This window comes from Lactuca virosa, chromosome 6 (genome assembly GCF_052849685.1).
Source record: "Lactuca virosa cultivar CGN04683 chromosome 6, Lactuca_virosa_CGN04683_v6, whole genome shotgun sequence".
NCBI classification, from domain to species: Eukaryota; Viridiplantae; Streptophyta; class Magnoliopsida; order Asterales; family Asteraceae; genus Lactuca; species Lactuca virosa.
Genome location: NC_136431.1, coordinates 138295392 through 138367480, shown reverse-complemented (window position 1 = coordinate 138367480; position 72089 = coordinate 138295392).

Genomic DNA, 72089 nt, shown 5'->3' with positions numbered 1-72089 from the left:
CGGATAGTCTTTTGAGAATAGTATATTTATGATTTATATTAATATATTATAAGTTCTAATATATTAATATGGAATCATATTATTTAATTAGTATTGATCAAGAATTAATTTAGAATTAATTATGTGATCAAAAAGAACTAATTAAGTATGGACTCTTATATATATGGAATGGGCCAAGTTCATTTAGGTTGGGCTAAGCTTTCATGGATGGTCCATGGAGCTTTTAACCCATGGATCCTATGTAAATGAAAGGTCATGGGTATTAGGGTTTACATGGATGTAACCCTAATCCTCCATAATATATAAAGGGGTCCTTGGCTCACAAAATTGGACAAGTGTGTGAAAATAAGAGTGGGCTGATTTTAGTGTGCATACATATTCTCTCAAGTTCTTCCAAGGTGTTTTGGTGATTTGTGATTCCATTTGAGGATTCCACACTATTGGGGCTAAGCTCTTAAAGCTTGAAGACATCAAGTTACATCAAAAGGTATGTCATCTAACTAGAACTTTGTAGTATAGGTGCTTCATAATATGCTAGTTAGGATGAAACCTTGGAATAGTTAATATTTGCATGTATAATAGAGAAAACATAGATCCAAGGTTTATAGGGTTGCATGTACACCATAGGAGTGTTAGAATGCTCAAAACCCAACACATGGATGCTCTGCGGAATACGCTGGGTGTAATCCAATCATACCCAAACCCTATTTTAGGGTCTTGGACCCTATTTAAGCTCCTTATCTCATAACCAAATGCTAATATCTTCATCATCCATCCCTCTAAACCCTATAAATCGACCCTTAGCCCCCATTTGAGTGATTCTTGAGCTTCAAAGTGATTTATGTGTGTTTTTGGTGCTTGAGGAGGAAGAAGGAACTTCTTGAAGAGTCATTGCTTGACTTGGAGCTTTTGGATCCAGGCTTTGTTCACCTAGATCTAACTTTTGGAGTTATAAAGTCTCAACCTTGACAATTCTTTCTTGTAGATCTAGCTAGGTGGCACTTTGTTATGATTTTGGTTCCTTTGTGGTGGTTCTTGCGAGTAGAAGTTACTCAAGAACCTTTGAGCTTCATATTTGGCCCTTGTTGGGGTTATGGAGTCATAAAGTTTGGATCTTGATGAGTATAAACCTTCCATGCATGATTTGGTAGTCTTTTGGTGAAGCTTGGGATTTAGGGTTTTGATTTGGGTTCCATTAAGTCATGCTAAGTCATAAAGTAAGGAACTTTATGACTTAAGAAGTCCCTTTGAATCAGATCAGGAAGTTTAGACTAAATTCTTAAGATATTAAGAAGTTTTAAGACATTTTGGAGTGATTTTGACCCTTGGAGTTCATCTTTGGTGATGGACTTCATTAAGCCATGAAAAGGTTTAAAGCCTTCGACTTTATGGATCACGTCACTTATATTTTAGCTATTCTGAGGTTTTGGACGTCTTGGCTTAAATGATTAAGACGCTTTCTAGGTTGGTGGTGGGCAGGGCCAGTACGCGAGGCGTACCTCCTCATACACGGGGCATACTGGGTTTCTTCGGCGTACGCTTAGTGTACCCACTGAGTACGCGGGGAATACTCAGTCGGATGAGATTTTGCATTTTGGGCTTCAAGTTTGGGCTTTCTTTTGGGCTTGGGTGTTGGGTTATAATGGGTCATCTGAGTACAAGTGTTTTGGACTAAGAAGAATGATTGGGCTTTAGGGTAAGGCCCATGTAATGGGTTTGGGCCCAATTTTGGAAAATTGGGCCATATTTGGCCCTTTTTGATTAATTGGCCTTTGGGCCTTTCAGCTTGTGAGTTTGTGCCTTAGTCTTTGACCAAGCTAGGTTAGGGGTAAAATGGTCTTTTTACCCCAAGTATATGATGGGTTTTGAGCATTCTAACACTTCCTAAGTGTACATGCAACCCTAATAACCTTGGATCTATGTTTGTCTAATAATCATGCAAAGTTGAATTCCAAGGTTATATTCCTATCTAGCATACATGGGGAACAAATTTTAACTTGCATGAAAGATAGAATAACTTACCTTGTTGTTGCTTATGATCCTTGAAACCTTGTGAGCCTAGCACCCCAAGTGTGATGCCTCAAATGCTTCACACAACACCAAATGCTTTTGGAATGACTTTAGAGAGAATACACACTTCTAAAATCGGCCTAGCCCTCTTGTTTCTTAGTGTAGCCTATTTTGGTGGAGAATGGGTTTCTTATATAGTGTTGACACATCTAGGGTTACACCATGTAAACCCTAATGTGTCATGACTCTTCATTTCCATGACCCATGGGTTTGTAACTCCCATGTAGCATCCATGGAGCATCCTATGGGTGGAACCCAACTTGATAATCCATGGAGCCTCTTAGCCCACTATATAAGATATGGAAGATTTACATAATCTACCCATATATTTAATTAGTTATCTTTTGATCACTTAATTAATTCTAAATTAATTCTTGATCAAACTAATTAAATAATATTATTAATATATTAGAACTTATAATATATTAATAAACCATAAGTGTTATTTCTCTCATTTTAGTTTATCCAATTGCATGGTGCCATGCAACCCAAATGGACCATGCCGGGTCGGGTCAAGTACATACCAGAAATAGTTATGGACTTAGACACCTTATCCAACAGTCTCCCACTTGGATAAGTCTAATAACTATAACTGCAATACTTCAGGAACCGATCGGCAATCGTAGCTCTTTCAAGGTCTCTCGGAACTGAGAAGATGATGATACACCATTTAAGATAAGTGATCATATAATCCTCTGTTCTAGATATCAGCCGAACAAATACATGGAACAGTGTCTTACTTTGTGTCCAGCGGTTTGTTTCCCGATTTCCGATTTGTTTGACATAGAACTCAATTGAACACATCAACTTAGTTCTGACCGGGCCCGGTACATAGGTCTAAACAAAATCATCGAGGGGCCCAGATATCAGCTTCTAATCCAAGAAGGAACAGATAAACTTCGACTCATATGTTTGTTCTACCACTCATTGAATTATACACAAAAGCACGATTTATAACATCGAGTTACCAATGCGTTAACGTACAATCAATGCATAACCAACTCATAAGTAACAAATCATATCTCTAGGTTTGAAGACTTATATGATATTACCGTCTCACGATCACTCGAGATAAATTCCATGAAGTGATTCCAGTGAGCGTAGGTTGAGTCCAATGCTCAGAACTTATGAGCACTCATGAGTGTTGTAGCCATGTCCAACAACTTAGACCTCTGCAACCAATCATGACAGTCTTGATTCATACCTACTTCCGACATATGACCGACTGTGGAGGTTCGAATAATATGATATACCAAACATAATTATTCTGGAAGTCAAAACATGCAAAAGAAATATAGTAAACGATCGACAAGAGATAGCAACACTTTACTCATAAATAAAACACCTTTTATTCATCCTCTAATGTCAATTACACTTTACAAATTTCAAGGTTATCTAACTACTAAATCTAATATCATCCTTCAGCCCTATGCTCCGAGCATGCTGGAGATGCTTAACCCGAGTCAGTCCCTTCGTGAGCGGATCTGCTGGATTCTCATCCGATGATACCCTCTTTGCCACGAGGAGTCCTTCTTCTATTCGATGTCTGATGAAATGGTATTTTCTGTCGATGTGTCTGGATCTCCCGTGATCCCTTGGTTCCTTGGCTAAGGCAACTGTACTTTCACTATCACATAAAATTTCCATTGGCTCTTTAATAGCTGGTACAACTCCAAGGTCTCCAATGAAGTTCTTCAGCCATATCGCCTCCTTTGCTGCCTCGCTAGCTGCTATATACTCTGATTCGCAAGTTGAATCAGCCACTGTCTCTTGCTTGGAACTCTTCCAAGAAATTGCTCCTCCATTAAAGGTAAAGACCCAGCCTGACTGAGAGCGGAAATTATCCCTATCAGTCTGAAAGCTAGCATCACTATACCCTACAACTCTCAAGTCTTCACTCCCACCGAGGGTAAGGACCTAGTCCTTAGTCCTCCGTAGGTACTTGAGGATATTCTTTACCGCAGTCTAGTGTGCCTTGCCAGGGTTCCCCTGATACCTGCTAACCATGCTCAAAGAAAAGGCTACATCAGGTCGAGTACACGTCATAGCATACATGATCGATCCTACAGCCGAAGCATAAGGTATTCGACTCATTTCTGCTATCTCAGCCTCAGTATTAGGGCTTTGTGTCTTACTCAATCTGGCGTTACTCTGGATGGGTAACTCTCCTTTCTTGGAGTCCTGCATGCCGAATCTCTTCGACACCTTATCCAAGTAAGTACTCTGACTAAGTCCAATTAGTCTTTTACTCCGGTCTCTCAAGATCCTTATCCCTAGAATATAGGCAGCTTCTCCTAGGTCCTTCATAGATAAACACTTCCCAAGCCAGGACTTAACTTCCTGTAGAGTTGGGATGTCATTTCCTATGAGTAGTATGTCATCCACATACAATACCAGAAAGCTAACTATACTCCCACTAGCCTTGACATATACACAAGATTCATCTTCACTCCTAGAAAAGCCAAATTCCTTGACTTTCTCATCAAAGCAAAGATTCCATCTGCGAGGTGCTTGCTTTAACCCATAAACGGATTTCTCAAGCTTACACACTCTATTAGGGTACTCTGTGTTGACAAAACCCTCTGGCTGACTCATGTAAACATCCTCAGCCAACTTTCCATTAAGGAAAGCGGTTTTGACATCCATTTGCCATATTTCATAGTCATGAAATGCGGCTATGGCTAACAGAACCCTAATAGACTTAATCTTGGCCACTAGAGAAAAGGTCTCATCATAATCAACTCCCGGAGTTTGTGAGAAACCCTTTGCAACCAGTCGCGCCTTATAAGTGTGTACATTACCATCTATGTCCGTCTTCTTCTTGAAGATCCATTTGCACCCTATAGTCTTACGACCTGGTACATTCTCAACCAAGTTCCAAACTTGATTGTCATACATGGACTGTATCTCGCTGTCCATTGCCTCTTTCCACTTGGCTGACTCAGGGCCTGCCATGGCTTCCGCGTAACTGTTAGGTTCATCCAGACCTATCAGTGTCTCATCACTGATAAGTGTATTACCTTCCGCAGTAATATGGAATCCATAGTAATGCTCAGGTGCATTCCTAACCCTTGTGGAACGCCTCAGAGGTACATACTTGTCAATTGGCTCAACAAAAGTTTCCTCCTCAAGTTGAGTGCTAGGGTTTGAAGTTCCTTCACCACTTGACTCTTGAATTTCTTCAAGGTCAACTTGCCTCCCACTGTCTCCTTGGCTTATGAACTCTCTCTCTCTCGAAAGAAAGCCCTCCTAGCTACAAAGACCACATTCTTACTAGGTCTGTAGAAGAGGTAACCAAAGGATTTCTATGGGTAGCCGATGAAAATACACCTCTCACTTCGAGGTTCGAGCTTATCATGAGTCTCGCGTCTCACGAAAGCCTCTCAACCCCAAATCTTAATGTGGTCTAGTTTGGGTACTTTACCAGTCCACATCTCATGAGGAGTTTTGGCAACTTTCTTTGTGGGAACTAGATTAAGGATATGGGCGGCAGTCTCTAAGGCATACCCCCAAAATGAGATTGGTAGCGAAGCTCGACTCATCATGGAACGAACCATATCCAACAAGGTTCGATTACGCCTCTCAGCTACACCATTCAACTGCGGTGTCCTGGGAGGTGTCAATTGTGAGACAATCCCACATTCCCTAAGATAGTCGAGGAACTCTGAACTAAGATACTCACCACCTTGATCGGATCGAAGCATCTTAATGTTCCTGCCCAATTGATTCTCGACTTCCTGTTTAAACTCTTTAAACCTCTCAAAAGTCTCTGACTTATGCTTGATTAAGTAGACATATCCATATCTACTGTAATCATCAGTAAAAGTCAAATAATAACGATTAGCATCCCTTGTGGCATGTTTGAAGGGCCCACACACATCCGTGTGTATAAGATCCAACAAACCTTCACCCCTCTCACAAGAGCCTGTGAAGGGTGACTTTGTCATTTTTCCAAGTAAGCATGATTCGCAACTATCATCTGACTTTAGGTCAAATGACTCCAATACTCCATCCTTTTGGAGTTGGCCTATGCGTTTCTTGCTTATATGTCCAAGACGACAATGCCATAATGATGCTTTATCCAAGTTATTATCATTAACAGAATCAATACACAATACATTATTTCCTAAGTTATCAACCACAGATACAATTTCATACACACCATCACAAGGTAATGCTTTAAAATAAAGAACATTATTAAAGAAAGCATTAATCGAACCAACTTCATTATCAAATGAAAAGGTGAAACCTTGTTTATACAATGCATGAAAGGAAATAATATTTCTTGCCATTTCTGGCGAATAACAACATTTATTCAAATCTAAACTAAACCCACTACTTAGCGATAAAGTATAAACTCCAATCTTGGTGACAGGTAAAGCTTTCCTATTCCCCATGATTAAGTTTATTCTTCCATGCTCCACATTCTCACTTCTTCTTAGTCCCTGCAAATCAGAACAGATATGAATACCACAACCGGTATCAAGGACCCAAGAGTTAGAATGGGGTGAGTTATTAGATAAGATAGTGTAAATACCTGCATGGTTGGGTTTAACTTTCCCATCCTTCACATCTTGCTGGTACTTTGGGCAGTTCCGCTTCCAATGTGACTTTTCATGGCAATAGAAGCATTCAGCCTCTTTAGGGTCAGAAGAAGGAGTGACAAAACCTTTGTTGGCTCTACTTGAAGAAGAGCCATCAAGGGTCCTAGCCTTGGTACCCTTCGAAGAGCTCTTCCTCTACTTCCCTCTACCTTTCCCGATTGCCAAAACCGGGGCGGAGTTTGGAGTAGGAGTGTTAACAACCGACTTAACCTTAAGACCTGTTTCTGCGGTCTTGAGGAGTCCCTGAAGTTTGCTGAGTGTGACCTCTTCCTTATTCATGTGATATGTCATGCGGAATTGATCATAGCACGATGGTAAGGAGTGCAAAATGATATCTATTGCAAGCTCCTCAGGGAAGTTCACATTAAGCTTCAGCAACCGATCCACATACCTTTGCATTTTCTGCATGTGGCTCGTGACGGATTCCCCGTCCTTCATCATGGTTGTTATGATAGAGCATATGATTTCATACCTCTCTTGTCGTGCACTTTGATGGTATCTTTCCATCAGATCTTGGTGCATTTCAAAAGGGTAGAAGTCCTCATAGGACTTTTGGAGTTCCGCTATCATGGTGGCCAACATGATGCATGCCACTTTTGTAGCATCCCTTTCATGTGCCCGGAAGTCAGCGATCTCCTGGGGAGTTGCAGTGGTCTCATCAATCTCCTTAAGCTCATTGTCAAGGACATATTCTTTGTCCTCGTAGCGGGTAATCATCCTGATGTTTCTGATCCATTCATTGAAGTTGGATCCATCAAAAGTGACTTTCCCACACAAGTTCATAAGGGTAAAGGAGCCATTAGGATTAGAGCCAGAAGCAGCATTGTTTGAAGACATCTGAAAGAAGAGAACAAGATTAGTTTAGATATTAAGGGAGTCCTTAATAAAACACCCAAATGTAATATTAAGGCTAGAATCCAATCACAATATATTATAACTTAGAAGAGGTATGTCGTAATCCAAGCTATAACATATTTGAAAGGTAGGTGAATGACGATTCACCAATTTCCACCATGAAAAACGAAATATAGATATTAGGTTTTTAATTGGTTCTTAGAAATTCCTAGATTCTTTTGAGATTCAATGAACTTTTCAAAGGCATGTTTCAATCTCGAGTGTGCCCTCCAAGTTTTGTGATTGGGATACCGAGGATCACAAAACGAGGTGTGAAGTAACCATGCAAATCACTTGGTACCCTCAAGGTTTATCACTCAATCGATGTGCCGGTAAACCACACACGCTCCACCGATGCTATGGTAAACCTTAAGTCACCCTTTACCTACCTTGTTAAGTCCAAGTTAGTGTGCCGGTTAACCACACACGCTCCACCAACGACTTAAACAAAGTGTAAAGTGTAATTTCATGGATTAGCACCTTATTCACATTTTCCTAAAGTAACTAAGATTGGGAATTTAATAAAAGCATTTAGTTACTTTATAATATTCATCATACTTTTAATGAGAATTTATAAGTCCTTGTCTTACCCGTTCGGCTAACGACCCTCCACCGATCAAGGAAGCGGTGGGTGAGAGTGGACACCCATTAAGTTACCATTTTATAGGCAACAACCTTATACCCCCCTTATAGACCGGCTTCGTGAATGAGGCGTACTAGCGGTAAGACGACTTGACGTTATACATATATATATATATATATATATATATATATATATATATATATATATATATATATATATATATATATTAGTAACTTATAATATTATAAAGTATAAGGGTTGAATTTTAACTTTTAAAATTCTAAGGGTTGGAACTAAAGTTTTAATCAAGACTTTACATGTTCCAAAACTTGAGGGCAAGTTTTGTAAACTTCCAAAACTTTTCATTTCTTATAACTTATGAATTAATTGAGTAATAAAAATGAAGACTCTTCATTTTTATAACTCTTGTGTTCTTTTAATGGCTTTAATAAAAGTGAGACTTTTGGTTTTCCATAACTTAAGGACAAGTTATGGACTCCATTAAAACACATTATGATCATGAATTAAACTACCATGAAGGTTACAAACAATTCCTATGATCATCTAATCTTCATAAGTTCAAGAACATGAATATGAACACTTTCAAGAATCAAAAATTACACTTAAAAAAAACTTGTAATTTTCATAATTGCCATTGTAAATGGATTAGCATAAACATTACACCATCTAAAACAAGCTTTAAAACATCAAAACAGTTTAGGGTAATGTTTCTAGTCCATTTCCAGCAACAAATGTGCAATTTTCATACGAGCAGAAAACAGAAAAACGATTTTTTTTCAAGCTGTTTGCACACAAAAAAAAAACAACAAACGAACCAGGCTCTGATACCACTGACGGGTTTTGAGCATTCTAACACTTCCTAAGTGTACATGCAACCCTAATAACCGTGGATCTATGTTTGTCTAATAATCATGCAAAGTTGAATTCCAAGGTTATATTCCTATCTAGCATACATGGGGACCAAATTTTAACTTGCATGAAAGATAGAATAACTTACCTTGTTGTTGCTTATGATCCTTGAAACCTTGTGAGCCTAGCACCCCAAGTGTGATGCCTCAAATGCTTCACACAACACCAAATGCTTTTGGAATGACTTTAGAGAGAATACACACTTCTAAAATCGGCCTAGCCCTCTTGTTTCTTAGTGTAGCCTATTTTGGTGGAGAATGGGTTTCTTATATAGTGTTGACACATCTAGGGTTACACCATGTAAACCCTAATGTGTCATGACTCTTCATTTCCATGACCCATGGGTTTGTAACTCCCATGGAGCATCCTATGGGTGGAACCCAACTTGATAATCCATGGAGCCTCTTAGCCCACTATATAAGATATGGAAGATTTACATAATCTACCCATATATTTAATTAGTTATCTTTTGATCACTTAATTAATTCTAAATTAATTCTTGATCAAACTAATTAAATAATATTATTAATATATTAGAACTTATAATATATTAATAAACCATAAGTGTTATTTCTCTCATTTTAGTTTATCCAATTGCATGGTGCCATGGAACCCAAATAGACCATGCCGGGTCGGGTCAAGTACATACCAGAAATAGTTATGGACTTAGACACCTTATCCAACAGTATAAATTTAAGGTTATGGATTGGAACCCAATTGCTGATGTGATGTTAATACCCCTTTATGACTATTTGAAAAGTATATTACTACCTAAATGAGTCGTTGTTTTCTGCATGTGAGTTCATATAACCATACTGTAACCTAATGATGGCCTGATCGTGATCTTCTTCAGGCCTCAGAATGTTAACGATATTTGTCACCCCAGGCCTGCCGGCCTAAATGTAACTAACAGTTAAGGTGCAGGATTGTCAGTCACGTATAGATCTATACACAAATATCTCGCTCTTCCTATAGGAGACTCTGGTTATAAGTCAGGACTTGGTTGGTACTTAGATAAGTACGTGAAGGCGTCTCACAAATTTCTTCAACGAGTTTACTAGTAATAGAGTGGAAAACCATTTTGTTTATATGTTAACCTGAACTCTGTAAAAAAGTTCCTTTGTTCCATAAACTATGCCTGTTATAGTTTATAAGTTTGTAAAATAGTTCCTTTGTTCCATAAACTATACCTATTACAGTTTATAAGTTTGTAAAATAGTTCCTCTGTTCCATAAACTATACCTATTATAGTTTATAAGTTTGTAAATTAGTTCCTTTGTTCCATAAACTATACCTATTATAGTTTATAAGTTTATAAAATAGTTCCTTTGTTCCATAAACTATACCTATTATAGTTTATAAGTTTGTAAAATAGTTCCTTTGTTCCATTGATGTAATAACCGTTGCGACTTAACATGTTTTGTAATTATTTGTAAATTTAATAATAACGATGTTTGGCGTATTTAATAAATTTCACATTTAAATGCATATTAACGATAAGAAAATATAATAAGCAATTTATATTTTTAAACACAAGATTTCTTGTGTTTTACTTGTATTCCCCCCTAAAACAATTTAAAAATTGTGAAAACGTAGGGGTATGAACTCACCTCGAATGTGTGTGCTCGGTTGAGTCGCGAAGTGCTAACGATGATCCTCATATTAGAATACGTGAAGTAGCTGTATCCTAATAATATTTATAAACGATATCGTATTTAAATTAATAAGATATTAATTTAAATGATAAATTAAGTAATGGTTTAAATAATAATTAAAGTGTCAGACAACACTTTAATTATGTAAGAAATACTTACGATAGCCTTAGGAATTATTTGGAATAGTTCTAGGCGTTTTCGGTGTGCTTGGGGGGGAGGGGTTCGGTGGAAGCTTGAAGATTTGAAGATATTGATGAATGTTCTTGGTGTAAATAAGAAGATTTGTGCAAGAATCTCTTGAAGATATGGGGTTTACAAATGATACTGGAGAGCAAAACGTGAAGTGTTTGCGGTGTGAAATGTGAGAAATGAATTGGGTTCACGGTTGAACATATATATATAGGAAAGGGATTTCGGTCCATAAAAGGCCATAGCTTTGGGTTTTCGGTCCCTTAGTGGACTTTTGGTTGTGTTTTCAGTCACACAAGACCAAAAACTTTTTTCTCCTTGAAACATTGTCTGAAATCTCCACATTGGTAAGATTCCCTAACCGTAAACACTTTTGCTTAAGATTCTCTTGGCCGAAATCACTTTGTTCTAGAATTCTAGGACTGAAATCTATGTATTTCTAGGATCTTTGGACCGTAAACCCTTTTATAGAGTATTATTTTATAATTTAAACCTTAACCTTTTGTCAAATGTTGATTTATGCTGACCTAAATTAACTTAGGTTTAAGTCTATGCTCAGTCACAAGCTTATAAACATGTCTTAATGGATATGTATGTTACAATGTAGCAATGATTGCAATGTGGTTCCACTTGTACTAGGTTAGGGTTTAGGCTTTGTTGAGTTTAAAATTTCCCACTTGTGACATTATCCCCCGTTAGAGGGAATTTCGTCCCGAAATTCGTTCTAGAGTGGTTATTCTTGTGAACTAGGGAAAGAGGTGGGTAATTCCGTTTCTATTGATCTTCTCGTCTCTAAGTGAATTCAGGCCCTCACTTGGTGCTCTAGCGGACCTTATTAATAGTATGTGATTTTGTTTCGTTTAATCTGACTACCTTTTTAGAAATGGTAAATTGTACTTAAGACGGGGAAGGGTGTGGGTTCAGTTTACTTGTCTACGTTCACTCGAATAGCAACATATCTACTCGTAGTCTTGGACAGCTTTTTCCTGAAGTTCATGGTAAGACTTATACTTGGTTCATCTATCATCACCTCATGGATACAAGTCGTATATAATTAAGATTGAAAAGACGGTCGGATGGGTGGCTCTGCCCCAAGTCCACAATCAGACAAGGAACAGGAGGTAGGTCGAAATCACACATCCTAAGTTCGTAGAGTCTTAATTATATACCATCCGCGCGTATACACTTAGTAGTGATAGGCTAGCTGCATGGGTCCTGATTCTTTAACCTTGAACTTGACTTTCTGTACGAGTGATGTTCCTGGGCGCTCTGCTAGGGATACTTCGGGAAGGTTACGGACTTCCGGAACATTCTCGGTGTTTTTCGCCTCAAGTTTCTTGTATACGGAGTGAGTTAGGAAGACATGGTACCCCTCGCATGGGTACTTCTGAGTTTTAAAGTGAGAGTTGATGCGGAGGTTTGTGTCGGGTTTGTCGTTATAGACTGAAAAGTTGTCGTTAGACGGTCGGTTAAGGCGAAGGGTCTTTTCGTAGCATAGGAAATTGATATAGTGAGGACCAATCCAATCCAATTCTAGTGATATCGTTGGAACTTCTTATCGTAATGGATGTTAATTCGATTAGGAAGAAGTGTTTGTTAGAACGATAGTGCATTCTATGTGTACTTTTAGTGCTTTCAGTTTTATCCTTTTTATTACTACTGCGAACATTTTGTACCGCGTTTAGCGAGTACTATCAGTATGAGTGCTTCGATAATTGAGAATGATGAAATTTCATAATATAATCCCTACTAGGTCCCTCTATAATCGCTTGGTGTATACAAGTCATGTATAATCAAGATTGAGAAGACAGTCAACTGAGTGACTCGACCCTAAATCCATAACCAGACAAGAAACAGGAAATAAGGCGGAATCACGCACTCTAAGCCTTTAGAATCTTAATTATATATGACCCTAATGTATACACTAAGCCATCATAGCTCACCTGTAAGGATCCTTAGTTCTTATATGAATGATGTGTTTTATTCTGATGAGGGAGCAATTTATGATTCTGATTTTAATTGTCAAAACTTTTAGTGAAAATTCGATGCTTACTTATTGTTGTTTGGAAACGTACCAAAAATCCGAGAAGGGTTCCTCGTTGCTTCTTTATGTCCTGTTGTTAAACTCATCCCGCTCCTCCGTTATTCCTCTCTGTTGGACAATCTCTCTTGAAATGTCTCGTTTCACCACATGCATGGCATACTTGATTCGTACCAGCATTGGGGTTTGAAGTGATGTGTTGGTCCGGAGTCCTACATAGGCGAGTGATGTGTCACAACTAGCATTTTTAGCTAGGAATTTCTGTTTTCATGTAAACATCGACTAATGGGAAAACCGAAACAACCAAATATGTTTATGTAGGGTGCACATTAACACTAAACAACCATTCATTTCAAATAGATTTGATGCCAGTAAATATTAGGAGTTTTGATGTGATAATCGGCATGGATTGGTTAAGCTCCCACCGTGCTGATATTATGTGTCACGAGAAGGTTGTTCGCCTTCACCTCCCCAATCACGAAACCCTAATAATCTATGGTGATAAACCTGGCGCCAATCTTTGTCTTATCTCGTACATCAAGGCACAGAAGTGCATGCACAAGAAAGACTATGCTTTCCTCGCCCATGTTGTGGATAAGGCCAAATGAGAAGTAAACATTAAAGACATCCCAGTGGCATGCGACTTCCCGGATGTATTTCCTGAAGACCTTCCAGGAATACCCCTAGAAAGCCAGGTCGAATTCTGAATCGACCTAATATCAGGAGCCACATCAATTGCCAAATCACCCTACAAGTTAGCTCCCGCCGAAATGTAGGAGTTATCCAGTCAATTAAGCAAATTGTTGAGCAAAGGATTCATCAGACCAAGCTTCTCACCCTGGGGAGCTCCGGTCTTGTTTGTCAAGAAGAAGGACAGATCCTTCAGTATGTGCATCGATTATAGGGAATTGAATAAGCTCACTGTCAAAAACCGATACCCCCTCCCTCGGATTGACGATCTATTCGACCAGCTTCAAGGAGCTAGTTACTTCTCCAAGATAGATCTAAGATCCGGTTATCATTAGCTTCGAGTCCGAGAAGAGGACATTCCAAAAACTGTCTTCCAAACTTGATACGGTCATTAGGAATTTGTTGTGATGCTCTTCGGTCTAACAAATGCCCCCACAACATTTATGGACCTCATGAATCGAGTCTGCCGCCCATTCCTCGATAATTTTGTAATTGTCTTCATCAATGACATTCTCATATACTCCCGAAGCAAGGAGGAGCACGGTCAACATCTCCGTCAAATCTTGGAAACCCTAAGAGCCGAAAGGCTATACACGAAACTCTCAAAATGCGAGTTCTAGATTCGCAGTGTAAACTTTTTGGTTCATGTAGTCAGTAAGGAAGGGATTCACGTAGATCCTTCCAAAATCAAGGCCATTGAAGGTTGGGCAATCCCGAAAACATCAACAGAAATCCGACAATTTTTGGGTCTCGCAGGCTACTACTGAAGATTTATACAAAACTTTTCCAAGATAGCCAAGCCCCTCACTACCTTGACACAAAAAGGTGTATCTTTCAACTGGACGAAAAATCAAGAAGCTGCATTTCAAACCTTGAAGCGAGCCCTCTATAGTGCACCAGTGCTATCCTTACCAAAGGGAACCGAAGACTTTGTAGTATATTGCGATGCCTCGAACCAAGGGTTAGGTTGTGTCCTCATGCAGCATGGAAAGGTGATATCTTACGCATCCAGACAATTGAATACACATGAAGTAAATTACACCACTCATGATCTCGAGTTGGGAGATGTGGTCTTCGCCCTAAAGATTTGGAGGCACTACCTTTACGGTATGAAGTACACCATCTTCACGGATCACAAGAGCCTCCAGAACATTCTGAACCAAAAGGAGCTGAACATGAGGCAGCGAAGTTGGTTCGAGCTGCTAAATGACTATGAATGCGAGATCAAGTACCACCCATGAAAGGCTAATGTGGTAGCCGATGCCCTGAGCAAGAACGAATACTCAGGTCGCCGGGTGAGGAAATTATCAATAACCATCCACTCCCACCTAACCTCGCAGATTAAGGGAGCCCAATCTGATGCATTGAAACCGGAGAACGCCACAACTGAAACGCTGCGTGGGATGGATAAAAACCTTGAAGCCAGAGAGGACGGAGCTTACTACTTCATGAATAGAATCTGGGTCCCTAAATTTGGGGTATTCAGAGAGATAGTCATGAACGAGGCTCATAAGACGCGATATTCTGTCCATCCAGGTTCGGATAAGATGTACCTGGGTATTAAACAACATTATTGGTGGCCAAATATGAAGGCAGAGATCGCCACTTACGTGGGCAAGTGTCTCACTTGTGCCAAAGTGAAAGTGGAGTATCAAAAGCCCTCGGGATTATTACAGCAACCAGTAATACCTTAGTGGAAATGGGAAAGGATTACTATGGACTTCATAACCAAATTACCTAAGACAACGGACGGATTGGATGCTATCTGGGTAATTGTCGATAGGTTAACCAAATCCGCCCAGTTCCTGCCAATAAAAGAATCATACAAGATGGAAAGATTAACACGAATATATATAAAAGAGATCGTGAGACTTCATGGGGTGCCAGTATCTATTATCTCGGATCGGATAGTAGATTTACTTCACGATTTTGGCAGTCGCTCCAGAAGGCAATGGGAACACAACTAGACATGAGCACTGCTTGCCACCCTTAAACTGATGGCCAGAGCGAGTGAACCATCCAAACACTTGAAGACATGCTCCGAGCCTGTGTGATCGATTTTGGAAAGTCATCGGATACCCACTTGCCCTTGATTGAATTCTCGTACACCAACAACTATCACACGAGTATAAGGGTTGCTCCTTTTGAGGCTTTATATGGTCGCAAATGCAGATCACATCTCTACTGGGCTGAGGTGGGTGACACCCAGCTGGCAAAAGGGCAATCACCGAGCAACACTCTTACAGGACTGGAAATCATTCGAGAAACGAAAAATGATAATCCAAATTAAAGCCTGACACCAAGCATCGTGTGACCGACAAAAGAGCTATGCTGATAAACGACGAAAACCTCTGGAATTCCAAGTTGGAGATCGGGTGCTATTCAAGGTCTCTCCCTGGAAAGGGATGATCCGTTTTGGGAAACGGGGAAAACTCAATCCGCGATACATCGGGCCATTCGAGATTCTAGCCCGAGTTGGTCCGGTGTCATATAAGCTGTAACTACCTGCGGAGCTCAGCAACGTACACCCCGTATTCCACGTCTCAAATATGAAAAAGTGCTTATCAGATGAAACTCTTATCATTCCTCTGGAAGAGATCGAAATAAACGAGAATCTCCTGTTTGTCGAAGAACCGGTCGAGATAATGGATAGGGAATTGAAGCGTACGAAACAGAGTCGCATTCCGATTATGAAGGTTCGATGGAACGCTAAGCGTGGACCAGAATTCACATGGGAACGCGAAGACCAGATGAAGCAGAAGTACCCTCACCTATTCTCTCGTTCATAGTTCTATCTTTCAAAAGAATTTCGGGACGAAATTCCCTCTAACGGGGGGATGATGTCACAACTAGCATTTTTAGCTAGGAAATTTTGTTTTCATGTAAACATCGACTCTTGTAAAACTTGTAATCTAAGTGGATATCATGTTCTATGCTCAATCAAAAACATCCATTTGAATCAAAACTCCCGAGGGAAGTCTAAAACCTAACTTAATACATCTCAGATACTCAATTGTGGGTTTGAAATCCTAATGTTCCGGTTCAAACTCAGTATGGACCAGGATCCTCTTACTGGGCCTAATGGGCGAGTAAACTTTTCATTTGATGATTTTGGGACAAAGAACCCCATTTGGGCTCCAATTGGACCCACATTCACCAAACCATAGCATTTGGACCATGTTGCGCCTAAAATAACTCACTTTATTATCATGGGCCTAATGGACCGTAAATGGGTTCACAAACCCTATTGGGCCGTAAAGCCCATTCCTTCCTCAATTTTGGGCCGTGAACCCCATTCGTTCACCACCGTTGGTCCATAAACCCATAAGAAGGGCCCAATGGGCTGAGAACCATCTTATTGGGCCTATTATCTCGAAAATGTTCAATATTAGCCCAAGTTTTCCTTTTTGCTCTTACTTCTACCTCTCATTCTCGATTATATATATATATATATATATATATATATATATATATATATATATATATATATATATATATATATATATATATATATATATGTACAAAAAAAGAGAAAAACCCAATTAATCAAAACTTGACACCTCAATATGGACTAGAGGTTATCTAGGCAAATTATCCCTCAAGTATCAAGAAAATCTCATGTCTCCATGCATAATCCATCACCTCTCTCTCTTCTCTTCCTTCTCTTCTTATTCTCAGCCAAACTTCCCCTCACTCATCACTCTTCATTGCAACTTCAAAACCCTACTAAATTACTTTCAAAACCATCAAAAATTCTCTCATCTTCACCTCCAAAAATTCGTGAGTATTTTGTGTGCTTTCAAAGAAATCATTTCAAGCTTCACACTTGTGATCCACCTTAAGTTCGAAAACTCCACTCAAGAAGCTTGCTAGGGACGAAGTTCTTCTCATTCCTCATCAAAAACCGAAATCACCAAAGCAAGGTGAGTTCATTCCCCCTATTTTCGGTTTTTACTATGTTTTGGGGGAGAATACAAGTTGTTTTGTGTAGATCTATGTGTATGCATGATTTTGTGTGTTTTTTCATGATATATGTGTGATTATGTGTTATAAACTCCATGAACTTGAAGATCTACTAAAATGTGATGATAGTTGTAAAACATAACACTTATTTCAACTTATTATGCAAAGAAAAGGTTTTAAAATACATCAAAGTTACTTAAAACTAAGAAAATTGCATAAGAGGGCCAAAAGTGACAAAATAACCAAAAATGGGGTATTTTATGTAACTCACGGTTTTAAGGGACCAAAAGGAATGTATTTTGATAAATATGAATCTTTTTGATATTTGTGATCTTTAAAGGGCTAGAAGTGTAAAAGTTCATAAATGGGCTTCTTTTGGGCTTTTACGAGTTTTTGGGCCAAGTTGTAAATTTTTGGACTTTTGTGGGCTTAAATGTCATTTTCAATAAAGTTGTGCCAAAAATGTAAATTTTTTATAAGAGGAACGAAGAATGTAAATTTATTAAAACTTGGGCCACAAAGATGAATTTATTTATAAATGGGCCAAAAACGCACATTTTCATAAAACCAAGCCAAAAATGATATTTTTGACAAAAGTGAGTTAAAAATGTTATTTCTACTTAAAACTAGCCTTATATGCAAATTTTTGTCCTTAAAGGACCTAAATTGTCATTTTTACCAAAAATGTGTCACAATTGTAAATTTATGGTTTTTTTAGGACCAAAAATGACCTTTTATAAAAAGGTGAGCTTTTTATGTCACTTTGGTAAACAACATAGCTTAAACAACCAACGTAACAAACCAGAGATCGATTTCGGTATTCACGTCCTTAATGGGCCTGAAAATAATATACATGTTAAATGGGCCTTAGTTGTCCTTATTCATGTATATTGGGCCCGGGATATGTATATATTCTCATTCCTTTTGAGCCTGGAAATAATCCACATGCTTAGTGGGCCTTAGTTGTCCACTTCATGTTTATTGAGCCTGGAATATACCTTATATGTTTTTTTTCTTTTTCGCGTAAATTCGATTAAGGATCTAGTGAGACGTGTCGGTTGACACCTATTGAGTGTACAATCGTAGCCTGTAGTTATAATCAGAGTCTCCTGGAGGGAGAGTGGGAGTTTGTGTATAGATCTATACGGGGGCGACACCCCATACATGAGCTGTTCGCTACAGTTAGAGTAGGCCAGTCGAGGGTGACAAAAACCTTACCTTATTCTGTCGGCGTCCAAAAACGCCATGACATGCGAAAATTTCATTATCTAGTATGGTTATTGTTGGATTAGGTGTCTAAGCCCATAACTATAATTGGTATGTACTTGAATTGATAGCAGCACAGTCCTTTTGGGTTGCCCTCAACCTAGCAACTGGACAAGGAAATTATGAAAGGAGAGATATTAATTTATAAGATTAATAAATTAATATATATATAAATGATTTATTAATATGTTAATGGATTAATATATTAATTAGAAATCATTATGTTTAATTAATTGTTAGCCAGAAATTAATCAGAATTGATTTTGGGGTTAAAAGAATTAATTATAAGGTGCAGGGACTAGTTTGCAATTATCTAATAGTTGAGTGGAAGGCTCTAGAACCCCCTTGGAAGAGGGTGGACGAAATCTTTAGGGGAAACCCTAATAATTTCGTCCATAGGGGCTTGGATAAGGCCCTTGGGTTTGCTTAGGCCCTAAGCAAAGGATAACTAGGGTTTCCCTTAAACCCTAAATCCCTCAGCTATATAAGGAGCCTCCTGGTTCATGTTTTTGGTGACTCTTTCTTTTGAAGAAACCCTAAGGCCGAGATTTTGCATACTCCCTCTCCTCTCTCTCTTCTACTTTCCTTCTTGCTAGTTTGGGTGTGATTCCATTAGAGGCATTACACTTGTGGTGCTAAAGCTTCCAAGAAGATCAAGATCAAGATCAAGGGATTATCAATTGTTTGCTATAACAATTGAAAGGTATGTAAACCCTAAACCCTAGTTTGTTAATTTCGAAATTAGCCTCTCTCCTCTAGGGTTCTTGTTTTGCAATTCAAAGTTGTATGCTCAATAGTTAAAACATAGATCCAAAGTAGGTTGCATGTGAACTTAGGAATTGTTTCTAGTTTATTTGTTGTACCTAAATCCCATCAGTGGTATCAGAGCCATTATTGTTTTAAATTGAATTGCTACAATTGTTGAATTGCAAATTAGGGTTTATAGCTATTAAACCCTAAAGGCCAAAATTTCGATTTCTAGGGTTTTGGATCAAAGGGTTTTTTCGAAAACCCTAGCCTCCGAAGAACCCTAATCGAAATTAGGGTTAGGGTTTTGAAAACCCTAGCCTCCTCCCTTGTAAATTTCGAAATATGCTAGAGGATAACTAGGGTTTCTTGTTTTGGATAATTGTTACTTAATTAGATTAATTGGATAATTATCCTTACCCTAATTTTCGAAATTTAGAGGGATAAGGATTAGGATTAAATTAATGGATTAATTTAATTAGATAATCCTTACAAGATTTAATAATTTGATTAATAGTTAATTAAAAGATAAATATTAAATCTAGTTAATTGGTTTATTTAAATTTAAATTTAATAGCTTAAATTTCGAAATTTATAAACCCTTGAAGTTTTAAAATGTTTTAAAACACACCTTATATATATATTATAATTAAAAGTTTAATATTATATATGTATAAGAACATGGTCAGTCAAATCGCTAGTATGCCTCATTCACGAAGCTAATCTATAAAGGGGGTATAAGGAAACTGCCTATAAAATGGTAGTTGAATGGGTGTCCACTCTCACCCACCGCTTCCTTGATTAGTGGAGGGTCGTTAGCAGAACGGATTTGATAGGACAACTACTTCTCATTAAAAGTATAATGATATTAAAGAAAGTACTAGAACATTATTTTCAAAATCCCAACTCTAGTTACTTTAGGAAAAATGTGAAAAGTATGCTAATCCATGAAATTGCACATTATGCTTTATTGGTCGTTAGTGGAGCGTGTGTGGTTAACCAGCACACTAAAAGGCACTAATAAAGAGTAGTAATGGGTATCTCATAATTGTCATTTTGATGGAGCGTGTGTGGTTTACCAGCACATCAATAGTTAATGATAAAGACAATGAGGTTACCAAGCACATTTGCATGGTTATTCACATCTTGTTTGTGATCCTCGGCATCCCAGTCACAAATAGAAGAGCATAATCTGAGATTAAAACATGCCATTGAATAGTTTCAATGTATCTCAAAAGAATTAGGAATTTCACTTCGTTTGTTTCGTCTAATGGTGGAATTGGTGAATCATCATTCACCTACCTTTATGAAATTTGCACTTGGATCTCGGCATCCCATTTCTAAGTTGTGAATCTTCATAGTTGGATCCTAACCTTGATATTATATCTTTGGGTTATTCTATTAAGGTATCTTGAAATCTAACTAAAACTTTCTTTCTTTTCAGATGTCTACTCCTGGAAACACTTCTGCTTCATCCTCCTCCAACCAGAACTTCTCTTTGCTCAATATCTGCTCCAAAGTCGTTATGGATGGCTCAAACTATAACGATTGGATGCGCAACATCAAGATGGCTCTTCGTTTCGAGAACAAAGAATATGTTCTTGAAAAGGAGCTCAAAGAGCTTGATGAGAATGAAGCTACTCCTGAAGATCTTGCTGCCTACAAGAAACATTACGATGATGCTACCAAAGTGGCATGCATCATGGTGGCAACTATGTCCCCAGAACTGCAGAGGTACTATGAGGACTACTGGCCTTTCGAGATGAACAAGGACCTTATGGAAAAGTACCATAAGCGAGCTCGTCAAGAGAAGTTCGAAGTAGTCAAGTCACTCATGGCTTGCAAGATGAAGGATGGGGAGTCGGTAGTGTCACATGTGCAAAGAATGCAACGCTACATAGAGCGTTTGGTCAAGCTCAATATTCACTTTGATGAGGAATTGGCCATTGACATGGTCTTGAACTCACTTCCTGAATGTTATGGTCAGTTTATTCTAACTTACCATTTGAACAATACTGAGCAGACCTTGGCCCAATTGCACAACTTGTTGCAGACAGCTGAGGCAGGGATGAAGGGTAAAAGTATACCCTCCACACCTACGAGTGCCCCTGTTTTGGCTATTGGACAGGGAAAGGGGAAAAAGAGGAAAGGTCCTCCCAAGCAAAACTGGAAGAGCAAGGCTCAAGCTGGGTCATCTAGTAATGGCCCAAAGGCTAAGCCCAATGGTTCCACTCCCCATGTTTCTGATCCAAAAGAGGCAGTTTGCTTTTACTGCAACCAAAAGGGGCATTGGAAGAGATCTTGCCCACAATATCTGCAAGATATCAAGGATGGCAAAGTGAAGCCATCTTCGGCAGGTATTTACACTATTTCTGCTAATAACTCATTATCTTCTCGTTCATGGGTCCTTGATACAGGATGTGGTTTTCATATCTGTTCTGATTTGCAGGGTCTAAAGGAAAGTGAGGAGATAGAGCGAGGAAGGATAAACCTGATCATGGGAAACAGAAAGTCTTCACCAGTAACCAAGATCGGAGTTTATCAGCTTCTGCTTAGTAATGATGTTAGATTAGATTTAATAAATTGTTGCTATTCGTCTGAGATGACGAGAAACATTATTTCATTTCATGCATTGTTCAGACAAGGTTTTACATATTCTTTTAATGATTTGAATGGTTCAATTTCTGTTTATAAGAATGGTGTTTTTATGTTTGAAGCTTTGCCTTGTAATGGTGTGTATGAAACAGTGACTTGTGTTGATAGCCTAGGAAATAGTGTACTTAATATTGACTTGTCTAATAGTGTAGACAAGGCATGCTTGTGGCATTGTCGTCTTGGACACATTAACAAGAAACGCATAGCCCAACTCCAAAAGGATGGAGTGTTGGAATCATTTGACCTAAAGTCAGATGATATGTGTGAATCTTGTCTTTTAGGAAAGATGACAAAATCACCATTCACAGGGTCTTGTGAAAGAGGTGAAGGTCTGTTGGATCTCATACACACAGATGTGTGTGGGCCCTTCAGATCAACTACAAGATATGCTAATCGATTCTATGTGACTTTCACTGACGATTATAGCAGATATGGATATATCTACTTGATCAAGCATAAGTCAGAAACTTTTGAAAAGTTCAAAGAGTTTAAGCATGAAGTCGAAAATCAATTGGGCAGAAAGATAAAGATACTTAGATCCGATAGAGGCAGGGAGTATCTTAGTATCGAGTTTAACGACTATCTGAAAGAATGTGGGATAGTCTCACAATTGACTCCTCCTAGGACACCACAGTTAAATGGTGTAGCTGAGAGGCGTAATCGAACCTTGTTAGACATGGTTCGTTCTATGATGAGTCGGGCTTCGCTTCCCATTCACTTCTGGGGGTATGCCTTAGAGACAGCCGCCCACATCCTCAATCTTGTCCCTACAAAGAAGGTTGCCAAAACACCTCACGAAATGTGGACAGGGAAAGTTCCCTCGTTAGCACATATTAAAGTCTGGGGTTGTGAAGCTTTCATAAGACGAGAGACTCACGACAAGCTAGCAGCTAGAAGTGAGAAATGTGTTTTCATTGGTTACCCAAAGCAGTCTTTTGGATATTTGTTCTACAGGCCTAGTGAGAACGTGGTCTTTGTAGCACGAAGAGGAGTCTTTCTTGAAAGAGAGCTCATATTCAAAGAGGACAGTGGGAGCACTATTGACCTTGAAGAAATTCAAGAGTCAGCCAATGAAGGAACCTTAGATGACACTAGCATTCAACCAGAGGAAACAGTTCCTGTTGAACCAATTGATAACTCATTACCTCTTAGAAGATCCACTAGGGTGAGTGTGCCACCTGAGTTGTATGGTTTTCATATTACTTCAGATGGTGACACATTCATAAGTGACAGAACACTGGTAAACTTAGATGAACCAGTCACTTATAAGGAAGCAATGGCAGGCCCAGAGGCTTCCAAGTGGAAAGAGGCAATGGACAGCGAGATTAAGTCCATGTATGACAACCAAGTTTGGAATTTGGTTGATAGTGCACCAGGTCGCAAGACCGTTGGGTGCAAATGGATCTTCAAGAAGAAGACAGACATGGATGGGAATGTGCACACATTCAAAGCTCGACTGGTTGCAAAAGGTTTCACTCAAACCCCAGGGGTTGACTATGATGAGACCTTCTCACCAGTAGCTAAGATTAAATCTATTAGGATATTGCTCGCCATAGCTGCCTTCCATGATTATGAAATCTGGCAGATGGATGTCAAAACTGCTTTCCTTAATGGGAAGTTGGCTGAAGATGTTTACATGAGTCAGCCAGAGGGTTTTGTTGATGCAAAGTTCCCCAATAGAGTGTGCAAGCTTGAGAAATCCATTTATGGATTGAAACAAGCATCTCGTAGTTGGAATCTTTGCTTCCATGAGAAAGTCAAAGAGTTTGGTTTCTCTAGAAGTGAAGATGAGTTTTGTGTGTATATCAAGGCTAGTGGGAGTATAGTAACTTTTCTGGTGTTATATGTCGATGACATATTACTCATTGGTAACGACGTTCCAACCTTGAAAGAAGTTAAGTCCTGGCTTGGAAAGTGTTTTGCCATGAAAGACCTTGGAGAAGCTGCCTATATTCTTGGGATTAGAATATTGAGAGATAGAAAGAAGAGACTAATTGGACTTAGTCAGAGCACATACTTGGATAAGGTACTAAAGAGGTTTAGTATGGAAAATTCCAAGAAGGGAGAGTTACCTATCCAGAGCAATACCAAATTGAGTAAGACTCAATGCCCGAGTACAGATGTTGAAATAGATGACATGAGTCGTGTACCTTATGCTTCCGCTGTCGGATCGATCATGTACGCTATGACATGTACTCGCCCTGATGTGGCATTTGCTTTGAGCATGGTCAGTCGCTATCAGGGAAACCCAGGTAGAGCTCATTGGATAGCAGTTAAGAATATACTCAAGTATTTGCGAAGGACAAAGGACTGGGTTCTTGTGCTTGGTGGCAGTGATACTTTGAGAGTAGATGGTTACAGTGATGCCAGCTTTCAGACGGATAGAGATAACTTCCGTTCTCAATCGGGCTGGGTATTTTTACTGAATGGAGGAGCAGTTACTTGGAAGAGTTCCAAGCAAAATACGGTGGCTGATTCTACTTGTGAATCAGAGTACATTGCAGCAAGTGAAGCGTCGAAAGAAGCAGCTTGGTTGAGGAACTTCATCGGGGATCTCGGAGTTGTTCCAACCATCCAGGAGCCTATGGAACTGTTCTGCGATAATGAAGGAGCGGTTGCCTTGACAAAGGAACCAAGAGATCATGGTAAGACCAGACATATCGACAGAAAGTACCATTTCATCAGACATAGAGTAGAAGAAGGCCATCTTATAGTAAAGAGGGTGTCATCTGAAGATAACCCAGCAGATCCTCTCACAAAGGGTCTGAGTAGGGCTAAGCATATTCAGCATGCTCGGAGCATAGGACTGAAAGATGATATTAGTTTTAGTAGTTAGATTAGTTTTTGAAACTTGTAACAAAGTAAATGTAATTGACTTTTGGTGATTAAATAATAAAGTATTATTTATAAGTTTGGCTACTACCTTTTGTCGATTGTTTATTATTGTGTTTCATTTTTGCATGTTTTACTTCCTGAATAATGAGATTATTCAAACTCCACAGTCGCTCGTACTCTTGGAAGTAAGTAGTGAATTAAGACTGTCATGAATTGGATTGCAGATTGTCTAAGGATAGACATGGCAATAGAATTGCTGCAATGTTCATGAGTACTCAGAAATTGAGATTTGAGTATTGGATAAACCCTCGCTCAGAGTATTACTTCATGGAATTCATCACGAGTAATACTGAGACGATAATATCTTATAATCTTGAAACGAAGATATATGAGTTGTAATTTACAAGTCGGTTGTGCATTGGTGATACGAAAACGCATCAGTAACTTGGTGTTATAAAACGTATTGTCATGCATAATTTGATGAGTAAAAGATACAAGCATATGAGTCAACGTTTATTCGTTCCTTTTGCCCTAACAGGAAAAGCGATATCTGTGGGCCCCTCGATGATTTGGTGTTGACTTATGTGCTGGGCCCAGCCAGGACTAAATTGATGTGTTCGATTAGAAGTTCTACATCATCACAAATCAGGAATCGGGAAACATAGATTCTGGACAAACAGATTGATTACATTCCATGTCTTTTGTCTGGGGATATCAAGCAGAACGAAGGGTTATATGATCACTTATCTTAGGACACATAACTGACTGGGTCAGAGTTCGGCAGCAGCTTTTTGGAAGCTACAATTTGCTGGTCAAATTTAGAAGGCATACTAGCAATTATAGTTACAGACTTATCCAAGTGGGAGACTGTTGGATTAGGTGTCTAAGCCCATAACTATAATTGGTATGTACTTGAATTGATAGCAGCACAGTCCTTTTGGGTTGCCCTCAACCTAGCAACTGGACAAGGAAATTATGAAAGGAGAGATATTAATTTATAAGATTAATAAATTAATATATATATAAATGATTTATTAATATGTTAATGGATTAATATATTAATTAGAAATCATTATGTTTAATTAATTGTTAGCCAGAAATTAATCAGAATTGATTTTGGGGTTAAAAGAATTAATTATAAGGTGCAGGGACTAGTTTGCAATTATCTAATAGTTGAGTGGAAGGCTCTAGAACCCCCTTGGAAGAGGGTGGACGAAATCTTTAGGGGAAACCCTAATAATTTCGTCCATAGGGGCTTGGATAAGGCCCTTGGGTTTGCTTAGGCCCTAAGCAAAGGATAACTAGGGTTTCCCTTAAACCCTAAATCCCTCAGCTATATAAGGAGCCTCCTGGTTCATGTTTTTGGTGACTCTTTCTTTTGAAGAAACCCTAAGGCCGAGATTTTGCATACTCCCTCTCCTCTCTCTCTTCTACTTTCCTTCTTGCTAGTTTGGGTGTGATTCCATTAGAGGCATTACACTTGTGGTGCTAAAGCTTCCAAGAAGATCAAGATCAAGATCAAGGGATTATCAATTGTTTGCTATAACAATTGAAAGGTATGTAAACCCTAAACCCTAGTTTGTTAATTTCGAAATTAGCCTCTCTCCTCTAGGGTTCTTGTTTTGCAATTCAAAGTTGTATGCTCAATAGTTAAAACATAGATCCAAAGTAGGTTGCATGTGAACTTAGGAATTGTTTCTAGTTTATTTGTTGTACCTAAATCCCATCAGTTATAACGACTCACTTAGAGGAATTAACGTTATAAAATTTACGGGAAACCATCCTTGTGATTGATAACACGGTAAAATACTCGTGCTGGTACTCAACCTCGGGTGTTGAGATTCCATCATTCTCATAGGCAGACAACATCGGGTTGTCTGGGGTCATTCTCTTTATACTCTCACAAACATTAACACACATGCATTAATACAAGATCAGACACAAACATATCAAACTGTTTTTCAGAAAATATTGGATTTTCTGGTGTTTACAAAGTAATACAAAACATTTTCTCAAACATGCTTGTGAACTCACCAACATTTTTATGTTGACCTTTTTAAATTAACTTGTATTCTCAGGAAACCGTTGAGTAGGTTGGGCAGAAAGAATTTATGGATATTTTGTTATGTTTTGTTTCATCATACTTTGAATATTTTGGCATGTAATATTGAAATACAATATTTGATGTAAACCAATGACAGTTGTAATATTACATGTGTGATGATGATGATGTTATGTTTCAATTATATACTCTATGATGATATTGCAAGAATGAAGTCACCCAAGCCCCCAGACGTTTCCGCCGTCTGGTTCGGGGGTGTGACACGATGTGACCCTTCTTATCGCACCTCTTACAATACAACTCCCGACAGACTCCATAATGATGGTAGTTGCACTTGCTGTAGTGTGGGAGATTTCCATAGTATCGTGTTGTCGGTGTCGAGGTAGTAGGGCCAGTGGGGGTAGGGACTGCTACCGCTTGTTGCCTTTTGGTAGGTCCTTGAGTCGAACTTCCCCCTTTCTCATTCCTGAACTTTCGTATGTTCTTAGGTTTGGGGTTTGGGGTGTCCTTGCAGACAAGCACTTGTTGGTTTCCTTAGTTGTTTCTACGGTTTGAATTGTCGACACTGTTTCCATTTTCACTAGTGTTGTTTGCATTGAGATGCGCCATGACGGTTGTCACGGCGGCTGTGACCGCAGCTTGGAAAGTTGCAGAGTCTATTTGCAGAAATGGCGTTTCGCTGGTTGGCTGGTTGCTTCCTTTTGGAGGCATGGTTTTGTTGCACGGCGAGAAACGAGTTCGTAAGTAACTAGGGTTATTTCTAGTTGTATTATATATATTTATATATACATATAAATTTCTCATTTTGTTTTACGATTCTCAATGTTTCGGCCTACATCCCTATGATGTACTTATGGCAGTGGGTAGAAATAGGTATTGTACAAATGCTAAGTTCACCCATCCTAGAACTACTCTCGCCCAAATACGCTTAATTGCGAAGTTCTGATGGGATCCAGTGCATTAGTGTTGGTATGATCGCACCCTATAAGTCTACGGGGAGGCATCATGAATCGGTGGCAAGTCTTTAGTAGTGGCTATAAGTCGTGTGTCGATGGAACTTTGTTTTCTTAGTTCTACGCGTATCAGGTTCTGAATATTATAGAGTTTTGTAAACAATTCATAACAGAGGTCTATATAAAATAAACTTATGAATTTTTAATAGTTACCATTCTTATACGAAGTTCTGTGACTTGATGTACTAGTATTTGTTGCTACAAAAGAAGTGATAAGCCTAACTCATAGTGGGGGTAGTATAATCACTAACTCACTAGTTATATTTGTTTATTAATTATTAGTATGACGCATAAGGTGCTCTCTAGTTTGTTCCTGATAGGGTAAGGTTCGTTAACGATCTTTCTAGTGCCTTTCTCTTCGTCCGATCCTTTCTCGGAATTTTCCTCATGAACCCTCTTTTGGTTCTTCCTCAACTCCTTCGTTGGCTGTTGTAGTGGAGTGGCTACATCTATTTGTGTTGTTCGTATGAGAATGGGAATGTCTAAAGAATCTATGAGATTAATAAAAGTATCTCTATTGAAATTTTATGATGATCTTTATCGGGTCCTCCTAAAATCACGTAGTGTATACATATTATATATAACCATGATCAAATAGACCTTCGAATAAGTGATCCTACTTTAAGACCACTACCAAATAAGGAACAGGAAGTAGAGCAAAAATCACAAATTCTATGTCTATAAAATCTCAATTATATATAACCCTAACGTATACACTTAGTAGTTATAGACCTACAAGAAAGGGTCTTTTAGTTTTCACATAAGTTAGTTATAGTGCCTAAAATACTCCTATAGTATTTTAATTATATGTTTGTGTCACAACCCGCAAATTTCTATCTTGTAAGGTCAAACACATCAACTTAAGGTCAACTTATAGGTTTCTAGACCTAGTATACGTAAGGGTTGCGTGTTAGGAAGTGAACCATTAAGGAATCGAGTTAGGAGTATTGCATTCGAGCCATAAACCTCATCGAGTGAGGTTCACGGCCACAAACCATGTTCACGGCCGTGAACCCTCCTTAGGCCGTGAACTAGTCCCTATTTATATAAGTTTGGTTCATTTTTCCTTCACTTCTTCTTCTCTTGGCCGCAAACATCCCATTCTTTCTCAAGTATCATATTTCAAGAACACCATCTTTCACTCTTAAACACCCCTTTTCCTTTGCTGCTCCTTAGAATCTTACTAGGATCTTCAAACACTTGCCAAAACACCAAGATCTTCAAGTGTTCTTCATGTTCTTGGGCCGTGAACAACTCATAGGGTAGTGAACCCTTCGACTTGGGCCATAAACACTCATGTGTTCTTGGGCCGTGAACACCCCATAGGGTCATGAACACATCAAGTCCAGCCGTGAACTCCATTTCAGCCTTCTAACTTGCTTCTAACACTCCTTTGGTGAGTTATTCTTGCATACTAGGTTGTTTCCCAATCACCTTTGTAGTTAGATTCACTAATTTCATGCCTATATGTATCATTATATGTCATTTAGGACTCGTTTGTGCTTCAGGACTTCATTCGTGGAACTTATCATCCTTATTCGAATCTTCAATTGAATCACCCACATAAGGTGAGTTCATACCCCTATAATCTACCTTTTTAAATGGTTTTAAATGCTTTTAAGGGTGGGGGGGGGGAGAGAATACAAGTTGAACACAATAAAATTGTGTTAATATTTACCTGTGATAACCATTACATTAAAGGAATTCTTATGCTTTATAAGTTATTAAATCGATTCAAAAACTGTTTTAAAAGATGTTAGATTGTTGTTTATAAAACCCCATTTTTAAAGTACAAGCTTCAATCAGTTGCTAATTGAGTTTATTCTACAAATCAGTAACAGTTCAAACAAACATACTAGTACACTATAATAGGTATAGTTTAGGGATTCAGTGCATATTACATTCTAGAACAAAGGAACAATACATGATTCACGTACATATACTTTACACTCCCAGTAAACTAGGAAAGGAACGTATCATTAATTCATTTGTTTAAAACAAAATATGATAATACACTTAGTATATGGTTATATATATATATATATATATATATATATATATATATATATATATATATATATATATATATATATATATATATATATATGGGGTACATCTACAAAGTACCGGGTTATATATGGGGTACATCTACAAAGTACCGAGTTATATATGGGGTACATCTGCAAAGTACCAGGTTTTATTTAAAAGGTTACATCTACAAAGTACCAGTTAATAATAAATAAAACATAGCAATATATAAAACTCACAATAGTATCGACTAAGGCGTTTAGAGTACGCGATTTCATAACTTCTAGTGGTCTTCCTAAACAATAGAATTGTGCCACATAACTTTCCTAGTAACATGAACATACAGTTAATAGGGGGCCTATAATGCTAACTTTATGATTCCTCGGTAGATACATTAGGGTTATATATTAATCAGATCCGACAGACAGTAGGATTTATGCTTTCCGCTTCATTTCCTATTCCTTGTTTGGTTGTGGGCTTAGAGCAGATTCACACAGTCTACTATCTATTCGATCTTATATATATATATATATATATATATATATATATATATATATATATATATATATATATATATATATATATATATATATATATATATAACCCGTATACACCAAGTAATCATAGGGGGTAACAGGTATGGGTCAGGTCATAACATACAAATTCAGTATACCACTTTCTAGTACAAAAACATACTTTTTGGATGGAACATTAAGTAGGTAAACTAGAAACTTATTTATAAAAGGTTTAATACTTCTTATTAAACTAGTATAACATAAAGGACCTTAAATGGTTAATTCTATAATACCTTAGTTTATACATCAGGGTTATATAATTAATATCTGATAGGCAGTTGAATGTGTGTTTTTCCGCCTTACTTCCTGTTCCTTGTTTGGTTGTGGGCTTAGGGCAGATTCATACATTTAACTGTCCGTTCGATATTATATTATATATAGCTAGTATAAACTAATTGATTACAGAAGGAACTAGTGTGGTTACCATTTTACTAAAGAAAATATATGATTTTCTTAAGGAATGTTTTCTTCAAATATAATAGAACTATTACAGTTAACTCTGTAAGCACCTAGTGAATACGTCGGGGTTATATACAATGAAGATCTAACAAACAATGGGATGTGTGACTTCCGCCTCATTTCTTGTTCCTTGTTTGGTTGTGGTCGTAGGGCAGATTCACACAATCGAGTGTCCGTTTGATCTGGATTTTATATAACTTGTATCCATTAAGTACTCATAGAAGGAATTGTAAGAGTCGTTTTTACTTATCATTCATCACATCAGAAAATATAGGATTTTCTGGAGGAACATGCGAACTTTTCTAAAGAACTCAGACTGTACTTTTTATAACTAAAATACTTATGAACTCACGAGCTTAAATGATGATCTACTCTTTTAAAATAACTTGTATTCACAGGAAACTAGTAGACAGGTACGCGCACCGGGATTCAGAAGATGGAGCATTATAGCTTCATGTCTTTGTTTTGTTATCTACTTTTGTAGTCAATCTTTTGTGAATCGAGTACATTGTAAAAACTTTAATATTAATGCAATAGTTGTTGTTGCTTGCTTTACTATGATGCATGTGTTGTGATACTGAGCATGACGTCCTCCGCCCCCGAACGTTTCTGCCGTTCCGGTTTGGGGGTGTGACAGTTTGACTCTAGAGCTTCTTGGTATACGAAGTTGATAAGTTTTTAGACTTGTTGTTATTGTATAGTATCATAAAATACTCCTATAGTATTTTAAACTTTATGTTTGGTTCTAGTATTCCTTTGTATATAGAGTTGGTAAGTTTTAGACTTGTTGCAACACCACTATCACTCCCAAACACATGTTGGTCGTATCTCAAATAAATATAGTTGACCAGGCTATATTTATCCCAGATATGATTACATAACTGTCTAGGTTTGACTGTAGTGTCCAACATCTAAATACTTTTGTTTTGTTCTTCTTGTGATACTTGTTGTAGTATATATATATATATATATATATATATATATATATATATATATATATATATATATATATATATATATATATATATATGCACGTATGTATACTTTTGTAAAAATATTAATATATTTTAAAAGTATAATTCTTGGTCAGAGTGTTTTTATCCCATTGTGTTTATAGTTGTATATCTTTTATGGGTTGATATTTTTAGTTCACTATAAACAATGCTCTGATACAATTCTGTCACACCCCCAAACCGGAACGGCGAAAATATTCGGGGTGGATGACGTCATGTACAGTATCACAACAAATGTATAATAGTAATCAAAGTAACAACAACCATTGTATTGATAACATAGTTTTTACATTGTGTTCAAAACATTGCTTGTTTAACATTAAAACTACAACAAAATATAAGACGTGATATTACTATGCTTCGTCCTCATAACGCCTGTGAGGGTACATGTCTACTAACTTTCCTGAGAATACAAGTGGTTTGAAAAAGTGTCAACATTAAAGTTGGTGAGTTTATAAGTATTTTGTTTGGAAAGATACGTTATTTGTTATTGAAAGCATTAAATGTGTTCTTCCAAAAAATTCAATATTTTCTTAGTAAATAAGTTATAGTCTTAGTACTTTAAGACCAAAAAGTATAAGTTTCTTATGTTTATAATATGTTATTCAAGGTTCTAATTCATGTAATTGGTATGGCTCGTACTTTTACCTCCTAAGATTACTTAGTGCATACAAATTATGTATAATTAAGATCGAACGAACAATGGATTGGGTGATTCTGCCCTAAGCCCACAACCAAACGAGGACAGGAAGTAAGGCGGACATCACACATTCCACTGCCTATCGTATATTATATATAATAGACTCTGATGTATAAACTAAGGAACCATATAGTTAACAATTAAGGGTCCTTTATGTTATACTAGTTCGTAAATAAGTGTTGAATCTTTTATAAATATGTTCCTAGTTGCACCCGCTCTACTGTAAAACATTGTTTTCGATAAGTAATCGTATTTATTTTTAGAGAGTTGAATTGTAAACTATTTACTTGAAAAAATAACGATGTTGATCCTAGAAAATCCTATATTTTCCATAAAAACCGAGTTGTAATCTTTATGTTCCTAGACCGAAAGGTACAAGTGTAAATGCCATACTTAATTTGATGATACCTAGTTTTATTCACAAGTAAAACTAGCTAAAGATATGTTTGCTCTGTAAATTTAGATGCGATGTTAATACCCCTTTAAGACTGTTTGAAAAGTATATTACTACATAAATGAGTCGTTGTTTTCTCCATGTGAGTTCTTATAACCATATTGTAACCTAATGATGGCCTGATAGCGACGTTCTTCATGCGTCAGAATGTTAACGACATTTGTCACCCCAGGCCTACCGGCCTAACTGTAGCTAACGGTTAAGGTGCGGGATTGTCAGTCCTATATAGATCTATACACAAATATCTCGCTCTCCCTGCAAGAGACTCTGGTTATAAGTCAGGACTTGGTTGGTACTTAGATAAGTACGTGAAGGCATCTCACAAAATGCTTCAACGAGTTTACTAGTAATAAAGTGGAAAACCTTTTTGTTTATATGTTAACGTGAACTTTGTAAAATAGTTCATTTGTTCCATAAACTATACTTGTTATAGTTTATAAGTTTGTAAAATAGCTCCTTTATTCCATAAACTATACCTATTACAGTTTATAAGTTTGTAAAATAGTTCCTCTGTTCCATAAACTATACATATTATAGTTTATAAGTTTGTAAAATAGTTCCTTTGTTCCATAAACTATACCTATTATAATTTATAAGTTTGTAAAATAGTTTCTTTCTTCTATAAACTATACCTATTATAGTTTATAAGTTTGAAAAATAGTTCATTTGTTCCATTGATGTAATAACCGTTGCGACTTAACATGTTTTGTAATTATTTGTAAATTTAACAGTAACGATGTTTGGCGTATTTAATAAATTTCACGTTTAAATGCATATTAACGATAAGAAAATATAATAAGCAATTTATATTTTTAAACACAAGAACGATAAGAAAATATAATAAGCAATTTATATTTTTAAGCACAAGATTTCTTGTGTTTTACTTGTATTCCCCCCTAAAACAATTTAAAAATTGTGAAAACGTAGGGGTATGAACTCACCTCGAATGTGTGTGCTCGGTTGAGTCGCGAAGTGCTAACGGTGATCCTCAGATTCGAAGACGTGAAGTAGCGGTATCCTATTAATATTTATAAACGATATCATATTTAAATTAATAATATATTAATTTAAATAATAAATTAAGTAACGGTTTAAATAATAATTAAAGTGTTAGACAACACGTTAATTATGTAAGAAATACTTACAATAGCCTTAAGAATTATTTGGAATAGTTCTAGGCGTTTTCGGTGTGCTTGGGGGGGGGGGGTTTCGGTGGAAGCTTGAAGATTTGAAGATATTGATGAATGTTGTTGGTGTTCTTGATGTTCTTGGTGGAAATCAGAAGATCTGGGCAAGAATCTCTTGAAGATATGGGGTTTACGGATGATACATGTGTAACGACGTAAATTTTTCAAACAAATTTTTCATTTTCAAACACAATAAAACTCAGTTTTATATTCTCAAAACCATAAGTATTTCGATGTCCACAATTCCACACATATAAAATCAAATCCCGGAATCATATAACAATCTCTCGCCAGTGTGTACAATCATGTCGGTGCCTTCCCGCGATCCTCGGAACTAGCTGAAACACATAATACATAACACGGTAAGCACAAAGCTTAGTGATTTCCCCAAAATACCACACAAAGCACATCAGCCACTCAAGGCTATAACTCAATAAGACCCTCCGGTCAATGTGTCTCAGTGGGACCCTCCAGTCCCACGGTTCGTTGGACCCTTCGGTCCGGTCTGGTTGGGACCCTCCAGTCCCATGGCTCGTTGGACCCTCCGGTCCGGTCTCAGCCTCACATAATATAATATATATCACATAAATAAAGCACAACTCAAGTAAGCACATAAGACCCTTTGGTCACACATAAATACCACTCAAGGTAAAGTATAGTGAGAAGACTCACCTCGTAAGCTAGCAAATGAAAATCTCGTACTCGGAAATCTCGAACTCTAACCACCGGCCTAGCCTCCGCCTAACACATATAATAATTATCCCTAATTAATAATAAACCCCCAAGAAGCTAGACTAACCCTTCTACAAATCCCACAGAAGGATAAAAGACAATTTTACCCTTCTATGGTCTCAATTGCCCACAAGTTGACCAAACCCTAAAAGTACACAAAAGTCAACAGCAAGGCGTACGCGGGGCGTACAATCCTTTACGCTTAGCGTACCGCTTCGCCACGCATCGGGGAGTCCTTGACCCTATGCTAGGCGTACTAGAATTACGCTCAGCGTACGGTCCAGTTTTGCTCTTTTCACTTATTTTGTATTAATCCGTTAAGACCTTAGCTCCAATCCCAGATCTGGACTTCCTAAAGGCTCTTACTCCATAAAGTTTGTCACTTTAAGCCTTTGCCTGGCTGAAGAAGTCACAAACACTAAAACCCTCACTATATGCTCACAAAAGTACTCATAATTCATGCATGGGGTGGCTATGAAGTCCAAGATCCCATTTTTATGAGTCTACTCGACTGAGGATGCTCAAAAGAGTAGGTATTAGGCCCTAGAGTTGAAAAAACTCATAAAGTTCCAAGATTTGGGACCAAAACCCCTAAAACGGTCCAAACATGCACAAATCAAAAAGATGAGAAAGCTTTGAGCTTTTTACCTCCAGCTGATGCTCCAACCTCAGTAAAGCTTAGATCCAAGACTTGCACTCCAACTCTATCTTATTCAAAGCACCTCCTTCACTCTAAGAATATCTCAAGGTTACTTCAAGCTCACAAAGGGACTCTTAGCACAAGGGACGTGATTTAGGGTTTATGAGAGGGTTGGAGGCTGGAAATGGTGGCCAGAAATAAGGCCATCATGTTCCTTATATAGGGGCTCACCCCTCATTTAGGGTTTCATTCTGAGCCTAGTACGCCCAGCGTACTGGGTGAGCTCCGCGTCATGAACGTGCTCACGAGTACGCACATCGTACACTCATGTACGCCCAACGTACTCTATTATCACTTAATCTTCTCAAGGACTGAAATTGACAACTTAAGGAAAGAAAAGGGGCCAATGAGATATACCTGATCACGAGATGTTACAATTCACCCCCACTAGAATTAGACTTCGTCCTCGAAGTCACTCTTCGCAAACATTTTTGGATACTGCTCCCGCATCTCTGACTCTAGCGCCCAAGTCAAATCGGATCCCCTTCGATGTTGCCACTGTACTTGAACCAGGGGTACTTCCATGTTCCTCAGAACCTTCACTTTTCGATCCAAAATCGCGATCGGCCTCTCAATGTAATTCAGGCTAGCATCCACCTGAATTTCCTCTAGCGGTACGACTGCCGTCTCGTCGGCCACACACTTCCGCAGCTGGGACACATGGAAGGTGTTATGAATCTGGCTCAACTCTTCAGGCAGCTCCAAACGGTAGGCTACCTTTTCTACTCTGGCGGTCACTCTGAAGGGACCGATGTACCGGGGTCCCAACTTTCCCCGTTTCCTGAATCGGATCACCCCTTTCCAAGGGGACACCTTCAGGAGTATAAAGTCTCTGACCTGAAACTCGAGCTCGGATCGTCGCCTATCCGCATAACTCTTCTGGCGACTCTGGGCTGTCAGTAACCTCTGTCTAACCTGTTGAATCTGCTCGGTCGTCTTAAGCACTATCTCAGTGCTACCCATCACTCTCTGTCCCACCTCTCCCCAACAAATAGGAGTCCGACACCTTCTCCCGTATAAAAGCTCAAAGGGAGGCACATCAATACTCGAATGGTGGTTGTTGTTGTAAGAAAACTCAGCCAAAGGCAGGTATGTGTCCCAACTCCCACCGAAGTCCATAACACATGCTCGAAGCATGTCCTCGAGCGTCTGGATCGTCCGCTCACTCCGCCCGTCTGACTGTGGGTGGTAGGCTGTACTGAAGTGCAATCGCGTACCTAACTCCTCATGAAACTTCTTCCAGAACCTGGAAGTAAAAAGCACGTCTCGATCTGACACAATCGAGATCGACACTCCATGCCGAGATACCACCTCTCTCACATAAATCTCGGCCAATTTTTTTGCAGAAGAGCTCTCACTAATAGCAAGGAAGTGAGCACTCTTCGTCAATCGATCCACAATCACCTAAATCGCGTCAACTCCACGTGCAACCGTTGGTAACTTGGTGATGAAGTCCATAGAGATCTGTTCCCACTTCCACTGGGGAATCTCCAAAGGCTGCAATAGACCATGTGGACGCTGATGCTCTGCCTTGACCCTACGGCAGGTCAAGCACCTCTCAACTACCCATGCGACATCCCTCTTTGTACAAGGCCACTAGTAATCTCTCTTCATGTCCAAATACATCTTAGTGGCCCCGGGATGGATCGAGAATCTCGATCTATGCACCTCCTCCATCAATATGCTACGAGCTTCGCCTGTATAGGGCACCCAAATCCGCCCTCGGAAGGTCATAAGCCCTCGGCTATCTGTCGCAAACTTGTATATCTGCCCAATCACTCGCACCTTCTTGCGGTTCTCTGGTCTCACGGCCTCCGCCTGGGCCTCTCGAATGGTATCCAAAACTGGAGTCATCACTGTCATCCTCATGCACACATCTTGAATCGGGGCACTCTCTGCCCTGCGACTTAGGGCATCGGCTACCATGTTAGCCTTGCCCGGATGATACAGGATCTCACATTCGTAATTTTTTACCACGTCCAACCACCTCCTCTGGCACATATTCAGGTTGGGCTGATCCATAAGATACTTCAAGCTCTTGTGGTCCATGTATAAGGTACACCGAACCCCATACAAATAGTGGCGCCAGATTTTGAGGGCGAACACCACTGCCCCCAACTCTAAATCGTGGGTGGGATACCTCGTCTCATGAGGCTTCAGCTGCCTCGAAGCATATGTTATCACGTGCCCTCTCTGCATAAGCACCGCTCCTAACCCAGATATAGATGCATCGCAGTAAACCATAAAGTCCTCCATCCCCTCAAGAAGGGCTAACACTGGGGCTTCGCACAATTTATGGCGAAGAGTCTCAAACGAGGTCTGCTGCTCGGGACCCCAAGTAAAAGTAATCATCCTATCTACCAGGACACCGATCTAACAGATCATAACAGCATATAATCATCCTATCTACCAGGACACCGATCTAACATATCATAACAACATATAATCATCCTATCTACCTGGATACCGATCTAACAGATCATAACAACATATAATCATCCTATCTACCTATTGGATAAGGTGTCTATGTCCATAACTTTATTTGGTATATACTTGACCCGACCCGACATGGTCCATTTGGGTTGCACTTCACCCGAACAATTTATATGGATAATCTTTTGAGAATAGTATAAGTTATGATTTATTAATATATTATAAGTTCTAATATATTAATATGAAATCATATTATTTAATTTGTATTGATCTAGAATTAATTTAGAATTAATTTGGTGATCAAAAGTGTGACTAATTAAATATGGACTCTTGTATTTATATAGTGTGGGCTAATGCTTATTTAGAATGGGCTAGGCTTGCATGGTAAGTCCATGGATAGTCCATGGAGCTTTAACCCATGGATCTCATGGAAATGAAAGGTCATGGGTATTAGGATTTACATGGATGTAACCCTAATCCACCACACTATATAAAGGAGTCCTTGGCACTTGAAATGGTACTAGTGTGTGTGTGAGAAAAGGTGGCCGATTTCTACACGTGTTCATACTCTCTCTAAAGGTTTCAAAAGTTTGTGGTGATTTGTGACTTCCATTTGAGGCATCCACATTATTGGTGCTAGACTCTTAAACTCCAAGCAATCAATCACTACTAAAAGGTATGTAATTCTACTAGTGTTTTATGATTCAAGTACCCCATAACATGCTAGTTAGGAAGTAAACCTTGGAAAAATTATTATTTGCATGTATGTTAGATCAAACATAGATCCAAGGTTTCTAGGGTTGCATGTACACCATAGGAGTGTTAGAATGTTCAAAACCCTTCAGTGGTATCAGAGCCTAGGCTTGTTTGCTTGATACTTGATGCTACATGTTTTTTCCATAGTTGAAATTCTGTATTTTTTTCATCTGACTGCTCACCACGATGTGGCGGTCTTTACCATGACGTGGTGATGCCCCTGTATGCAGAATTTCGGGGTTTTGGTTGGTATTGGATGAGGATCATTACCCTAAACTGTTTTTTGAACCTTAAAACCTATTTTTGATGTGGTAATGATCATGCTAATCCAAATTCAAAGGTTATTATCAAAATTTCAAGCTTTATATGTGTTTTTATGATTCTTGAAATTATTGATATGAATGTTCATGAACTTATGAGTTTAGAAGGTCATAGGAATTATTTGCAACTTGCTTGGTAGTTTAATTCTTGATCTTGATGTGTTTTAATGGAATCCATAATTTGTCCTCAAGTTATGGATTACCAAAAGTCTTTCTTTTAAAGTCCATTAATAAACACATAGGTTACATAAAATGAAAAGTCTCTCATTTTAATAAACCATTAACTCATAAGTTATGAAAGAAGAAAAGTTTTGAAAGTTACAAAACTTGCCCTCAAGTTTTGCAACATGTAAAGTCTCACACATTTTAGTAAACTTTAGTTCCAACCCCTAGAATTTTAAAAGTTAAAATTCAACCCTTATTCTTTATACTATTATAAGTTAATAATAAATAAATAAATATATATATATATATATATATATATATATATATATATATATATATATATATAAATATATATGTATGTATGTATGTATATATGTATAAGAACAAGTCGTTTTACCATTAGTAGGCCTCATTCATGAAGCCGGTCTATAAGGGGGGCATAAGGTTGTTGCCTATAAAATGGCAGCTTAATGGGTGTCCACTCTCACTCACCGCTTCCTTGACTGGTGGAGGGTCGTTAGCCGAACGGGTAGGACAATGACTTTAATCCTTATTAAAAGTATGATGAATGTAAAGTAACTAAATGTTTTTATAAAATTCCCAATCTTAGTTACTTTAGGAAAATGTGAATAAGGTGCTAATCCATGAAATTACACTTTGAACTTTGATTAAGTCGTTAGTGGAGCGTGTGTGGTTAACCGACACACTAACCTGGACTTAGCAAGGTAGGCAAAGGGTGGCTTAAGGTTTATCATAGGTCGGTGGAGCGTGTGTGGTTAACCGGCACATCGATTGAGTGATAAACATTAAGAGTACCAAGTAATTTGCATGGTTACTTCACACCTTGTTTTGTGATCCTCGACATCCCAGTCACAAAACTTGAAGGGCACACTCGAGATTGAAACATGCCATTGAAAAGTTCAATGAATCTCAAAGAATCTAGGAGTTTCAAAACCAATTAAAACCTAATAATTTATTTCGTTTTTCATGGTGGAAATTGGTGAATCGTCATTCACCTACCTTCAAATATTTTATAGTTTGGATTACGGCATCCCTCTTCTAAGTTATAAAATATTGTGTTGGGTCCTATCCTTAATATTACATTTGGGTGTCTTATTAAGGACTATCTTTATATCTAATCTAAACTTGTCTTTCTTCTTTTCAGATCTCTTCCAACAATGCTGCTTCTGGCTCAAACCCTATCGGCTCCTTCTCTCTCATGAACCTTTGTGGGAGAGTCATCTTCGATGGATCCAACTTTATGGATTGGATCAGGAACATCAGGATGGTCACTCGGTATGAGGACAAAGAATATGTCCTCGACAAGGAGCTTAAGGAACTTGATGAGTCGTCTGCTTCTCCTGAGGAGATCGTTGAATATCAGGCACATGAGAGAGATGCCACCAAAGTGGCATGTATCATGTTGGTCACAATGATAGCTGAGCTCCAAAAGTCCTATGAGGTCTATTACCCTTTTGAGATGCACTAGGACTTGATGGACCGCTACCATCAGAGTGCTCGTCAAGAGCGGTATGAAATCATCTCCTCCATCATAACAATCCGGATGAAGGATGGTGAACCCATCACGGGCCACATGCAGAAAATGCAAAGGTATGTGGACCTTTTGCTGAAATTGAATCTGAACTTCCCAGAGGAGTTGGCAATTGATATCATTTTGTACTCCTTACCTTCTTGTTATGATCAATTCTGAATGACATACCACATGAACAAGGAGGAAGTTACACTCAGCAAACGTCAAGGACTTTTGAAGACCGCAGAAAGCGGTCTTAAAGGTAAGTCGGTTGTTACTACTCCTACTCCTACTGCGGCCCCTGTCATGGCAATCGGGCAAGGCAAAGGAAAGAAGAGGAAGAGCCCTTCGAAGGGTACCAATGGAAAGTCCCTTGATGACTCCTCTTCAAGTGGAACCAAGAAAGGTTTTGTCACTCCTTCTGCTAACCCTAAAGAGGCTGAATGCTTCTATTTGTTGGGTTTTGAGCATTCTAACACTCCTAAGTGTACATGCAACCCTAATAAACCTTGGATCTATGTTTTCTCTAAAATACATGCAAATAATAATTTCCAAGGTTTACATCCTAACTAGCATGGCATGAAGAACTAGAATCATAAAACACTAGAAGAATGACATACCTTTTGATAGTGATTGATTGCTTGGAGTTTGAGAGCCTAGCACCAATAATGTGAATGCCTCAAGTGGAATCACAAATCACCACAAACCTCGGAACCTTGAGAGAATAATATATGTGCTCTAGAAATTAGGCCACCACTCTTGTTCACACACAACTAGTGTCATTTCAAGCATCATAAGCTCCTTTATATAGTGTGGAGGATTAGGGTTACATCCATGTAAACCCTAATACCCATGACTCTTCCTTTCCAAGGATCCATGGGTTAAAAGCTCCATGGACTATCCATGGATTCCCATGCATGCCAAGCCCATTCCAAATGAGTATTAGCCCACACTACATAAAATACAAGAGCCCATATTTAATTAGTCACCTTTTTGATCACCAAATTAATTCTAAATTAATTTATGACCAATACTAATTAAATAATATGATTTAATATTAATATATTATAACTTATAATATATTAATAAAGCATGAACATACTATTCTCAAAAGATTATCCAAACAAATTGTTCGGGTGAAGTGCAACCCAAATGGACCATGCCGAGTCGGGTCAAGTACATCTCAAATATTGTTATGGACTTAGACACCTTATCCAACACTATTGCCATGAAAAGTCGCACTGGAAGCGAAACTGCCCGAAGTACCTGCAATATGGGAAAGTAAAACCCAACCATCCAGGTATATACACTATATTGTCTAATAACTCACCCTATTCTAATTCTTGGGTCCTTGATAGAGGTTGTGGTATTCACATATGTTCTGATTTGCAGGGACTAAGAAGAAGTGAGAATGTGGAGCATGGGAAGATAAAATTGATCATGGGGAATAGGAAAGCTACACCTGTCACAAACATTGGAGTTTATTCTTTGTTGCTAAGTAGTGGGTTAACATTAGATTTGAATAAATGTTGTTACTCGTCTAAAATGGCGAGAAATATTATTTCCTTTCATGGTTTGTACAAACAAGGTTTTACCTTTTCGTTTGATAATGAATGTGGTGGTATTAATACTTTCTTTAATAATGTTCTTTATTTTAAAGCATTACCTTGTGATGGTGTGGATGAAACTGTGTCGGTTGTAGATAACCTAGGAAATAATGTGTTGTGTATCGATTCTTCCATTAGCTTGGATAAAGCATCATCAAATGATAGTTGTGAATATTGTCTTGGACATGTAAGCAAGAAACGCATAGGCCAACTCCAAAAGGATGGAGTCTTGGAGTCATTTGACCTAAAGTCAGATGATAGTTGTGAATATTGTTTGCTTGGGAGAATGACAAAGTCACCCTTCACTGGTACTTGTGCTAGGGGTGAGGGTTTGTTGGACCTCATACATACTGATGTGTGTGGACCCTTCAGAACCACCACAAGAGATGCTAACCGCTTCTATGTGACTTTTACTGATGATTATAGTAGATATGGATATGTCTACTTAATCAAGCATAAGTCATAAACCTTTGAAAAGTTCAAGGAATTTAAACAGGAAGTGGAGAATCAGTTGGGCAGGAACATTATGATGCTTCGATCCGATCGAGGTGGTGAGTATCTTAGTACAAAGTTTCTTGACTATCTTAAGGAATGTGGGATTGTCTCACAATTGACACCTCCCAGGACACCACAACTTAATGGTGTGGCTGAGAGGCGTAATCGAACCTTGTTGGATATGGTTCGTTCCATGATGAGTCGAGCTTCGCTACCAATCTCATTTTGCGGGTATGCCTTAGAGACTGCTGCCCATATCCTTAATCTAATTCCTACAAAGAAGGTTGCCAAAACACCTCACGAGATGTGGACTGGAAAAGTTCCCAATCTATATCACATCAAGATTTGGGGTTGTGAGACTTTTGTGAGGCGCGAGACTCACGATAAGCTCGAACCTCGAAGTGAGAGGTGTATTTTCATCGGCTACCCACACAAATCCTTTGGTTACTCTTCTACAGACCCAATGATAATATGGTCTTTGTAGCAAGGAGAGGAGTCTTTCGAGAGAGAGAGAGAGAGAGAGAGAGAGAGAGAGAGAGAGAGAGAGAGAGAGAGAGAGAGAGAGTTTATAAGCCAAGGAAACAGTGGGAGGCAAATTGACCTTGAAGAAATTTAAGAGTCAAGTGGTGAAGGAACCTCAAACCCTAGCAATCAACCTGAGGAGGAAACTCCTGTTGATCCGACAGATGAGTCTGTACCTCTGAGGCGTTCCACGAGAGTTAGGAATGAACCTGAGCATTACTATGGTTTCCATATTCCTACGGAAGGTGATACACTTATCAGTGATAGCACATTGTTAAGTCTGGATGAACCTAACACCTACACGGAAGCCATAACAGGCCCTGAGGCTGCTAAATGGAAAGAGGCTATGGACAGCGAGATACAATCCATGTATGACAATCAAGTTTGGAACTTGGTCGACAATGTACCAGGTCGAAAGACAGTTGGGTGCAAATGGATCTTCAAGAAGAAGACGGACATGGATGGTAATGTACACACTTATAAGGCGCGACTGGTTGCAAAGGGATTTTCTCAAACTCCGGGAGTTGATTATGATGAGACCTTTTCACCAGTAGCAAAGATTAAGTCTATTAGGGTTATGCTAGCCATTGCTGCATTTCATGACTATGAAATATGGCAAATGGATGTCAAAACCGCTTTCCTTAATGGAAAGTTGGCTGAGGATGTATACATGAGTCAGCCAGAGGGTTTTGTCAGCGCAGAGTACCCTAATAGAGTGTGTAAGCTTGAGAAATCCATCTATGGATTGAAACAAGCACCTCGCAGATGGAATCTTTGTTTTGATGAGAAAGTCAAAGAGTTTGGCTTTTTGAGGAGTGAAGATGAGTCTTGTGTATATGTCAAGGCTAGTGGGAGTATAGTTATCTTTTTGGTATTGTATGTGGATGACATACTACTCATAGGAAATGACATCCCAACTCTGCAGGAAGTGAAGTCCTGGCTTGGGAAGTGTTTCGCTATGAAGGACCTTGGAGAAGCTGCCTGTATCCTAGGGATAAGGATTTTGAGAGACAGGAGTAAAAGACTAATTGGACTTATTCATTGCACCTATGTGGATAAAGTGTTGAAAAGGTTCAACATGCAGAACTCCAAGAAAGGTGAGTTACCGATCCAGAGTAACGCCATACTGAGTAAGACTCAGAGCCCGAGTACAGAGGTTGAGATAGCAGAGATGAGTCGAGTTCCATATGCTTCCGCTGTAAGCTCGATCATGTATGCCATGACTTGTACTCGTTCTGATGTGGCCTTTGCATTGAGCATGGTCAACAGATATCAGGGGAATCCTGGCAAGGATCACTGGACTGCTGTAAAGAACATTCTCAAGTATCTGCGGAGGACTAAGGGTTGGGTCCTTACCCTCGGTGGTAGTGATGACTTGAGAGTAGTAGGTTATAGTGATGCTAGCTTTCAGACTGATAGAGATAATTTCCACTCTCAGTCAGGCTGGGTCTTCACCTTAAACGGAGCAGCAATTTATTGGAAAAGTTCCAAGCAGGAGACAGTGGCTGATTCAACTTACAAATCATAGTATATAGCGGCAAGCGAGGCAACAAAGGAGGCTATATGGCTAAAGGACTTCATTAGAGACCTTGGGGTTGTACCAACTATAAAGGAGCCTATAGAAATTTTCTGTGACAGCAATAGTGCAGTTGCCTTAGCCAAGGAACCGAGAGATGATGGCAGATCCAGACACATTGACAGAAAATATCACTTCATCAGACATCGAATAGAAGAAGGACTCCTCGTGGAAAAGAGGGTATCATCGGATGAGAACCTAGCATATCCCCTCACGAAGGGACTGAGTAGGGTTAAGCATCTTCAGCATGCAAGGCGCATAAGGCTAAAGGATGATATTAGTTTTGGAACTTAGATAGTTTTATGAAATTTGTAAAGTGTAATTGACATTTGATGATGAATAAAAGTTGTTGTTTATTTATAAGTAAAGTGTTGCTATCTTTTGTCAATCGTTTACTATCATTTCATTTTTGCATGCTTTGACTTCCAAAATAATTATGTTATGGTATATCATATTATTCAAATTCTCCACAGTCGGTCATATGTTGGAAGTAGATATGAATCAAGACTGTCATGAGTTGGTTTGTAGATATCTAAGATGTTGGACATAGCAAGAGTTGCTACAACACTCATGAGTGCTCATAAGTTATGAGTATTGGATTCAACCCACGCTCACTTGTATCACTTCATGGAATTTATCTCGAGTGATGGTGAGACGGTAATATCACATAAGTCTTCAAACCTAGAGATAAGAGTTGTTGACTATGAGTTGGTTATACATTGATTGTACGAAAACACATTGGTAACTCGATGTTATAAAACGTGCCTTTGTGTATGATTCAAAAAGTAGTAGAACAAGCATATGAGTCGAAGTTTATCTGTTCCTTCTTGGACTAGAAGCGATATCTGGGCCCCTCGATGATTTTGTTGTGACCTATGTACCGGGCCCGGTCAGAACTAAATTGTGTGTTCAATTAAGTTCTATGTCAAACAAATCGGAAATCGGGAAACAAACTGCTGGACAATAAGTACGACATTGTTCCATGTATTTGTCCAGCTGATATCTAGAACAGAGGATTATATGATCACTTATCTGAAATGGCGCTTCATAGTTCAACAGAGTTTTAAGAGCTACGATTGCCGGTTGGTTCCTGAAGTCATATAGGCAAATATAGTTATTAGACTTATCCAAGTAGGAGACTATTGGATAAGGTGTCTAAGTCCATAACTTTATTTGGTATATACTTGACCCGACCCGGCATGGTCCATTTGGGTTGCACTTCACCCGAATAATTTATATGGATAATCTTTTGAGAATAGTATAAGTTATGATTTATTAATATATTATAAGTTCTAATATATTAATATGAAATCATATTATTTAATTAGTATTGATCTAGAATTAGTTTAGAATTAATTTGGTGATCAAAAGTGTGACTAATTAAATATGGACTCTTGTATTTATATAGTGTGGGCTAATGCTTATTTAGAATGGGCTAGGCTTGCATGGTAAGTCCATGGATAGTCCATGGAGCTTTAACCCATAGATCTCATGGAAATGAAAGGTCATGGGTATTAGGGTTTACATGGATGTAACCCTAATCCACCACACTATAGAAAGGAGTCCTTGGCACTTGAAATGGTACTAGTGTGTGTGTGAGCAAAGGTGGCCGATTTCTACAAGTGTTCATACTCTCTCTAAAGGTTTCAAAAGTTTGTGGTGATTTGTGACTTCCATTTGAGGTATCCACATTATTGGTGCTAGACTCTTAAACTCCAAGCAATCAATCACTACTAAAAGGTATGTAATTCTACTAGTGTTTTATGATTAAGTACCCCATAACATGCTAGTTAGGAAGTAAACCTTGGAAAAATTATTATTTGCATGTATCTTAGATCAAACATAGATCCAAGGTTTCTAGGGTTGCATGTACACCATAGGAGTATTAGAATGCTCAAAACCCTTCACTACCAAGATACCGATCTAACATATCATAATAGTAACTATCCTAAATAACAAATTAAAGGGCCGGCCTTGGTGCCTTAGACACTTGAGTACAGTGAGGATAACTCACCTCGCAATGCCGATCTGAACTAAAGAATCGAACTCCCGAATCGCTATCTCACCGAAAATCCCGAACTATCACATAATAAATACCAAGTCATTACACAACATAACAATCTTGACTGAGGATCCACACAATCCCTCATGTCCATTCTCCTTATTGGGCCAAGGCCCAATGCCAAGTACATAACCTTGAAAGTCCTTATGCAAAGCCCATTATTGGCCAAATTTACCAAACTAGGCCCAACTCCCTAATTGGGCCTCATTCCAAGATCCATCATCATAACTTGGCCCAAAACATTATATTCATAAAGTCCAGAAAAGGCCCAAATCCAACTAGTCCATAAACAGCCCAAAACCTAAAGCCCAATTGCCAAAGGCCCAACAGAGGACGTACGCGGGGCGTACTCGTCCAGATGTTGAACACCATCGGGGTGGTTGACCCAGTACGCTGGGCGTACTGGATTTACGATGGACGTACGCTGGGTTTCACCAAAACCCTAATAAGTGCTTAATGGCTTAAGCACTTAAGCCCAAACTCCATATCCATCGACCAAATGTGCCATAGGACTATAAAGTCTCGAACTTTATCACTTTGGACGTCCAGAAAGTTCTTAACACATGGTCTTAATCCGTTAAGACCTTCCTACTTCATGCATGAGGCAAATCTAGCTATTGGGACACCATTTTTATCACTTAGGACCTCCTTTAAGGTCTGAAAGGACAACTCGTTTCCTCCAAATCATAACATGCACCCTTTTGGGACTTTTGGGACAAGAATGTTATCATAAAGCTAAAATGACTAGATCTATCTTATACAAGTATAAATTTCCAAGCTTTTTACCTTCTGGAGCTTCTAGGGCACAACCCAACTTCAGATCTACAAGCTTGATCTTCTTCTCCGACTCCTTGATGCATCACCTTATTCTTAAAACACTCAAGAACACTAAAAAAAAACTTAAACACTCAAGGAAATGGCTAAGGTTTGGGGAAAACGACTCTAAGTAGTGGAGGCTGGGGTAACGGAGGGTCTTGTGCTCATAATGTTGCTTATATAGTCCCCAAACCCTAAATATTAGGGTTTCCTTCTGCCATGACTACACCCAGCGTACTAGGGCGCACCTAGTACGCTTAGCGTACCCTTATATACGCATAGCGTACTCCTCCTGATCCCAATAATTGCAATTTAGCCGTTAGACTTCCATGGCTTCACCCTTCTATCCCAGGGACTATAAATGAAAAATCTTGGGATGTTATAGTATTTCTAGGATCTTTGGACCGTAAACCCTTTTATAGAGTTTTACTTTATAATTTAAACCTTACCCTTTTGTCAAATGTTGATTTATGCTGACCTAAATTAACTTAGGTTTAAGTTTATGCTTAGTCACAAGCTTATAAACATGTCCTAATGACTATGTATGTTACAATGCAGCAAGGATTGCAATGTGGTTCCACTTGTACTAGGTTAGGGTTTAGATTTTGTTGAGTTTAAAATTTCCCAGTTGTGACCATAAAGCTTTCCAAACCATAGATCTGACCTCCTTGAGCTGGAATACCACGTAAAGTTGCCAAATTTACGTTCATACATGACTAGAAGAAGTTGTTAAGCTTAAAAGGGACTTATTGGTTTAATTAATGAATACATGACTCCATAATACTCATAAAGCTTGCACCTTTATGCTCAAGGATACTAAAACAAACTTGGATCTGAATGGAGGAACCCTTAAACAACCTAACTCATTCATAATCTCAAAAAGAAGACCAAAATCATAATAAGCTAGCCATGAAGAGATCTAATCATACATAAGCCAAGATGAAAACTTGTTACCTCACAAAGCTTCCCCCCACAAGGTGATGATTCTGGATCCAAAGCTTTCCCACCAAGCAAAACGACTTCAAACTTCTCTTCTTTCCTTCCCAAGGGCAAAAATGAGCATCTGTGACAACCGTCAAAATTCAAGTCGGTTCTAGATTTGACTAAACTTAGTTTCACATATAGGCACAACACATACTAGACTTAGTAACTAGAAGCTAAGTTATAACCTACTAGAAACTTGGAAACAAGTAGAATCGAAGGATAGTGTACTTAGAGTTCACATTGATATGTGAATTCTACAACTACTTAACTGTAGAGACTATCCGGGTCACTATGTGACTCGAACACATTTTCATGAATCATATACACACACACCATGCACTTGACTTAAAAGTAGAAATTAGGTCAAAGTCTTATAGAAACTTAAGTCAAAGTTGAAGACTAGGACTAGTATACTCGATTCCTCAATTTCGCTTGAATCTTGAAACCACTACATAGAATGCCAATAAATCGATAAAAATAAATTACAAACATTATTTCTAACTTGAATAAGAGTTATGAAACTCTAAAATACTTTGAAGTCTCAAAATTTAATTAATTGTGAAATCCAAAGACTTACAAACTCTCAAAAACCCTAAATGCCATAAAAACTCACATTTATAAACTTTAGCCTTAAAAAGTCTATAAAAATAATTATGAAGCTTCTAATATTATCTTATAATAATTAAAATTATGAAAATGCATTTAAGTAAATAAAATTTAACTCATTAACAATTACCCTTAATTTATAAATCAAAAATCAACACTTTTATGCATAAAAACTTGGTTAAGTTGCATCTTTTATAAATATTTGATATTTTTATAAAATATTTAAAATTTATAAAGACAAATGAAAGAGAGAGGGATATTATACCCTCAAAAGTCGGCCCCCTCTCTCCAATACATCATTTCCCCAAACCATTGTTCATTTTTCACTTTCCCATACTCCATCTTCTCTCTCACTCTTCTCTCATGTCTCTCATTTCTCTCTCACACACACCACCACATTTTCTCTCACCCTCACCCTAACTCACGAAATTCTCCAGAAAATGGGTCCAAGAACACACCTTGAACTCTAAATCTTTATCATCTTATGGTGTTCTTAAAGGTAAATCCGAAAATCCTTCAATCTCCTTCACTTTTCTTTCTAGTTTTAAAGGTTTTTCTTACACTTTCTCCTTCTTCTACTCCATTCTATGGAAAAATCATGAACACTTGCACCTACTCATGGTTTTGATGATGATGGTGGTAGGATTTCATCCAAAAACAACATGCATGTTGTAGATGGTGAAGTCCCATGACCTAAACCTAAACCAAAATCAAGGAAATGCACATTTCTACATGTTTTGGTGGAAAAACACCACATGCATCCAAAGTTTTCTTTTAAAAAACGAATTTTGAACATTTCAAACTCAAGAATGGTCTTCAAACAAACATGCATGTGATTATCTTCAAGCTTAGAAGCTAGATCATCAAAGTATGTTGTTAAAAGCTTTCAAATATGTTCATGAAGGATTTATTTCCAAATAAATATCTAAAACTCCTTTTCTGACCAAATGCGATTTTGCCCAGATTCCCACCAACAAAATGAGATGTTCTACAAATTTTCAGAAAATAGTTCATTTTTCTCGAATTATTATAATTATTGCAATAATATAGGGCAATAAATCATATAAAATACTTTATGAGGTCTATAAATCCTAAGTAAATTCGTGGATGACCCCTATGCTAAATAATGACTTATCATTAAGTTTTATCGATTTTTGTTACTGTTTAGCGTGGGTTTGAATTTTCTCTTTGTTTAGCCCCAATAAATCATAAAACCACTTTAGACAATTTGAAAAGGCTATCTAATAATTTTCTCAGCTCATAACCTATGTGCAAGATTTAGAAATATTTTCAGAATTTTTCATAATGAATTCCTATTTTTCCTCGATTTTTGTATTTATAATGGACTAATAATGGGAAAAATATTTGTACTCATCCAAAATTCATGAAACTTTACCAGAACACCTTATAATATATTAGGATGCTACATAAAATGTTTGATGATTTTTCTCTTCTGTATGCTATTTTTCTTCTATTTTCCCAAGATTAAATACACTTAAATCCATTTTTTATTAGAATAAATGCACAAAAATCATAAAATTGCGTTAAACAGTTTATAAATCCATTTTTATATTTTTCTCAACTTAAGAATGTTTAATAACAGTAATACAAAAAGTTTGGATAATTTTGGAAATTGTTTTCTATTTATCTCCATTTTTATTAGAGTAAATGCACAAAAATCATAAAATTGGGTTAAACAGTTTATAAATCCCTTTTTATATTTTTCCCAGCTTAAGAATGTGTAATGGCAGTAATATAAAAAGTTTGAGGAATTTTCTTAACTGATTGTTAGTTTTCATGAATTTTTTATCTATTTAGAGAATTAAATATAAGAAAAATGGTTATACATATCTATAAACCATGAAAATTTATCTGGAAGTCTTTTAATGTAGTTAGAACTAAAATCTGAAGTTTGGTAATTTTTATTAACTGTTTAGTATTTTTCATGATTTTATGGTTATTCAAGAAACTAAAATGGTGAAAAATAGTTAGACAAATCAGAACTTCAAGAAAATTTATCTTGAGGTCTTTGACTTCAATTAAAACGGAAATGCAAAGTTTGGGAATTTTTATCATCTGGATTCTATTTTTTACGAATTTATATTGTTATGAAGACACAAAAATTTGGAAAAATAGTTAATCACATCAAAAATTCAAGCGAAAATTTCTGGAAGAAATCTACTGTATTTGGAACAAAAATGTAAAATTTGATGAATTTTGGAAACTGTTTGATAATATTTTTGGATTTTTTAGGAGTTTAAAACACCTTTAAATGTATTGAAATACCCTCAATTAATATTACAAAAATATGGAAAATGATATCCAAAATTATCTTAATCACATGAGTTATAAAATTTCACCATTTCAGAAAAATGTTTGTAACTTAACAATATTAAAGTTTGACGCATTATTGGCATAATTCTATTGTAATAATAAGTATACTAGTATTAGATTTCAATTAGAGACTCATTAGTGTGTAACATCGTTGTAGGAAAACGATAGTGGTACAAGTGGAGCGTGGTTCAAGGCACCATTTGCATCATCTCAATGCATAATGAGTATTCACCACTCCCCCATTTTCGGTTTTTAAATGTTTTGGGGTGGAAAAGCATGTCCTAATCTATTTATGTTCGTTGTATTTATTTGACTCGTATAAACTTGGTTGCTATATTTTGCATATTGTGAGTATTCACCACTCCCCTATTTTCGGTTTTTAAATGTTTTGGGGTGGAAAAGCATGTCCTAAAGTATTTATGTTCGTTGTATTTATTTTGACTCGTATCAAAATTGGTTGCTATATTATTCATGTATGTGTATGTTACTTTTATTCATGAGGACTGTATCGCGGTTAAGTCCCTGGAATCATTAGACACAACTCATTAACTCATTTGAGCCCATGGTCATTATGGATAGTGCTATCAGGAGGTAGACAACTCCTCACTCGCACGATTCGCTTGAGTGCATTTTACCATTTTATACACTATGTTTGCGATACACATAGTAGTCAATAGGGCACGATTCGATCATTAGGCTTGGGTTGTGAACTCATGAATGGAAACTTGATGCACATACGAATATTTATGCACACATGAAACTTGTATTCTCATGTTACCAACGACACTTGTATACTTATTTTAGCAATGAAACTTGTATACTTATTTTAGCAACGAAACTTTTATGCTTATTATAGCAATGAACTTTGTTTCTCATTATAGCAACGAACTTTTATTACTGAAAACTTATATACTTGTTTTAGCAATGAAATTGTTTTCTCCTTGTAACAATGAATATTATTTCGAATCTTGAAAACTCATTTTAGCAATATACTTTTATTTATGGAAACTTTTATCAAAACTTTTATTTCGATTCTTGAAACCAATATTATATTTAATCTGTGAGTACTCACCAACTATTTTTATAGTTGACGCTCGTTTTACATGCTTTTTCATGAATCATCTAGTAAGAGGCACGTAGAGAAACATCACTTTTAGGAGCATTCGCATGTGTTGTATTTCAATTTACATTGTAATTCTTTTAAAAGTTGTTCAATTCTATTGTAAATTTGTAATGATTTTTAATACTATGGTTGGTGTTGTCTTTTAACTTTTGCTATGAAACCCTTTGTACTGCCACGCCCCGTGTTTCCGCTTTAGCGGGGTGTGACAGCATCAAAGCCTCCCAATAGCTCAAGAACAACTCCAATAGGCTACAAGGTCGATTTGGGGTTTTTAGAGTGTGGAAGCTGACTTAAAAATGAGGGAAATGGGTTAACAATAAGCTTATATAGGGCACAAATGCGAAAATTAGGGTTTCCTTCCAACCCTCGTACACCCAACGTATGAGGTCTCGCAACCCACACCCATCACCGAAGTACGCTAAGCGTACGCTCCATTACGCATGGCATAACCCTCATCGCATGAGTACGCCCCGCGTACTAGGGTCTTACCTCAAACTGCAATCCATTCCGAAGGCCATAACTTCTTTGATACAACTCCAATTCCGACCATCCTTATATCCATGAAAAGGTATCGAGAAGCCATACACAATTATCAACTCATACCTGACTTAAGGCTCCCCAAACACAAAATCCAAATTCCATAAATGCCTGCTGCCAATTTACCAAAATACCCTTGACTCCAAAACTAACACCGAATACCCGAACCATCAGCGTCCCACTACCCGCACTCATGTTGGTGATTTTGTATCATCAATGTGTATTTAAGTGTAATGGATTGACTTGTTGACCAAAATTCAATATTGATGAATATTAAGCAAGTAAGGAAGGTGCGGAGTGTACACTTGTTTAAGTTTATTCAAGATTCAAAGTAGACTGTTATTTAGGGGTGAAGCCCCTAAACGAACGGGGGTCCGGGGGCAGCGCCCATGGGAGCGGGGTCCAAGGGGCAGAGCCCTGGCTGGGCTCACAATTTTTTTTATATGAGTTATATTTCTATATAAAAAATGCCTTAGAAATCTGAATTTTTTGTAAATGGACCCGAGTTTTGATTTCATTTTGACCTTTATTAATGATCCGGTTTTTGTGATTGTTATTGGTTTTGACATTTGGAGTAGTTTTTTGGACAAAGAAAACTGCCTTGACAGTTTTCAGACAAATGAACTACTTAATCATTTTGGTCATCATTTTTCTTGGTACAACAACATTCACGAAATTCATAACAACCATATTTTCTCTTCTTGCTGGCAATTCTGAGTGTTATCTGATTAAAGATTGGGAGTACCACCTAAATACTTTAATCTAAAAGTGAAACCACAATTCTCAGAATTTCCAAGCCTTTCTATACCATAATTTCTTACAACTCATATGGATAATGATTCGGAATAGGGCGTTACAACTCTTCCCTACTAAAATGAAATTTTGTCCTCGAAATCAGTCCTTACCTTCCCCAACACGCCAAACAACCTGAGTAACACAACCACAAACCTGAGAATACTACAACCTTATCAAGGCAACCGAAACCTGTTGGATTAGGTGTCTTAGCCCATAACTATAATTGGTATGTACTTGACCCAAGAGTAGCATGGTCTATTTTGGGTTGCATTCACCGGAGCAATTTGATAGGAAGGATATTTGAGAAAGATGTTATTTGTGATTTATTAATATATTATAAGATTAATATATTAATTGAGAAATCATATTATTTAATTAGTATTGATCAAGAATTAATCTGGAATTAATTTAGTAATCAAAAGAGACTAATTAAATTAACAGGGGCTGATTATGTAAATCAGTGATACATATAGTTTGGGCTAATGATCCGTGATTGATTTGTGATGGACTACGCTTATGTGAGAGCCCATGAAGTGTTAGTCCAAATGAATTATTGGATCAAAAGCCTAAGTGTATGAATTAGGGTTTACAAGTGACCATTGGAATTCTACACTATATATGTAACCCCTTCAACCCTAAAATCGCCACTTGTGTTCCATGAGGAAACCCTAGCCGATTTTGGTGGTTCCTAGCCTCTTTCTCATTTTCCTCCAATTTTTGGTGGTGTTTTGTGAACCATTTGAGGCATCACACTTGAGGTGCTAAGCTCTTGAAATGCCAAGTTCTACAAGCTACAACAAGGAGGTAATCATCTAACTTGTTTTTATGTTTCAAATATCAATGTTGTATGCTAGTCAGGCTTCATGCTTTGGAAAATGAAAATTGCATGTATAACTAGATAAAACTTCGATCCAAACCATTAGGGTTGTATGTGCACCATAGGAGTGTTATAGTACCTAAAACCCATCAGTGGTATCAGAGCCATTGGTGTTTTCTGTTATATTTATGCATTGGTAATTATTCAAAGCTAAAAAAAATCGTTTTTTGGACTCTTCCTGATGACCACGAAGTGGTCAAAATCACTACGAGGTGGTGACGGGTCTGATGGCAGATTTCAGATTTCTTGGCTTAATTTGGATTTGTATAATTACTAAAAATTGTTTTGTTGATCAAAATTTGATTTTTATGTTATGAAAATAATTATCCTCATCTAAATTAAAAGATAATGGTCAAAATTTAAGATAATTATTATATTATATGATAAACTATCATTTGTAAATTTTGAATTGTGATTATATTGTCAAATTTTAAGATAACTACTTGATTTTGTGAAAAATCTAAGTATTTGTAGAATTTGAATCATCTTGCTATGTGAAATAGTATTAGGCCAAATTTGTAAAAGATAAAATTATATGATTATTTTATTAGTTTAAAATTTGATCTAAATGTTTCTTAAAAAGTTTCATAGCTTGCCCTCAAGTTATGGAATTTGAAAATTCTCATTCATAAAACATTAACACCTTTAGTTATTCAAAAGTTTTTGAAGATTTTCAAAACTTGCCCTCAAGTTTTGGAATTTAAAAAGTCTCATTAAATTCTAGAACTCTTGTAATTGAAATTTTTCAAAAGGTACAACTCTTGGTTTTGTAACTTAAAAATTAATTGAACAGTTTTAATTTTGAATTTTATATTTAGAACCTTGATGTTTTCTTTGAATGGTTCAAGTTACACTCTTATGGATTTTATTAAATTAATTAAATGTTTAATCAAAAGAGAATATTAATAAATTCATAATTATTTGGTTTAAATTTAATTAAATTAAAAGTCTAATTTATTAATAGATTAAACCACCTAGTATTTTAAATGTATAAAATACACCTTATAATATATAACATTAAAAGTCTAATATATTATATATGTATAAGTTAAAAGTCAGTCTTACCGTTAGTAGGCCTCATTCACGAAGCTGGTCATAAGGGGTGTTTAAGGAAGCGGCCTGTAAAATGACCGTCATTGTGTATACACTCTTACCCACCGCACCCTTTGTCACAACTAGCAAATTAGGGTTAATATGTGGATCCTTGTACAAGATAATCTCCTTGTGTAATCTTGCAACATCTCATCTAATGAAATTCAAACTCAAAGCTATTAAGTTCATACTTTCATACATTGTCATTCAAGTCGAAACAACCACGTATAAGCCCAAAAACTCGATCCAATAAGCCAAATCCAATCATTTTTGGCCCTTAGCCCAAGAATTGTCAGTCCAAATCCCTTACTGGACCAAGACTTCCTTATTGGGCCCTATTGGGCCGATAACTTCTCCTTTTGGTCTTGTTGGGCCGAAAGCCCTTCTTTGGGCCCTAATGGGCCGAAAACTTCCATTGGACTCTAGTTTGGGTTTGAAAACTTTTATTTAGCATTAATGGGCCTCCCATGGAGCGAAAAATTTTAATTGGTTTCCATGGGTTCGAAACCTCATACTTGGGCCCTATTTGGGCCGAAAACCTCCTAAATGCACCGAGACCCCTTCACAGAATAATAGTGGGCCGAGAACTCTCTTGGACCAAGCCAAAGATCGGAGTCACCCTTGTTGGACCACTTTTTTTTGGGCCGAAAACCCTTTGCTCAGCTAGGGTTTGCATGAAAAAAAAACAAGCTTGGATAATAAGCTTGCCACCACACTATTATCTAACATGTCTCCAAGCATTATCCTCCATGCATCTACACAACCTTCCCATCACCTTTAAGAGAAGTCAACTCCTCTTTCTTCCCCCTCCTTCTCTATTATCGGCCGCAAACCCCTCCCCCTCTCTCCACACTCACTTCAAACTTCACTCTCAACTTATTTTCCTCTACCCTCATTTCCTTCCAAACACTAAAAGCTTCTCTCATCTTCTTTCCTCCCAAGATTTCGTGGGTATGTACATGTGTTAGCTTCAAGGAGTTTTCTTCAAAGGGTTATAAACTTGGTAAGTTCTAGGTTAAACTCCATTGTTTTGTTTCAAGTTTATACTAAGATCTTTCCTCTTACACTCTCATTTTCGTGAATATGAACCCTAGAGCACCCATCTTTTCGAGAATCTCATCAAAAGGACAAGATAGGCTCGAAAATCCTTCTTCATTTTCTTCTACATTTCGAAAATCCCCAAGGTGAGCTTCATACCCCATTATTTTTCAAGTTTTCATTCTTTGGGGGGGGGGGAATACAAGTCAAGTCTAGTTTGAAATCTTTGGATATTTGCATGCACTTGTGTGTATATATGTCTATGTGTTTTGAAATGTTATTATTTCATGCCAATACTCCTTAAACTCGAGATTTTCACAAAGTCTCAAGTTGTTGGAACAATGTTATCTTTGTGTAGTTTCACATATTTTGGTGTCATGTTGAAAATGAAACATGTTGCTAAGTGAAAATGGTCTCTTGTTATGTGTGTTATAAATCACAAATTATGTCAAAGAAAATGTTAAAGCATTTTTGGTTATAAAAACTTGAAAGATTGTAATATGAGAGTTTACACTCAAAATGGTAAATTTTTGGATATATATTGTTACCACTACCACTTGTAAAATTGTGGAAATATGATAAATTTCAAGGTTTTATGTAATTTTGTGTAAATTGTAACAAGTTCTAGTCACAATAAAAATAGAGTATTTTTGGGGCTACAAAACATTTTTAACAAAATTTTGGTGTGTTAAAAACTCACCATAACACTTGAATATTTTACTAAAATATTGTTTTTCTTAGTAAAATAATCATAAAAGTTTGCACTATTTCAAAGGTATAAAACCTAGAATATTTTGTTACGCTTACAACACATATGGTAAGTTGAGAAGTTAATTGTAATTATTTATAAATATCATTATAAAAAATTTAATATAACCGGTATGCAAAACACAATTTCACGACAAGAATATATGCATGTCATAATCTGTCAATCATAAAGCTGTTAATAATACAAGTGTTAAGTTGTATGTCATAAAGCTGTAAAAAGCGTGTCATAAATCCGCAGTCATGAATTTTCACTAAGAAAGTCATATGCATTATTCGATAAATTCACGTAAATTTTTGTTGAGGCTCTTGTGAGACACTCCTTCACCGTACCTACCTAGCGTACACCGTAAGTCCTGTAGTTATAACCAGAGTCTCCTGGAGGGAGAGCGAGGTAATTTTGTATAGATCTATACGGGGTTGACACCCCCACACCTGAGCTATTCGCTAAAGCTAGACGGGCCAGTCTAGGGTGACAAATATCTTTTAGAAACTGACGCCTGAAGAATGTCAAGACAGGAGCGTTAGTCATATTAGCATGGTTGTAACGACTCACATAGAGAATAACAATATTATTTGAATTTACGAAGGATATACACTCTATTAGTTTTATAAAATACACAACTATGTTTCGTCTATTTTGTAAACTAATTTCACCACTCTAGACTTAGGGTTTTAAGACCACAACTCTTTTATGTACAGAAAATATAGGATTTTTTGGGAACACACTCTTTTCAAATACAAACAAAGGAAAATAAAGGACATGCATGCAATTATACACGATTTTGGAACGAGACTCACAAACTACTTTTATAGAAAATATTGGATTTTCTGGAGTTTTACAACTTATTATAAACAAAGACGTTACAAAGTTTTCTTACAAATATGCTTATGAACTCACCAACATTCTATGTTGACGCTTTTCAAAACGACTTGTATTCACAGGGACTTAGTGACTAGGTACTCGGGCCTTGGATCTGGATATTTTGCTATCTTTTTGAGACATCATACTTATTGCTATTTTTGTGTAATCAAAGAACAAGTAAAATTTGTAAACAGTGAATGTTGGTATATTGTAATGTATGATGTTTGATTGCTATGTATCATTTATATTCAACTGCTATGATATTATACAATGACATCATCCGCCCCCGGACGTTTCCGCCGTCCTGGTTCGGGAGTGTGACAAATTGGTATCAGAGCATTGTTTATAGTGAACTAGAATATCTAACCTAACAAGATATACAAGTATAAATACAAAGGGATTAAAACACTCTGACTAAAAGTATACTTTAAAATTATAAATATTTTACCGAGTGTACACACATACATGCATATTAGAAAACAATAAGAAGAGTTGGACACCGGAGACCCGTACTTCCCTAACTAGGGGATTGGGGGCTGGATCGAGGAAGACCCCGAGGATCCCATGGAGGATACCGAGGAGCCGATAGAGTTTGAAGAGGAGGACATCGACGAGGAGATCGATGAATAGGAAGATGAGGATGGAGAGGAGGATAATGAATCGGACGCAGAACCCAAGGTCATCAACCATCCTTACATGGCGAGGGTGTCGGCGCACCGGATGGGCTATAATGGCCCTACGCCCCCTTGGGCCCTAGATATTGAGATTTGGAGCCGACATCAGGGCCAACGCCCACCATTCAGCATGGAGAAAGGTTTCCACAACCTCCAGCACGGAGGCCCGGCGGATCGCGCTCTTCCCGTTATGGTTCAACGGACTAGGGACATTAGCGATCAGGCATAGGTGACCGCTAACCAGATGATCCAGATGAGAGCCGCAGTGGAGCGTGCGGCGAGGCGCACTTAGGACCTCGTGCAGGAGTTTCAGGAGCGGAAGGTTGGGCTAGAGACGAGAGGTGCGGGTCGTTGAGCGCCGATTAGCTGAGTATCAGGGCGCTTCTACCTCATCACAGGCACCACCCGGGACCACTCGTCGTGTGAATGGCTCATCCTACCCTTTCTCTTCCCTTTATGTATGTAGGATCGACCATATGTTTAAGTGATTACACTACTCGCAGGGTCGTTATACTGTCAGATTTTTATTCTCTATGTACTGCAGACCTTTCAAAGGTCAATTTTCATGCATTATGTACTATAAAGTTATCATTAATGAAATGATGATGTGGTTTATTTGTGATGTTGTTATCTGCTATGTTCTCTCTTTTCATTTTTACTTGATGTAATACCGTTTCAATTATAAGTACAATTGAACCACCGTAACCATTAGAAACAAAGGGTTCCATAAACTCATCGTCATTCCTGTCTCATAGCAGGAAATGCCCAGAAGGTATATTCGCAAAAACACTACAACAGCATCACCGCCACCGCCACCGCCACCTCCACCGAAGATAGATTCTGCTGATTTCCAGGGAGCAGTCTCAGCTGCAATTACTACAACATTAGCACACATCAACCAGGACGCAAACAGAGGAGGTAACGGAAATAGGACGAGAAGTTCCAACCACGGGATAACCAAGGGCACCAAAAAACATGCACCTACAAAGACTTCACCAACGGAAAACCAAAACCATTTAATGGAAGTGGGGGTGTAATAGCTCTCACCAGGTGGTTCGAAAAGACCGAGTCTGTTTTTGAAATCTGCGGGTGTCCAGATGAAAGCAAAGTAAATTTGCCGTTTGTACGTTTGCTGACATGGCCCTTTCATGGTGGAACAGCCGTGTCAAGGCTCTAACTCTTCCAGTCGCAAACTCTATGTCATGGGAGGACCTCAAAATCATGATGTTGGATGAGTATTGTCCCCGTGGTGAAGTATAGAAGCTTGAGCAAGAATTATGGAATCTCACTGTAAAAGATTGCGACATCGAAGCTTATATTTCAAGATTAAGCGACTTGGCGCTCTTGTGCCCGGGGATGATTACCTCCGAGAGCAAGAAGGTTGAACGGTTCATCTGGGGACTAACTCCCCAAATTCAGGGGAACATGATTTCTGCCAACCCCCCAAATTCAGGGGAACATACTATAACAAGAACAGGAAGGAACATACTATAACAAGAACAGGAAGGAACATACTATAACAAAAACAAGATGACAATAATGTGAAACCACTACTTCACGGCATAGCAATATACTAGTTTTGTCTCCTGGAGGGAGAGCGGTCATTGTGTGTATAGATCTATGCGGGATTGAAAATCCCACATCCCAACTGTTAGCTACTGTCCGACAGACAAGCCAAGGGGTGACAAATGTCACATAGTTTCGATGCCAGCAGGTCGTCCTGTTAAATACTAGTCAATCAGCATTGTTATAACCACATCCCATTTTAACCTTAATTAAAAAATTGGTTTTAAGGTAGTCAGTGATTCAGTAGTTATTTTATACAATATTACTGTACAATTTCATTTTCCCATTACATTCATATAGTGATATTCTCACATAAAAGGTAATGCAAAACTATTTTCTAGAAAATATAGTCATAAACTTGGGAAAACCATACATTCTTACAAGAGAACAAACAGAACAGTAGGGTCTTGGTACATTCAGTTAGAAAGGGGCCTATAATGCTAACTTTATGATTCCTCGGTAGATACATTAGGGATATATATTAATCGGATCCGACAGACAGTAGGATGTGTGCTTTCCGCTTCATTTCCTGTTCCTTGTTTGGTTGTGGGCTTAGAGCAGATTCACACAGTCTACTATCTATTCGATCTTAGCTATATATATATATATATATATATATATATATATATATATATATATATATATATATATATATATATATATATATATCCTGTATACACCATGTAATCATAAGGAGTAACAGGTATGCGTCAGGTCATAGCATACAAATTCAGTATATACCGTTTTCTAGTACAAAAACATACTTTTCGGATAGAACATTAAGTAGGCGAAACTAGAAACTTATCTGTAAAAGGTTTGATACGTGTTATTAAACCAGTATAACTTAAAGCGCCTTAAATGGCTAATTCTATAATATATTAGCTTAATACATCAGGATTATATATAATTAACATTCGATAGGCAGTGGAATGTGTGCTTTTCGCCATACTTTCTGTTCCTTGTTTGGTTGTGGACTTAGGGCAGATTCACACATTTAACTATCCGTTCGATATTAGATTATATATAACTAGTATAAACAAAGTGATTATAGAAGGAACTATTGTGGTCACCATTTTACTAAAGGAAATATATGATTTTCTTAAAGAATGTTTTCGTAAAATATAAAGAACTATTACAGTTAACTCCGTAAGTACCAAATGAATATGCCAGGGTTATATAAAATGAAGATCTAACAAACAATTGGATGTGTGACTTCCGCCTCATTTCCTGTTCCTTGTTTGGTTGTGGGCTTATAGCAGATTCACACAATCGATTGTTTGTTTACTCTGGATTGTATATAACTTGTATCCATTTAGTACTCATAGAAGGAATTGTAGAGTCATTTTTACTTATCATTCACCACATCAGAAAATATAGGATTTTCGGGAGGAACAGGCGAACTTTTCTAAAGAACTTACAGTTTACTTTTCATAACTAAAATACTTATGAACTCATCAGCTTAAATGTTGATCTACTCTTTCAAAATAACTTGTATTCTCAGGAAACTAGTAGACAGGTACGCGCATTGGGATTCAGAAGATGGAGTATAGTAGCTTCATGTCTTGTTTTGTTATTTACTTTTGAAGCCAATCTTTTGTGAATCACATACTTTGTAAACACTTTAATATTAATGCAATGGTTGTTTGTTACTTTGATTACTATGATGCATGTGTTGTGATACTACATATGACGTCCTCCGCCTCCGAACGTTTCCGTCGTTCCGGTTTGGGGGTGTGACACTATCTAAGGAAAGGTGTATGATTTTGAGAAGCGTAGATAAAGTCTTATCGAAGCATCTCATATGAGAAATCTGAGCTTTGGTAATGAAAGTCTATAAGTATTGATTTCTAGAAGTCCAGCTGATTTCTCAAAGTCCAGCTGATTTCTGAGTACATGTCAAAGCTAGTGGGAGCATAAGTGTTATGTAAGGAAGATAATATTTATTATTCTAGTGGGAGCATAATTATTATGGTAAGTGTTGCAAGTTAGCAATGTTAATTATAGAAAACAAAGGTTTCAATTCGCAAAGTTGTAGGGTTTGAAAAGTTGTTTTGCTATAATTAAGGGAGAGGATATTATACTTCATTTCAATTCTAAAAGCTTAGATTGAGCTTTAATCAAATTTAGTCAAGGACATATATGAATGTTATGTTGAAAAGATTCGGCATAAGGAAATCCTATATGGAAATGTTAATTGCGTTCTCAAATTCGATTATGATTATGGCATCCCTCTTCATGGTTCGAGTTGTGAGAACATGGCAAATAGAAATATTATAGTGGATGTTTTTATGTAAGACATTATGAATCATGTCCCATATGCTTCGGGTATACGATCGATTGCATATACTATAATATTCTTGTGTTCTGATTTTTCAAAATTCCTAGGCATTAAGAGGGAAAAAGGAATAGAACCGGATATGACTAAAGTGCTTAAACAACTGTTAAGGACAATCTAAGGTTCGCCAAAGATTGGTTGCTTATGGACAGTTGGAAGTATATTTTGAATTTTGGAAGGACCATATTGACATACTCTGAGAAGAATTGACTCTTGTTCAGAAGTGATAGTCAAAATGGGAATATGGAAATGTTTCCATAAGTGGAAGTTACTCTTTAAATCTGTGTAAGATTAGAAACTTTTATGCAAGAAGGATGTTCAAAGGAATGTACTTTGAATTTGAGACTTCATTTCATTGGAATTGTCTTGTAACAATTCCCAGTGGAAAGTTTTGTAATATCATTGGTCAAGTCTCTGTGACTCTTGGTACCTAGACATTACAAAACAATATTGCATAATAGTGTACTAGCAGTGACAAGAATTTGGAATTCTTACACTTGCAATAAGGATTTGGAGTTGTGAAATGAGCATCATTGGAAATATTTTCAATTGATCTATTTCACAAAATAAAAGACCATAGAAAATATAGTGTGCATGCTTGGAGCCTGGGATAACTATTGTTTTAATTCAAGTGTTAAGTTGATAAATCGGAACATTATACAGTGAATAATGTGTAATCAATATGGTGATTAAATAAAAAGGTGTTTTTTTATATTCATAAGTTCTGAGACCATATTGGATTCGATTATTCTTGTGCTTCACTTTGCATGTTTTGACTTCCCGAATAACTAGGTTATTCAAACCATCCACAGTCGATCATACTTTGGAAGTAGGTATTGAGATAAGACTATCATGAATCTGACTGTAGATTGTCTAGGTGTTTTAGACATAGCACAAGTTTGCTGCAGTGTTCATGAGTACTCTTGGAATAAGATTCGAGTATTGGATTAAACCCACGCTCATATGAATCACTTCATGGATTTTATCACGAGTGATTGTGAGACGATAATATCTTATATTCTTGAAACCAAGGCATGTGAGTTGTAGTTTACAAGTCGGTTGCACATTGACATATGTAAACGCACCAGTAACTTGGTGTTATAAAACATATTGTTGTGTGTAAGTTGATGAGTAAGTACAAGCAAGCATTTGAGTCGAATTTTATCCATTCCTTTTACCAATGTGGGATAAAAGCGATATATGTGGGCCCCTCGATGATTTAGTGATGACACCCTAAGCACTTGGCCAAGCATGGACTGATTTGATTTTTTCAATTAGTCGGTCGTCATAAATCGGATATCGGGAAACAACAGATGGACAGAGAGAATGATTATAATCCATGTCTCATGTCCATACGATATCTAGAATGGAGGAATATATGATCCCTTATCTAATGGACGCGTCATTGACTAGGTCAGAGTTCGACAACAGCTTTTAAGAGCTACGATTGCTAGTCGGGATTGTGGAGTCGTACTTGCAATAATAGTTATTAGACTTATCCAAGTGGGGGACTATTGAATTAGGTGTCTAAGCCCATAAGTATAACTGGTATGTACTTGACCCGAGATTAGCATGGTCCATTTGGGTTGCATATCACCACGACAATTTGATAGGATGGACTTTTGAGAAGAGGTTATTTATGATTTATTAATATATTATAAGTTCTAATATATTAATATGAAATCATATGATTTAATTAGTATTGATCAAGAATTAATTTGGAATTAATTTTGTGATCAAAAGAGACTAATTAAATTAATGGGGACTAATTATGGTAATTAGTGAAACATATGGATTAGGCTATTGATTCATGTTGGACTAAGTTTATGTAAGGATCCATAAAGAGTTAGCCCACATGAACCATGGATCATAACCTATGTGTATGGATTAGGGTTTACCCATGACCTTTGGAATCCTACACTATATATATGTTTCTCATACCCTAAAATCGGCTAGATATGTTCTTGGAGTTCATAGGAGCTGATTTTGAAGCTAGCAACTTTTCTCTCAAGTTCTCCTTTGTCTTGGTATGTTGTGAACCGTTTGAGGCATCACACTTGGGGTGCTAAGTTCTTAAAGGCCAAATACAACAAGTTCTACAAGCTACATAAAGAGGTAAACTCCTAACTAGTATTTTATGTTGTTTATGTCAATTGCTTGCTAGTTGTAGGCTTAATGCTTTGGAAACAATATTGCATGTATAATTAGAGAAAACATAGATCCAAAGCATTTAGGGTTGTATGTTCACCATAGGATGTTGTTGTTGGATAAGGTGTCTAAGTCCATGACTATTTCTGGTATGTACTTGACCCGACCCGGCATGGTCCATTTGGGTTGCATGGCACCATGCAATTGGATAAACTAAAATGAGAGAAATAACACTTATGGTTTATTAATATATTATAAGTTCTAATATATTAATAATATTATTTAATTAGTTTGATCAAGAATTAATTAAGTGATCAAAAGATAACTAATTAAATATATGGGTAGATTATGTAAATCTTCCATATCTTATATAGTGGGCTAAGAGGCTCCATGGATTATCAAGTTGGGTTCCACCCATAGGATGCTCCATGGAGTTAACCCATGGATCATGAAATGAAGAGTCATGTTACATTAGGGTTTACCTAATGCAACACACTATATAAACAAAGGTGTTCTCCCCAAAATCGGTGACACTAAGAAACAAGAGGGCTAGAGCCGATTTTGCAAGTGTAAGATTCTCTCAAAGTTTACTCCTTTGCATTTGGTGTTGTGTGAAGCATTTGAGGCATCACACTTGGGGTGCTAGGCTCACAAGGTTTCAAGGATCATAATCAACAACAAGTTAAGTTATTCTATCTTTCATTCAAGTTAAAAATGTTCCCCATGTATGCTAGATAGGAATATAACCTTGGAATTCAACTTTGCATGATAATTAGACAAACATAGATCCAAGGTTATTAGGGTTGCATGTACACTTAGGAAGTGTTAGAATGCTCAAAACCCATCAGTGGTATCAGAGACTAGGCTTGTTTGTTGTTTTTTTGTGCAAACTGCTTGAAAAAATTGTTTTTCTGTTTTATGCTCGTATGAACTCGCCGAGTCCATGGGGGGACTCGACGAGTCCATGAACAAATGCAAGTTACTCTTCGAGTCTGTTCTTGCACTCGACGAGTGGAGGCTGCAGTTTTCAGAATTTCGACATTTGTTACTGGAAATGGACTAGAAACATTACCCTAAACTGTTTTGATGTTTTAAAACTTGTTTTAGATGGTGTAATGTTTATGCTAATCCATTTACAATGGCAATTATCAAAATTAGAAGTTTTTAAGTGTAATTTTTGATTCTTGAAAGTGTTCATATTCATGTTCTTGAACTTATGAAGATTAGATGATCATAGGAATTGTTTGTAACCTTCATGGTAGTTTAATTCATGATCATAATGTGTTTTAATGGAGTCCATAACTTGTCCTCAAGTTATGGAAAACCAAAAGTCTCACTTTTATTAAAGCCATTAAAAGAACACAAGAGTTATAAAAATGAAAAGTCTTCATTTTTATTACTCAATTAATTCATAAGTTATAAGAAATGAAAAGTTTTGGAAGTTTACAAAACTTGCCCTCAAGTTTTGGAACAAGTAAAGTCTTGATTAAAACTTTAGTTCCAACCCTTAGAATTTTAAAAGTTAAAATTCAACCCTTATACTTTATAATATTATAAGTTACTAATATATATATGTATAAGATCAAGTCGTCTTACCGCTAGTACGCCTCATTCACGAAGTCGGTCTATAAGGGGGGTATAAGGTTGTTGCCTATAAAATGGCAACTTAATGGGTGTCCACTCTCACCCACCGCTTCCTTGATCGGTGGAGGGTCGTTAGCCGAACGGGTAGGACAAGGACTTATAAATTCTCATTAAAAGTATGATGAATATCATAAAGTAACTAAATGCTTTGATCGGTGGAGGGTCGTTAGCCGAACGGGTAGGACAAGGACTTAATGTGAACTTCCCTGAGGAGCTTGCAATAGATATCATTTTGCACTCCTTACCATCGTGCTATGATCAATTCCGCATGACATATCACATGAATAAGGAAGAGGTCACACTCAGCAAACTTCAGGGACTCCTCAAGACCGCAGAAACAGGTCTTAAGGGTAAGTCAGTTGTTAACACTCCTACTCCAAACTTCGCCCCGGTTTTGGCAATCGGGAAAGGTTGAGGGAAGAAGACGAAGAGCTCTTCGAAGGGTACCAAGGCTAGGACCCTTGATGGCTCTTCTTCAAGTGGAACCAAGAAAGGTTTCGTCCCTCCTTCTTCTGAACCAAAAGAGGCTGAATGCTTCTACTGCCATGAAAAGTCACATTGGAAGCGAAACTGCCCAAAGTACCAGCAAGATGTGAAGGATGGGAAAGTTAAACCCAACCATGCAGGTATTTACACTATCTTATCTAATAACTCACCCCATTCTAACTCTTGGGTCCTTGATACCGGTTGTGGTATTCATATATGTTCTGATTTGCAGGGACTAAGAAGAAGTGAGAATGTGGAGCATGGAAGAATAAACTTAATCATGGGGAATAGGAAAGCTTTACCTGTCACCAAGATTGGAGTTTATTCTTTATCGCTAAGTAGTGGGTTTACTTTAGATTTGAATAAATGTTGTTATTCGCCAGAAATGGCAAGAAATATTATTTCCTTTCATGCATTGTATAAACAAGATTTCACCTTTTCATTTGATAATGAAGTTGGTTCGATTAATGCTTTCTTTAATAATGTTCTTTATTTTAAAGCATTACCTTGTGATGGTGTGTATGAAACTGTATCTGTGGTTGATAACTTAGGAAATAATGTATTGTGTATTGATTCTGTTAATGATAATAACTTGGATAAAGCATCATTATGGCATTGTCGTCTTGGACATATCAGCAAGAAACGCATAGGCCAACTCCAAAAGGATGGAGTCTTGGAGTCATTTGACCTAAAGTCAGATGATAGTTGTGAATCATGCTTACTTGGAAAAATGACAAAGTCACCCTTCACAGGTTCTTATGAGAGGGGTGAAGGTTTGTTGGATCTTGTACACACGGATGGGTGTGGACCCTTCAAACATGCCACAAGGGATGCTAATCGTTATTATTTGACTTTTACTGATGATTACAGTAGATATGGATATGTCTACTTAATCAAGCATAAGTCAGAGACTTTTGAGTGGTTTAAAGAGTTTAAACAGGAAGTCGATAATCAATTGGGCAGGAACATTAAGATGCTTCGATCCGATCGAGGTGGTGAGTATCTTAGTTCAGAGTTCCTCGACTATCTTAGGGAATGTGGGATTGTCTCATAATTGACACCTCCCAGGACACCGCAGTTGAATGGTGTAGCTGAGAGGCGTAATCGAACCTTGTTGGATATGATTCGTTCCATGATGAGTCGAGCTTCGCTACCAATCTCATTTTGGGGGTATGTCTTAGAGACTACCGCCCATATCCTTAATCTAGTCCCCACAAAGAAAGTTGCCAAAACTCCTCATGAGATGTGGACTGGTAAAGTACCCAAACTAGACCACATTAAGATTTGGGGTTGCGAGGCTTTCGTGAGACGCGAGACTCATGATAAGCTCGAACCTCGAAGTGAGAGGTGTATTTTCATCGGCTACCCACAGAAATCCTTTGGTTACCTCTTCTACAGACCTAGTGAGAATGTGGTCTTTGTAGCTAGGAGGGCTTTCTTTCGAGAGAGAGAGTTCATAAGCCAAGGAGACAGTGGGAGGCAAGTTGACCTTGAAGAAATTCAAGAGTCAAGTGGTGAAGGAACTTCAAACCCTAGCACTCAACTTGAGGAGGAAACTCCTGTTGACCCAATTGACAAGTCTGTACCTCTGAGGCGTTCCACAAGGGTTAGGAATGCACCTGAGTATTACTATGGATTCCATATTACTGCGGAAGGTGATACACTTATCAGTGATGAGACACTGATAGGTCTGGATGAACCTAACAGTTACGCGGAAGCCATGGCAGGCCCTGAGTCAGCCAAGTGGAAAGAGGCAATGGACAACGAGATACAGTCCATGTATGACAATCAAGTTTGGAACTTGGTTGAGAATGTACCAGGTCGTAAGACTGTAGGGTGCAAATGGATCTTCAAGAGGAAGATCGACATGGATGGTAATATACACACTTATAAGGCACGACTGGTTGCAAAGGGTTTCTCACAAACTCCGGGAGTTGATTATGATGAGACCTTTTCTCCAGTGGCCAAGATTAAGTCTATTAGGGTTCTGTTAGCCATAGCTGCATTTCATGACTATGAAATATGGCAAATGGATGTCAAAACCGCTTTCCTTAATGGAAAGTTGGCTGAGGATGTTTACATGAGTCAGCCAGAGGGTTTTATCAATACAGAGTACCCTAATAGAGTGTGTAAGCTTGAGAAATCCATTTATGGGTTAAAGCAAGCACCTCGCAGATGGAATCTTTGCTTTGATGAGAAAGTCAAAGAATTTGGCTTTTCTAGGAGTGAAGATGAATCTTATGTATATGTCAAGGCTAGTGGGAGTATAGTTAGTTTTTTGGTATTGTATGTGGATGACATACTACTCATAGGAAATGACATCCCAACTCTGCAGGAAGTTAAGTCCTGGCTTGGGAAGTGTTTCCCTATGAAGGACCTAGGAGAAGCTGCCTATATTCTAGGGATAAGGATCTTGAGAGACCGGAGTAAAAGACTAATTGGACTTAGTCAGAGTACCTACTTGGATAAGGTGCTGAAGAGATTCGGCATGCAGGACTCCAAGAAAGGAGAGTTACCCATCGAGAGTAACGCCAGATTGAGTAAGACACAAAGCCCTAGTACTGAGGCTGAGATAGCAGAAATGAGTCGAATACCTTATGCTTCGGCTGTAGGATCGATCATGTATGCTATAACGTGTACTCGACCTGATGTAGCCTTTGCTTTGAGCATGGTTAGCAGGTATCAGGGGAACCCTGGCAAGACACACTGGACTGCGGTAAAGAATATCCTTAACTACCTACGGAGGACTAAGGACTGGGTCCTTACCCTCGGTGGGAGTGAACACTTGAGAGTTGTAGGGTATAGTGATGCTAGCTTTCAGACTGATAGGGATAATTTCCGCTCTCAGTCAGGCTGGGTCTTTACCTTAAACGGAGGAGCAATTTCTTGGAAGAGTTCCAAGTAAGAGACAATGGCTGATTCAACTTGCGAATCAGAGTATATAGCAGCTAGCGAGGTAGCAAAGGAGGCGATATGGCTGAAGAACTTCATTGGAGACCTAGGAGTTGTACCAGCTATTAAAGAGCCAATGGAAATTTTCTGTGATAGTGAAAGTGCAGTTGCCTTAGCCAAGGAACCAAGGGATCACGGGAGATCCAGACACATCGACAGAAAATACCATTTCATCAAATATCGAATAGAAGAAGGACTCCTCGTGGCAAAGAGGGTATCATCGGATGAGAATCCAGCAGATCCCCTCACGAAGGGACTGACTAGGGTTAAGCATCTCCAGCATGCTCGGAGCATAGGGCTGAAGGATGATATTAGATTTAGTAGTTAGATAACCTTGAAATTTGTAAAGTGTAATTGACATTAGATGATGAATAAAAGGTGTTTTATTTATGAGTAAAGTGTTGCTATCTCTTGTCGATCGTTTACTATATTTCTTTTGCATGTTTTGACTTCCAGAATAATTATGTTTGGTATATCATATTATTCGAACTTCCACAGTCGGTCATATGTCGGAAGTAGGTATGAATCAAGACTGTCATGATTGGTTGCAGAGGTCTAAGTTGTTGGACATGGCTACAACATTCATGAGTGCTCATAAGTTCTGAACCAAATCCCTTACTGGACCAAGACTTCCTTATTGGGCCCTATTGGGCCGATAACTTCTCCTTTTGGTATTGTTGGGCCGAAAGCCCTTCTTTGGGTCCTAATGTGCCGAAAACTTCCATTGGACTCTAGTTTGGCCTTGAAAACTTTTATTTAGCATTAATGGGCCTCCCATAGAGCGAAAAATTTTAATTGGTTTCCATGGGTTCGAAACCTCATACTTGGGCCCTATTTGGGCCGAAAACCTCCTAAATGCACCGAGACCCCTTCACAGAATAATAGTGGGCCGAGAACTCTCTTGGACCAAGCCAAAGATCGGAATCACCCTTGTTGGGCC